This window comes from Larimichthys crocea, chromosome XXIV (genome assembly GCF_000972845.2).
Source record: "Larimichthys crocea isolate SSNF chromosome XXIV, L_crocea_2.0, whole genome shotgun sequence".
NCBI classification, from domain to species: Eukaryota; Metazoa; Chordata; class Actinopteri; family Sciaenidae; genus Larimichthys; species Larimichthys crocea.
In genome coordinates this window covers 13858087-13928126 of record NC_040034.1, presented here as the reverse complement: position 1 = coordinate 13928126, position 70040 = coordinate 13858087, and the positions used below count along the sequence as shown (strand labels likewise).

The window sequence follows — 70040 nt, the reverse complement described above, 5'->3', positions numbered from 1 at the left end:
TTTCCTATTTTCTTAACAAAATAGAGGTTCATCGATGCCTGGCATGTCATAAAGAGGAGCAAAGCTCACTTAACTCTTAACTCTTGATTCTGTCTCCTTCACCAGGAGCGATAAACTATTATTTACAGAACAATTTGTACATCAAACAATTAGTCATACAATACAAATAAACCAGGAGCTGACTCATCCACTCATATGTACACAGAGAGGCGTTCGCACCTCACTCCATTATAAGTGTGCAATGACAAAATGAAGACATCTCAACCATACAACCTGAAGGTTCTCTGACAACAGAGTTCCCATCACACCATACTAGGAAATATCTCAGTCATAGATATAAAATCAATTCCATTACCCGACTGCTCAAAACTAAAAACACTGCAAAGAAAGAAAGAAAAAACACACAGCACACTAGCTGTTCCTCCCCGTGTCAGGTTCATTGGCCAGCAAAGTCAATTCATAGGAAGCCCACAGCTATATGAATGTACTCCAAACAAAATTAACAGCTATTTACATGAGGCATGTTGTTATATAAAAACTTTTCAAAAAAGTGACAGGTAACTTGAGAGTAGAAGTTCCTGACTGTGAATGAGGCAGTTTATTTCAATTATGTGTCTCAAGAGCGCTTCAGTTCAGATAATCTGCGGAAAAGCTGCTGTTGGCGGACTTTGAGTCGTTTCTTCTCCTGGAGTTGCCGTTTCTCCTTGATGTGCAGCTCCACGAGGTACTCTGTTGCATGGGTCAGGATGGCCACCTTTGGGGTCTTGGCCGACTCCAGACCTGGGACCTGATCCCGCAGGGCGAGGAAACGGGACCGGAGATCATTTCTCCTCTTTCTCTCAAGGAAGTTGTGATTCCGCCTGCGGTCAGTGTCCTCTGCGTCAGAGTTTTGGGGGGTCTCTGAGGGGGAGGCAGGCTGGGAGACACGAGCTGAACAACCTGCGTGCTGACTGGATGCCGTGCAGGAACGCTTGCTTTGAGGCTCTTCCTCATACTCGTCCTCCTCCTCCTCATCATCATCGTCGTCGTCGTCGTCTTCCTCCTCAGGTTCTGGATCACTGTCTGGGGAGCGGGCGGCGTAGTTGTGCTGCTGTCGGTGGACAGACATGTGGAAGCGTTTGGGGCAGGGGTCAGCCCGGACTGTGATGGTCACTGGTTTTCTGACCAGCCGCATCAGGTTCTGCTTGCTCTCCACGGTGACCACATCGATTTCCTCATCATCTGCGATCATACGGGGAAACAACTCATCAATACACACAGAAAAAAATAGCATCCTTTATGAATTATTTCACAAGCTTCACACTCCTGCAGAGTCAAGCTGAATCAAAATTTAACTAAACTACTACAAGGAAGTGCATTCCACAGTCAAAGCATGTAAATCCATCTAGAGGGGGGGTCAGAGCAGGAACTGAGGTGTTAACAGCAGTGGTCATCCATGCCAAAGCCTGCAGGAATTCGGGCTTTTGTCATTCATTGAGCATTCATCATCAATTTAAATGAGGAGATCTGCCCGCAATGGGTCACTCCCTAATTTGGGAAGTGTGAAAGAGTAACTCTCACGGTCTGTCTGTGTGTGTGTGTAGTAGTAATAAATCATCAGGACTTGGTCACCCCGCCCCTCTGCCGCACTCTGATTGCAATGCAGAGCCAGTGGCAGATATTGAAAAAGGGGGAAATTCAAGTAAAAGTGACGGGGGCGCGGTTTTTAAAAGATTGGCATGCGCATTTTGAGCACACATGTGGCGCAGTGAGAGTAAATATCCAGCAGTTTAAAAAAAATAAAAAATAAATAAATAAAAAAGGGCGACTGAGTGTGATGCACTTGATAACCCCTCTACACCGCAGACCACAGTTATGCAACAGCAGCCCAGTTTTCCAAATTACGCATTGTTAGAGGGCAATATAATCCCGGGGCAGGGTGGGGCAATTTAGAGCATGGCTGCTTCCTTACCAGAGGAATCAGAGCGAGACTCGGAGCCAGACGACGCCGGCTTCCTGCAGCTGCTTGCCGGGATGGTGAGAACAGCCGCGGGGTCGACGCAGTCTGTCGCTGAGGTGGCGAGCGGGCCACTGGGAGAGACGCACTGCGCCTTGTTCGGTCTCACTGAGATCTGGGCCAAGGGGGAGACACTGGTCTGTGCCGCAGCTGACACTTTCCCGTTGACCTTCTCCAGCTGCTTACTGGCAGAGAAACTACTCCACATGCAGTCCTGGATGATTATGGAGCTGAGGTTGCCGAACAGTTCCCCGGAATCTGGTATGAACTGTCCTTCGCACTCCTCGTCCTGACCCAGGACTTTGGACAGCCAGCTAAGCTTGTCTCCCGGTGAGAGTTGCGGCACACCACCGCTCAGAGTCCGGGTGGGAGACATTGGAGGGGTGGGCAGCAGCTCGAACTTTTTCCATATGTCCTCGCTTGGTGCGGTAGACTTGTAAAAATCCTCCTCTGTGTCGAAATCGTTGAAGAAATAGTGCTGGTAACAATCGAACTCCATGTTTCCAGTTAATAAAAATCCTCTAGAGTTTATTCCCAGAAATGATCAAATGACACCAGCCGCCTCTGAAGAACGTCCTGTACAACCTGAGGGGAAATATCACAGCGATTAGCAATGATCTTTTTAAAGTAGTTCCCATCAGATGCATGATCTCGTTTCAAGTATCCATCTAATGGACTATTAGGATATCACATCACTCTAACCGCCGACTTTCCACAAATGGGACCACATTAATAATTGATTGCATCTTGCGGATGCTCCCTTTGCGCTGATGGACTCAAACTGTCCAAGCACACGGGATTATTACATAATATAGTCATATATATTAATATAGGCATCCAAAGTGATCCAGTGCAAGTTTTTTAAAAGGACAGGATGTGACTTGAGATCACTGCAGACTTTTTTTGTTTCACAAGACTGTCGTGCGTAAAAGTCACACACATGAGGCTGCATTTCCTGAAATGTAGGCAGCGCTTTGTTCCACGGATCAGTCATGTGAACCGATAAAGAAGAAAAGTGGACTGCTTCACGATCAAGAGTGGGTTAACCCCTAACAGGCAGTCCTCTATTTCCCTCATCAGAAGAAAAAAAAAACTTTCTAAGCAGACATTGGAATAAAAGTACTCACCGGCTCTCTGCACAAAAAACACGCAGTGAAATTCAGGGCATTGAAAGTCTGCCGTCAGCCAAAAGTGTCCACAATGCGCGGAGATCAGACGGATAAAAAGCTGTCCGAGTTGTGGCTGGGTACAAAGATGAGATGTTCCGTCGACACCTATACTTTTGCTTTAATTTTAAGTAGTAACAGGGGGAAAAAAGCCGGGGCTCAAACAACAGGAACAAGATCCGCCCCACAATGTGTAATAGAAAGCCACACAGTGCGTTTTTCGCGCCAGTGAGATATCCTGTTATAAGGCGATAAAAAAAGTGCAGGGAGGAGCCTCGGAAATATCTGCAGCGGTAGATCCGGGTAAGCCCCTCCATTTGCATCAGCCCCGCCCTGTCTACAACACCAAGTATGGTCACAATAACAATATTATTCCATTATCAATTTTGGAGTTCTTTAGTCGGAGGAGTAGAAGATGTGTTTTTGTTACAGTCATCTACTTTCTGCTGGCAAGTGTTTTGCTTTTAACCTCCCATTGTGCTGCTTTTCTACTTTACATTTGATAGCTTTATTTAGACTGTGCACACATGGATCAGCTTAATATCAACTTACAAACTGAATATGAAGCCCTGTCATTGATTAAACTACTCAAGAGTTAGTTACAATTAACAAGCTTAGGATTACTATGTCTTTAAAAATATCTTGCACCGTTAAATATTACTTATAATACTTTGCACATTCCTGCATGACACGGTTCAGTTTTTTTTAAAAACATATTATCACTCTGTTTCTAACTCTTTCAGATTCATTTCATTTGATGTGCTACAGCAGTGAAAGAGCCTTGTCACATTAACACATCAGTCATAATGATGTAAAAATATAATATATAGAGGTGCAACTTTAAAGAATAATACAGCTGAAGTTATTTCCCAAGCAGAAAGAGCAAATACTTGAACTTTAGCTTCTCACATGTGAAGATTTGCTGCTTCTCTTTGTCTTGTGTAAATGTGAACGGAATATTTTGAAGGTTTAAGATGTTGAGTCAGACTTTAAGATCAAACCATAAATCAATTATTAAGAAGATAAGATCACCAAATCATTAATCCCCCTTATAATATAAAATAATCTGTATTATGACTTTAAGTACACAATACTTCCATACAAGTAACGTTTTGGGGTTTTTCTTTTATATTTATTGAACTTTTTTTTTTCTTTTTTTACAAAACAGAAAACAGACAGTATTAAAAGTTAAGGCTGTGTCGCACAATAAAGAAACAGTAGAGAACACATCCCAAATCAGGGCCAGCATTAAAAGTTTTGTACTTACTAAAAGGTACAGTATAAAAGAGACTTAAAAACAAATAAGTACACAGACAAACAAATTAAACAACAAAAAAGGAGGGAGGTGATGGTAAACATCCAAAAAACAGAAGAAATCACCCTCATCAGAGACAGCATCTACATCCTATATTTCTTTACAGTGCAGCATCACTGACACTTAATACTATATGTTATAGTCCCACAGCAAGCCAGTGATGTATTCATACAATGTGTTGGATCATGACTGTGATCTGCCAGAACTGTCAGTCTAGTACCAATATATTTCAAGAAATCTTACAGAATACATGATTCATATACTTGGACCTACAGTATATGCCAGATATCACATATCATATCAAAAAATAGCTTTGTACCATCCAGTAAGTGTCAGTGTGTTTGCAGTCTTTACATTGTTGTATCGCAGCAAGTAAAAAATCCATCTCCCACCACTGGATCTCAGTAGAATTAACACCAAATAATATAAATAACACTGATCTAATATTTAATTATGACAGTATGATGTGTTTGAAAGTAGTTAGGTTCAGCCTTCAGTGCTGCAGTCTGATGTCTTTATCACTGAGAGACGAGACTGTGATTCTCATGGTGACGTAAAGCTGACATGTCTCAACCATAATACCAACCATTTGTTTTAAGATGACCCTCTCTGCCTTAATCAGCAGACCTCAGAAGACTTCCAAACACCCCTTTCCAACAGTCCCAGCTTCTGTTGATTGAGACTGTCTATAAATTGGCACAGTCTAAATCTTAATTCAACTATTTTGTAATCTGTCAGTTATTACCGATAACTAGCTGCAGGCACACAAGGAGGACAAAGCAGCTAGAGAGCAGTTAAGTTGCTGATCTACAGTAACAGATCTTCTCATTTGTATGACAAAAGACAGAAATTCAGTGCAGATAGTCCTTCATTTCCACATTCCTGACACAGACAAAGTATATTCGAACCAAATAGGTGTATTCTGTTCCAAACTACAAAACATTTCTGCAGTGAAGGGTGGAGTGCATCTCTGAATGACCTCCATTTGAACACAAAAGAGCATGGCGAGTACACAAACAATCAAGAGTCAGCTGCTGAAATGTCTGCAGGTGCTGGTGAAGTGAGTAATCTTTTTCACAGTGAGAGGAGTTAATGTCTAAAACAAACTCGACTATATTGGGTCTTAAATTCTTGTTTACAGGCCACAATAACAGCTCTGCCAGAGGAGAAAAAGACCACCCTTGTAAAACCCCTGAGCACTTAATGACCTGAAACATTTCATTATTTTAACACTAACCATGATATCACCATATTGAACAAGGCTGTGATTAAGTAGAGACATGATTTTTTTCTATGTTGTCTGACCTGAATAAATGTTTTATGCTATCTGGTGAAGACAAGGTCAAAGTTCACCAACGTCTCATGACCAGACAGCTACAGGTCAAAATCATGCACTACCCGTGACCTGCCTCCCCCTGTCTAACATATTGATCAGTTTGATCCATAGCGTGCAAGTCCTCTTCTTAATTAAGCATCTCAGAGGACAAGACAAAAACCTCCAGTATCGCTGGTCCTATTCAGGCCAATCTAATGATACTGATTAGAGACAGACATCTGTTGTCAGCGCTTGGCCTGTGGATTCAGTATCATACGAGACACTGACGTGTAGTTATGTCACAAATCTGGTGGACTTGTGGTTCATTTGGACTTTAATTTGAACTATTGAATTGGAATCACTTGATATCCTACTCAAGGCCAAAAAAATATTGTTTTTAAGTGTTCAGGGAAACAAGCCGTCATTTTACTGACAACAGATAAACTTTCAATCAAATCCACAGCAGCCAGTCAGGGTGGAAAAGGTGCATTTGCCAGTTTACAGCAAGCACAATAACTTGTTTAGGATTTGAAAACCAAATTTCACCAAACAGTCTCAACGTCTACAACCACTGAGAAACTGTTCTGGAGGTTTTGATCATATCACACTATCTTCCCAAGCAGTTTGCCACGTTGCCATGATATTGTAGATGCTCACATTTCTATTTTCATGAACATTTTCAGGACTTCTTGCTGGGCAGCTGACAAAACAATCTCACCACAAGGTCCCTACCATAGCTGTTTAGGGACTTTTGGCTGTATTGTAAGCATTTGCAAGCATTTATTCTCAATCTCAGTTGAAACACAAAGTTTAGGACTTAACAACCTTCACTTGAAGACTTAGCAAATATTTGAGACTCATGACTTGCATAACAGTGATTTTGTCTCACCTCTGGCCAACCCACATTTTATTTAGAAAATCTTCTGCAGGAACACTTTTCCACAGAGGTCTGTTTGTCTAGTGAGTGCTAAGGTATTCTCTGGAAAAAGAGATAACGAGATTGTAATCTCAGTCAGGCTTTTACCTGGTTAGATAGATGGAAAAATGATGTGTGCACAACCTTGTGATAATAGATGATGTTCTGTATCTAAAATAAGTTGAACATTATCAAAAAAGAAACATATTTTAGCTTCACTATCCTGATTTAAGAGTTCTCTCTCCCACAGAGCAATGATCATAGCCTGTAGATCCTGTAACTTTGCATCCTATAATTACATGGTGGACCAACCCTCAATCTGCTATGTTGGGAATATTTCATCCCTGCCAAAGAGAAGAAAGAAAAAGACTTTGGTCCCATAAAATTCAGATGAGGTACTCCTCCTCCTCCCCCTCTCTTCTGTTCCTTCATTAAAACTTCGAGTTCTTTTCCGCAGCAGGGACATTGTTGGGATAACAATGCTTAACACCAACAATAGCCCGCTCCCCAAGTCATCGCCCATCTTAACTTCAAGTACTCACCATTGTCCTTAATTGTTATAGTAGCATATGTGTGAGGATGGTAAAAAGGGGGGTGGGGGGTCTGGATCCACCTCAGCAGAGTCCTCATGTAGTCTGCAACACCCATTAGGTGGCTGAAGGATATTGGACACAATGCAGTGCAGGAATTTGGATGGTTTTTCTGGGATTGTCTGTGGGATTGTCTCCATGTGCTATACAAGGGGGTATCCTCCTTTTTCCCCACGACCTCCGTGACCGTGGAACCCTCTAACCTTCACCTCTGACCTTCCCCACCCTTCTAAAAAAATATCTGTAGCAGGTTTAAAAGTGGGACCAGTGACCCGGAGCCCAAGAGAGAAGCCATGCAAATGAGGAAGACAACATAAATAATTCACACAAGTGTTATTGCTCCCCGGGGATGTAAAACACCATATTCTGACACACACCCTTAAAATACCATGAGAATGTGATCAGCAGGCTGCCCCAGCTTTACCTGCTAACAGCTTTCACACAGCAAAGATCTATATCTATATCTGCCATGCACTACATTCAACTTTAACAGTTGATTTTATCACTTCTTTTTATTTCCTCCTCGGCCAGTTGCAGAAAATATAATTAGATACGAGTACAGTCTAAGTTCCTAACCGTTACTATTAAATCATATGCAATACACTGCAATACATTATATGACTTTACTGCAATGCAAAGTAAGCTGAGAATAAGGTGTTGGACTTTATACATGTTAAAAAGAGCAAGTTATATAAGTACTTACTAAGATGATTGTACTAAGTTGTACTTAGTTGAGTACAACATGCAGTACATATGGGCTGAGAGACTGCCATCTGCTGTTTGCTACGTGTAAATAACTGAAGAGCTGATGTCTCTATTCACAAGAATGTAAGTGTGATGAATGGCTCAGTGGTAGAGGAATGTAAAAGTACAATTATAACAATGTAAAAATATTCCATAACAAATGTATGGATTAAATACATAGAAGTGGTCTCTATTTGTCTGCTCTTGGCAGCTCAGTAAATATGTTTCTATTTATAAAAAATAAAATAAAAAAGCAATATTTCAAATGTGCCAAATAAAATGATTATCTGTAAGAAGCATGTTCATTTCTACTTTAAACAATGTAAAAATTATTCCATAACAAATGTATGGAGTAGATACATAAAAGTACATAAAAGTCATGAAAAAAGGAAACAGCCCACAATGATTATATATGCTATATACTGTTGGATAGTTTGACCTATTATAATGCATCATATTTTATCATATCTGAGGAGGGAACGTCATTTTGGTTGAACTGCACCATTCTCAAGACGCGTTCATCATTCATGAGTAAGCAGCCATAAACAGACATCGTGTCAGAAGTGTCAGAATAGCAGGCACAGTTTCTGGGAAAAGACATTCAGTAAACTACTAGAAGTTCATTACAATTATTCAGAATTATTGAATAATATGAATTAGAAGTTACTGTAAATAATAAATACCTTAATGTTACTTTTGTGTGGTGTTGTTAAAGAAACATATTTTTAGGTTTCAAACTAAGAAAAGACACAGAATATTACATAAGTTTATACAAGTCATAGTGTTAATGTTTTTTCCAGATAATTGATAATTAATTCAACTTTAATCCGAGCTCATGATGCGTAGCTAATTATCATAATGACTATTATACACTACTCCTACTACCATTATACGTGACAGTGCTTTGTATGTTACATTGATGTCCAGTAGATGGCGCCACGATGAAAGGTTTTGTAAAAGATTACAGACAGTAATTTAAAGTTCGTATTTCCTCATTACATTTAATAAAGTACTGTTCTTAATACAGTTTTGTGGTACTTCACTTCTACATAAACTTTTCAGATTTTTTAATCCACTTTGTTTAAATGACAGCAACAGTTAATTCTTTGCACAATAACAATTTAAATGGTGATGATGGTGATATTATGAAACATGAGCTACAACTCAGTGATACTCAAAGACATCAGTGTTTGTATGAGCTCCCCGCAGGATCCTTCTAGGTCTGTTTCACAGGAATGAACATGCACATGAAAAATAAACCAGCTGCCCTTGCTGTGGAAACTAGCTCCTCAACGTTTTAAAATAAATATTTCATCCTAATATAAAAAGACATATAATTCTAATAATATTATATAATTTTATGATTATATAAAGAAATAATTATGTAAAAAGGTTAAAATGTTCTCTGACAAACCACATTAATGATAAAAATCCACTATACTATATAATAAAACACTCTACACTGTAGCAGGGATAGCTATACTATATAATAAAACACTCTACACTGTAGCAGGGATAGGCTCTAGAGTACTTTGACTTTGGATATCTACCTGTGATTATCTGTGAATATGAATTGCTGATTGCATGTTCATTTCTACTTTAAACATTAAGCTTAAGAGACATTACGAGTTATGTAATTGCAATATATAAAATCACCTTTCCTAAACCTTAACGGATATCACATTTGAAATGTACTGAAGACAGTGAAGTTTTTTTTAGTAAAACAATTTCAACTTCTTTATTTGTCAAATGCAATATGTATTAACTGAAAATCATGCAAGTAAAAATATAAGAATCTAAGACATAAAGAAGTAGTATTATAGGAATAAAATATAATATGTATGTAAGGTTTAGAAATAGTTAGAAAAGTTATTTATATATTTGAAAGAAGAGGCAAGACTAAAGAGTAAATATATTAATAATATTTGAGTTAATGTACTCAAAATATATTTACAATGGTTACACAGTTGACTACATTTATTTACATATTTAAATCTTTACATCTGCATCATTGCTTTTGATTGGTTTGTTCAGTCACATGTGAGTGAGAACAAGGAGGTGTTGTAGTGGGAGGAAGTTTTCTGTCTGGATCCTGCTGTTTAATCTCATCAAGAGTGATCAAACCACCATATACCGAAACCTCACATTACATATTTAAAACAGCAGGAGGCAGAACAGTTTGTGGCAGTCTGATAATCCTGATGGATGTAGAGGTCTTCCAGGGATTGCAGCTTGGTGATGTCCTGAGAAGTTTTTACCTCCCTCTGTAGTGTCTTAGGGTGAGGCTAGGGATATTCTCAATGTCTCCGGGAGTCTATGTTGAACATCCTGGAGTCAATGTTGAATATACTGGAGTCCAGAATCTGCACTGTAATTATCAAAAGATTTTACAAGATAGGCTTTTACACTGTAATCAAAACAAAAGCTACCATCAAAATGTAACTAAAAGTACTGATTCTAAGTACATATAGTCATTTACACAAAGGTAATTCCTTGTACTTCCGCCAAACCAACCATATAGGCTTTGTTTGACTGTAATTGGTTCAATATACAATGGTGGGAAACCAGAGAGTAATCAGACCAACACATCCTCTTACACTCTTACAAGGTTGAATAGAAACAACGGTGGGGCAGGTTTGTGGAAGGGGTCCTCTGTGGTGAAGCAGTGCAGTATGTCGGCCAAGGGGTGGCATTGTTTTTTAACCTTTGATTTGAAGTGCTGTTGAATGATAGAGGTCAAAAAGAGACATCAGATTAAACAGGAGAGGGGAAGGAGGAGGAGGAAAGGCACATTTTCTTTCTGCCTGTTTTCCCTTTTATTGTGTTTGATGTGTGTATGCAAATAGTGACAAGATATGTTTAGATTTGCAAACTAAAGGGAAAACATTGTATATTTAGAGAGGAGGCCATAAAAAATGATACAATCTGAGGGACTGACGGTATTACAATAGGTCACTCACTGCATTTTTCAAATGTATTAGTAAAATTCTATATATTCAGGTCATTTCCTGTGCTACTCAAGGTATTAAAGCATTATACAACTTAAAGACTGAATTCCTAATAATCCTACTTAGCCTGTGAATATCCACTACATCCAGTCTAGTAAAGGAGAAACACTGCTTTAGTGAAGACTGTCATATCAAATGTTGTAATGTGACCTATGACCATTTTTAGTGTCACAGAAGTGAAAGTAAAAACAGGTGGCTTCTGATTTTAGAGATGTCTCCAGTTTAAACACACTGTGCACACAAGTGCCAGGGTCAGGAACAGGATATTCAGCAGGACCAGGTCTAGTTTTGATGACCTTATCTGAACCAGCAACATTTATCAGTTATCAAGGTAAGGCAAGGCAACAGTGTTTGCTTTTCACACATGTGAAAAAAATCCTTAATCCTTATAGCATGACTGTTTCAGAAACTGTACTTCTTTTCATGCACTGGAAAACAGCCTCTATTGGGCTAATAATGAAACCAGAGTTACTGTAATTTGTAGCTGGAGTTGACCATTTAAACTGGTCCATTTCCATCCTGTTTGACAAAAGTTATTCCCTCGGGTTATGCATAATGAATGATAATTAAATATTAAATGATTCTGCATTGTGATACAGTGTATGTACTGCCTGCAACCATTGACACCCATTTGACACTCTGAATAACATCAGCAGGGAGGGCAAAGAAAACAGTAACGTCCTCCACAGGTTAAAAGTTATATTGACGGTAAGTCATGTTTGTTGTGTAGTTGCAATAGGGAGCATATAATAAAAAGTCCTTAAAGTGAAAATGAAAGAGTGTAAAAAGTAGTCCTGTTTTTGCTCAGTGGTGGCCAACATCTTATAATATCACTGCAATAAAATCATTTAAGTGGAGCTGGAGCGGTGGTGCGTCATCTTTCACTGTGCTGTTTATAGATCGAGATTAGATACAGAAGTCATTTAGATGCTATTAATGCAAAGTGTGCACATGTTAAACTTCTAATTGTTTGCAGTGCATCATTTTTGCATTTGCACACTTAAGATCATATGTTTTTCTTCAGAAAGATACAAAAAAGAAAAAAAAAATATCACAGGCACAAACATAAGTATGTTTAAGGTCCAGTGTGTAGGATTTAGTGGTTCCAGATTGCAACCAACTGAATCACCCCTCTTGTATTCATCCACCTACCCAATCATGTAGGAGAAACTATGGTGGCTGAAAGGCCCTATCAAGAGCCAGTATTTAGCTTGTGGGGGTACTGTAGAAACATGGTGGTACAACCATCGTATAAATATGGACACCGTATCTGTGACATCACCCATATGTTCCTGAAGAGCCATTGTGAGGTGCAGAGTGTGATGGCTCTGGCTGCCACCATCTTTGTAGTCCTGCCTCAAAGCTAATCTAAAAGTGGGCAAAGACGTGGTTCATGGATGGAGCTGAGGTGGATTGAATGATGTCTGGGTGCTCAAACAAGCACCCACTTGTCAATCAAAGTGGCCATGCTGTTATTATGCATAATAAAAAGTCTTATTATAATTTGAAGTTTTAGATAAAATCACCCTCAGTACAGTTGTCATGAATGGGAAAATTAGCTATAGAGACTAAAGCAGTTTTTTGTACCAGGCTGTGAACATGTTTATTTATACTGTGAAGTTGGACATGGTTCATGGAGACTGACTCGTTCTGTAGCGTTTCGAGGCGTGTCCTCGTTTGAGGAAATACAGTTTTTAGTATTTACACATAGGCTTCACTTCGTAGCAAGTATTTGGTTTGTCTTTTTTGGGCTACTGTAGAAACATGGTGCTGCAAAATGGCATGTAAGAATACCCTTTCTGTAGATACCAAGTTTATTTTTATTATTTTTTTGTAAGGTAACAAAAACGCACTGATCATTATTTCCAGGTGATCATACACTAATGAAAACATACTTCTGAATATTACATTTCTACTAACAGCTAATCCTAAATGTTACACACTGGACCTTTAAGATATTATCAAAAAGGGAAAGGAAAGGTTTGACATGGGTTGTTGCGTTCAAAGGCTCACTGTTAGTGTACATCCACTACATTTTTATCAAATGAGCCCGGTAAAAAGGCAGACTGATGATGGAGGAAATGTATCAGGGGTGATGGGTGATGATTTATTTAAGAATAAACAGGGTGAATCAAGATAAAAATGTTATATATTGATTTTTATAATGTATTATACATGCGACAAAGTGAAAATTTGAAGTGAGAGTTTTTGGTTTTTGCGTTTTCTTATCGCTACTTGACACAGTCTCCACACCCTGGACATATTTCACCGCTTTTGTTGCTTTATTATAACGACCATGGGAGAGGGGGATTTTCCTGCAGTGCTTGAAGCGGCATCCTTGGAACACGCGATCCCTTACGTCTAATGACGTCAGCACACGTCGTAGTACTCCACGTCTGTCCGCGAGCGGAATGAATGAACCCGGAGCACGAGAGAGCCGGTTCAGACACAGCCACGACACCGACAGAGAAACACCATGATGCTGTGAAACCTTTCATTCTTCTCACACTGAAAAAGAAAATCGCCGTATCTTCAAAATAATAATAATAGTAATAATAATAATAATTACATCATCGTTTTGAAGTCACAATGGCACGAGGAGAGGGTGCTGAGCAGTACGCGGCGGGTTTACTATCAGTCAAACCCCTGAACACAGACATCAAGGCGGTGAAGGTAAGAGCAAGGGCGTTTATGTTTGATTTATTTGGCGTTTGTTGAATGGAAATTGATTTCTGTGCTGGTCCTGTTTAAAAAAAAAGGCGCCTAAAATTGAAAAAAAAATGTGGTTAACGTATTTCCTTTTTGCGTTTGAATTTCTCTGTCTGCCCTCAAGCTGCTGCTTGTAAAGCTGACGTACAGGGTTTTCCTCCTCCTCCTTTTTTTTTAAATTTAAAAACATGACATTTTAAAATATATATATTTTTAACTTTACAGTCAAATACAAGCTGCCTTTAGTGATGACAGATGCAGCTGCAGAGTACGTGGCGTGGCAACCCCCCCTCACAAGACTGTGTGTGATGAGTCATGTGTAAAAAAATCCTTCAACAAGGATGTGTGATGTTGAATGTTTAATTTAACCAATCTAAATGACTCATTGGTAAGTGGAAAGTGTAAAAAAAACAACTCTTTTTTTTTTTAAACAGTATCACATTTTTTATCTTTTACAAGAACCAGTCTGAGAGGGAGTGGATCAGGACATCTCTTAAATGCATCTCTAGAGTTACAGACAGAAATTGAATCTGAATATTCGTATTTCCCCTTGGGAAGTTTTGACAGATAATAATGAAGCTAGTTGTTAACAATACTCCTTGTTGAAACAGATACATGCTGTTTTTCTCCTTGAAATCCTTGGGTTGTTTCCACTGAGTCTGTCTACTTTTGTTTTATTCTTTACGGGATTTTCCTCACTCATCAAACCTCGCCCGCAGGCTGTGTTCTTTCATGTGGCTTATTTGGCTCTATTTTTAGTTTCGCTTTCTAAATATACTAGAGCGAACTTTGTGTGCTGAAGGAAATTTGTGGATCTTAGTCATTCACGGTGTGTGAGGTGCTGCTCTTGTGTCTGTGGCGAATCATTAGGTGCATTAGGTGTTTGAAAAACCCCTCGCTGACATCATGAGGACATCGCAGGTGATTGGCTGTGGGCAGCGTGACTTGATACAACTCTAGATTGCCTGCTGACTGTTGTCTACTCAGCATGAAATGTCACACTACCTACAACATCCTATTCCAAGAGCCAATGGCAGCGTTGCAGTCCTCATGATGTGTGTGTGTGTGTGTGAACTGTAGTAACCTCATAGTTTCAGACCATAGTTGTGTCCGGACTGCATTGCCACAAGGGATTTGTCTCTAATCTGACATTGTCAGCAGTGGCGTGAGGGAAGATAGCCAATCTCAGTCCCTCATGGTAACAGGTTGTTTCACACGGTATCATTTTTACCCTAAGGTTTTGAAAGAGGGATGGAGGAGGGTGGTTGAAGCAGAAAACTGGGATTGAATAAACTCTACAGAGTAGAGCTGTGGATAATGATCATGTAGTGCACCACTACTCACACCACTGTGCTTTTTTTAATTTATAGCTCCACCGGGAATATGAGCGTTTACAGTCAGATGCACAAACTTACTTACTGCATTTACATATCTCATCTGTCGTCCCCTCTGCTTTTCTTCCAGCCAAAGGACATGAGAAATCGTCTGTCTCTGTGGAGCAAACTGTGCTTCGCCATCGGTGGGGCTCCGTACCAGATCACTGGCAGCGCCCTGGGCTTCTTCCTCCAGATCTACCTGCTAGATGTGGCTCAGGTGATTGACGGGGGACGGGATGATACAAGAGAGACATCTCGTATAACTGGAGTGATAAATTAAATGTCCTTGTCCTGTTTGTCATCCGTTCGTTTATTCTGCAGAATACAGTTAAAGACTTTTCTCCTGTTTACATTTGTCCTTGTAGTTACACGTAAGTAATTAGCTTGGAAGCCAAAGCTTGTGTTCACATTTCTCAGCCTCAGATCAGTTTAACAGTCTCCCGCAGTAGTCGGTCAAGCGCATTAAACTGACCTCCTGCTGCTTTGTTTTGTTACTCAATTAGCAAGTTAGACTTTTCCACTGTACACAGTACAGGACACTAAATAAAGACCATTCAGCTCGAGAGATGAGCTCATTAGAGTGGCTTTGAATGCCAATTTGTCATCAATAAACGGCACATTTGTGTATTTCACTGCTGTTGTACTGTCTCCATAACCTCACTGGTGTCATGGATCCTTTGAGTCATTATCTAACAGCGACACATGAGGTAATATTTGGCATCCTCTGTGTTTTGGCTTCATGTCTCACTCTTTTTTTCCCCGCTTTCTCCCTTTTTTTAGCTGGATCCATCCCATGCCTCCATTATTCTGTTTGTGGGCCGGGCCTGGGATGCCATCACTGATCCAACAGTCGGTTTCCTGGTGAGCCGGAGTCGATGGACCGGCATGGGACGCATGATGCCCTGGTAGGTGACTGAATCTCCACAGCAGCTGATGAGTGATTAAGCGATATTAAGGAAATACAGACAGGTTATTGAGGGTGGGTTGGAAATGTGAGGCAAGCGTACGGAGAAAAAGTCATTGGCAGTAACCATGGCAACAGAGTTGCAGTGGATGCTGAGGAAGAATCTGGCAAAGGCTGTATGAAACACAGATTACATGCACTGACACATACTAAACCTTTCTAATGTACAAACAGCAGCTGAAGCATCAGTATTTGTTTGAGTTTGACTTCGGTGACGTCTTTATTCTCCTTCCTCACCTTTGTTGCTGTATTACATCCACGGTAAATTAGTATCCACTGTCGAAAAGTTGCGTATTCAAGACTCTATAATTCCTCGAGTGGCCACTTGAGGCTGGCCCCAGAAATTAGTCAATCTCCATAAATCAATCCATCCATTGGATTGACAGTAGGTGTTGTTACAAATAGCTTGTTTGAGCACCAAGGCGTCATTCAGCCCGGCTCAGGTCCGCCAATGATCCACATCTCTTTTGATATTTAGTTTAGCCAGGAGGCGGAAGAAGCAGTTTAGCCAATATGGAGGCGGCCAGCACTGCATATTTTTTGGCTTTGAAAACGGTGCTTCGGAAATCTATGCGTGACATCATTCATAGGTTTCTGTCACTGGATTGGCAATATGGATACAATCTACAATTATAATAATTAACATATACCACGAAATAGTAAAATGGTACCCTTAGTAAAATGTTTTAATTTTTTTAAAATATAATTTATTCACATTAAGACTAATATTTCCATGTCATGAAGCATTTCTTTGATTTGATTTGTCTCCAAAGACCTAAAATAATAATATATTTAATATATATACTTTTATTCACAGTATATTGTCAGTCCTATGTATGTGTCTGACAACATATTAGCCTTGTAATACGCTGGCCGGCTGGCAAACACTCAAGGGCTCTTGCCAGAAGCACGCTGGGATTTGATTCCCTGCTCTCTGCAACCCTGAACAGATGAGATTTGTGCTTTAATATATTAATGAAAGGCAAAGCACAAGAAATTCAAATGCTCCTTGCATGCACGTGAGATGCTGACATTTCATGAAGGAAGTAATTTTGTACCGAATGATGACCTTGACTTGGTGTAGCTTCTTTTTAAACGTGTGTGTGTGAGAAAGAGAAAGGACAGGAGAGTGTGAAATGTCGCTGCTGGATGTGGATGTGGACACCTTGTTCAGAAACCACCGCTCGTACTGTAACTTAATATTTACTGGCATTTTCGTCACAAGATATCTTGAGCAGCGTGGGTATTTGAGTCAGAAATGCCAGCTGTGCACTTGCAGCACGAGTGATGGGAGGAGGGGGATTCACCGGCTTCAGCTTACGATTGGTCCAACCCACAACACACCATCAGATTCAAACCAATAGGGGTGTGTCCTCCATCCTGTGTGTGTGTGTGTGTGTGTGTGTGTGTGTGTGTGTGTTTCGTCAACTGTTTTGGAGGGGGGTTTGGCGGAAGCACAGAGAGGTTACTCTGGGTCAAGAGCTTGCTTGAAATAATAGAGGTCATTGTTTGGAAAGGCAACATGTACATGATCCTCTGTGGCTTGTGTAGCTTGTCGAATTGGATTGAAACAACCAGCTGTTAGATCCCACAGAAGTCTTTTTGTCTCCACTTGTCCTTCCTATTCCTGCTGAAAATGTTTTACATGCAGATACCGGGACAACAAAGGGGTGCTTTGCCTTATCGGCGTATGAAATATGGTTTTATTTTAAATGGTTTTTTGTGTGTGCGTGCTCTAAATGGCTGTCGTGTGCCTTACACGACATAAAGAAACTGTGGCTCGTGTTCAATCACAACCTGGCCTCTATTTCCAGAGAAATTAGCTGTCATTAACCTAATTAACGCAGACATTAGAGGGAATCAGGGAGGTGCTTTCTTCTCTCGCGTGTGTCGCACAAGGACGGGGATGGGAGGCGTGTGTTTCATATGACCATGTGCGAGTGCAGAAGTGCCACGTTCAATAAAGAAACATCTGTGCTCAGTGATAAGGTCCTCAGGGAGTGTCAGCACTTCTCTCTCTGACGGTTAAAAAGAATTGAGGGACGAATTGACTTGAGCAGAGCTCTTAACTTTATAGCTGCAACCAATAGTTTTTTTTTTATTATTAATCTTCCAGCTGTTATTTCAGTTAATTGTTTAGTTTATAAAATGTATGTATGTATAAAAACCAAAGGTATCCAGTTTAGCAGCAAAACAACACAGTCAGACAATATTTGCTTGAAAAATAGTTTAAATAGTTTAAATTATTTTCTGTTAATCAACTATTGGACACAATATTTCTCTTCACTGCCCCGGCTGTAATGCCCGAGGTCCAACTATAAAGAGCTTTAGCCGGACTGTTTGTTTTAAACACAACTTTTCAAGTGGCACCAGCCTCTCTGACTGAGTTCAGCTGTAGGGCATAACAAAGCTGAAGGTTAAGGCTGAGTGGGGGTGAGAGCGAGGTGGGCCAGAGTGGCCTCACCATTTGGGCCGGCCCACCCTTCATCTCTGCTGTGCAGCACAGACTGAGCCCTTTCTCCACACACGAGCTCTAACAAGGCAGGATTAGGGGGGATTATTCACAAAGCAGCATGAGAATAGAAAAGACTGCAAGGAAGGAAAAATGAAAAGGAGAGTAAAGCTACAGTAACAGTTGGCAGAATTCACTAAACACACTCTTTAGCTGTGGGGAAACAGCGAGCTGGGCACACTTCACTCCACCATAGTGACTCAAATTAGAAAAAAAAAGTCATTTGCATAGAGAACACACTGCAAAATCTCTTTTAAATTTGCCTTCACCCTACTGCCTCCTAACAATCCTCCACCCATTTCTACCCAGGATCCTTTTCTCTACTCCGTTTGCGGTGCTGACTTATTTCCTCATCTGGTACGTGCCTCCTTTCGAGCAAGGGAAGGTCATCTGGTACTTGATCTTTTACTGCCTCTTCCAGTCAATGCAAACGGTTAGTATGTCACAACGCTCCCGGCTACTTTGTTCCTCTTCGTCGCAATGTGTGTACACCGGCCTAACCTTTGTGTTTGCGTGTGTTTGCAGTGCTTCCACGTGCCATATTCAGCCCTCACCATGTTCATCAGCAACGACCAGAAAGAGAGGGACTCTGCCACTGCTTATCGTATGTCAGCACTCTGGTGTGATCAAATGTTTCTACATGCGTGTTGTCGTCCGTGCGCTGACGCTCCATTTGTGTGTCTCTCTCAGGTATGATGGTGGAGGTGCTGGGCACAGTTCTGGGCACTGCAATCCAGGGACAGATAGTAGGCGGCTCCTCAGGATGTCCCACTGAGTCTGATGTGATCAACATAAACTCAACCAGCATCAACAACATGTCTGTAGTTACACTAGATGAGACGGTGAGTCAAAAAAAAGATTGTTAGAACTGTTTGACGCAGCATTTAAATGAATGTTCGTCCAAGCTAATGCTTTCTTTTCTGTCCTCCAGAAACAAGCTTACATGATTGCTTCAGGGGTCATCTGCATCATCTACGTCGTCTGTGCTGCCGTCTTGTTTGTCGGCGTGAAAGAGAAAAAAGGTATGAATCCATGAAACAACAAAAAGTTCTCATCTGTCCAATGCCAAGGTGGAATATTTATGTTTAGAGCAGAGCTGTGGACTCAAGACACGCAACTCAACTTGACAAAATCAAAAAAGACTTCTAGACTAAGATCCTATCGAGTCTTACATGCAGTAGCCAATCACAATCTGCAAGCAGATGATACCTCAGATCATCATACTTGTTGAATAAAGTCTTGTCTGCAACATGCAGAACCTAAAAATAATAAATAATTGGAATTTTGTCATAAGAATAACTCCAGTGGCCACTATCCATTTAAAGGCTGCTAAGAGGCTAAGTAGGCTCGTATTGTGACGCGCTCGAATAGAGAGTAACAACCAACTTAACTAGGCATAATGTGACAAACTGAACTAGACGAAACTATACGATGCAATATAATATGAAACAAGACATAATGAGACGGTGAACAGATATACTGGATGTTGGATATGGATCATATTGAAGCCTACGTCGCTCTCTTTGTCAGGCCCCAGCCGCCAAGTGCACAGGTACAAATAAGGTGAAACCACAACCACACACCCACTGTGCCAGTTACTGGAAGTTAAGGTGACCCAGAAAATGTGTGTGATCTAACGAGTAAACAACTCAAACTATATACACACACGTTGCTTTTGCTTTTAACTGTTATAAAGTTTATTCTAAATTAATGAATACAAAGTTTAAAAAGCCTGAAATTGAGCCCATGTTCATCCTTTTAAAAATTCAAAATGGCATATGTACTGACGGCTGAAGTTTAGGATTTGGACTTGATTCAGGAGGACAGGAGCTCAAAACTTTGTCCCACTTCTGCTTTAAAGTTTGTATCAGTTTGTCCTCCTCTGCCTGGCAGACGCTAAATGCCTTTCGAAATGATACAAGAACATAGTTTCTCATCATACTAGCTTTGTGTTGCGATTCCTTACAATGAAGGTGTTCATCTGTCTTGTCTTTGTTCTCTTCTCCAACCTGTTTGATTATAGAGAGCATGAGAAAAAGATCCCAGCTCCTCACCTTCCGTCAGGGCCTGTGGCTGGTCATGAGCCACGGACCGTACATCAAACTGGTCATCGGCTTCCTCTTCACCTCTCTGGCCTTCATGGTAATACTGAGTTTTTATTATCTGTCTCATGTTGAAAACAGAAGTTATGTTGAATTTATTAGAGGAAGTCCTAGTTCCTTTATCTGTAGCTGTCGTTTGCACAAAATGACCTTTTATTTGTCGTTCACAGCTACTTGAGGGAAACTTTGCCCTTTTCATCAACTACGCTCTTGGCCATAGGAGCCACTTCCAGAATATTCTCCTGGTCATCATGGTGAGTGTTTCTAATTTCCACAACGGTCATAGAGCAAGGTCCCAGTGTTTGTGGGGGTTTTCAGCCAGTTCTCTGAGACCTTTCCTCACACGAGGAGATGCTTGTTACCGAGGGCTGAAAGGGCACATTTTCAGGGTGAGAGGAGGTGTTGTTTGTGCTCTTGGGAACCTGTCTCACAGTCGCACACTCACATGGCGTTAGCAGGAGATCGAGGGGAGAGACAGGCACACAGTGGAGCTTTTGTTGCCCTGGTGATTCTCCATGGGAACTGCTACCATTGGTTGCTTTCCATCTTCCTCTCACTGCCTTCTCCGCTGGTGCTTTCCCCTCTGATTAGGAGTGGCAACACTATTCTGGGGATGTATCATAATTGGAGAGGTGGAAGTTGAAGTTTTTCTTCTGTGTTATTTCTCAGGCTGCTTAGTCAGCAGGCCTGTGTGGTCATTTAACACTGGTTGACTAAGTTTGGCTCTGAGGTCAAAGGTCATCTGCCCCCTGCAGGGTTAAGTCCAGACCACACAAAGCATATTGTGGCCTTGTCCTTTGACCTCCTCCTGCAGTGATCGCTTTACACTTTTCCAGTTCCCACATTTTGTCCAGCCCAGTTAGGTTTCTGACTGAACAGGCTTCTTTTAGAAACTCATGCAGATCCCTTGATTAATATTAATTATGACAAATGATTATTCGGTTGTGCTGCAGGCAGTGTTTTAGATATATTAAAGTCTTGTAGTGCTACATTTTTGCCTGATTTGATCAGGGAAATGACAGCATATATACCGGTACTATTTTATTATTTACTGACATATTTCTTGTGAAGCAAAGATAGGTCTTATATTTTTGTTCAAATGTGGCGTCTATAACAATTTTCTTTCAACTTCAGAAAAATGATTATATAGGCAAAAACAGGATCATATAACATCATACACAGCACAGGATATGACATACGTCTTCCTTCCTGATCATTATCTGAACAGATTTTTTCCCCACACTTGATTTTCACCAGAAGTTACACGTCACAACAGGTCGGAAAAAAACTCAACATCCTCTCAGTATTCTCAGTGGCAATTACGGCTCTGATCACGCCTGAGTTAAAACAGCTGGCAGTCCTTTCTTAGACTCGTCGTCAGTTGGATGTTAAATTATCTGCAATAGTTTGAGAGTGCAGATACATCTTTGTTTGTTTTAGATCTAAATCACAAAACAAGACAATCCTCAGAATTTAATATTTCTTTTTATTTTGTTGCTAATCTGGCCAAGCTGAACAGCTTCATCTGAACGATTCCAGATACATCAGATGCTTTTACTGTTAACCTTGGTTGACGTAACGTAATTTACTGAAACTACAGTACTGATAATTCTGCGTCACATTTTTTTCCAGCTATCTGGCGCTCTATCCATCCCACTGTGGCAGTGCTTTCTCACTAAGTTTGGGAAGAAGACAGCTGTTTACGTTGGCATGACTGTAAGTTGGAGAAAGAAAAAGGAAAAAGTTCATGACAATAAATCAAAGAGTACCTGTATGTGTTGTGCAATTGCTCACATCTGTCTGTCTCTTTCTATAGTGGGCGATTCCCTTCATGATCCTAATCATCAGCATCAAGAGCAACCTCATAATTTCTTACCTGATCTCAGTGGCGGCAGGTGTGAGCGTGGCGGCGGCTTTCCTCCTGCCTTGGTGAGCATGAGTTCAGAAATCATCCCGGGGTCCATACACACATGTGGATTTTGTTGACTTCATCTCGGGTTTGCTTTTTAAATGTTGTATTTTTGCTTTCAGGTCAATGCTTCCTGATGTAGTGGATGATTTCAAGGTTAGAAACCCAGACGTCCACGGGCATGAAGCCCTCTTCTACTCCTTCTATGTGTTCTTCATCAAGTTTGCATCTGGCGTATCCCTCGGCGTGTCTACACTCAGTATGAAGTAAGTTAACTAATTAATTTTTTTTATTATCATGTCTGTTGCCAGGTCATGAATTATTCTCATGTACATTTGCGTTTTTGTCCTCACTCATCCCTAAAATTTGTCTGCATGGCCTTGATCCCTAACACTACACATGAGATTAGCTCCTTGTTACAGCACATCAGTCCAGTCGTCATGTGGCCACATAATCCTTCGCCTAACAGTCTTGCCAAACTGTACTCACATCAGCTCAACTTTTCTCCCCTCATCTGCATTTTTCCGCAGATTTGCCGGCTATGTGACCGGAGCCTGCTCACAACCCGAGGCGGTCGCTTTAACCCTGAAGGTTCTGGTCTCTCCTGTGCCTGTGTGTCTTATTGTTGTGGGACTGTTGATACTGAGAACCTACCCAATTGACGAGGAGAGGAGGCAGGGCAACCGAAAACTACTGCAGGAAATGCTGTAAGTGGGGAAATTGAAATGCGCAAGCACTGAACACACAACAACACAGACGTTTAGACTTGTTTAGGGGTAACCAAACAAGCCTAGACACCTTATTGTTGCGCAGCAGGACTCTGCTAAACTGAGTTCCTCTCTATATACCTGAGCTAAATTCAAATGAAAACCTTTACAAAAAAACTGCTCTGGTGTTGGCATTCATTATTCATCCTGCCTGGACAAGCCAAGTTCTTTGTGTTTGACTCCTGGCTGTTCTCTCGTCCTTTCACAGGGACTCTGAAGCAGATTCAGAGTCTGAAACTTCAGCGCTGGGCAGCAACGTGTAAAAAAAAAAAAACTAACTAAACAACCGCCACCGCTGCTTTACATGTTTGCACAAGCTGCTGAGGGACCTGACCAACATCTATCTGAACCAACAGAAGAGGGACCACAGACCACTACTGCCGCCTGAACATCATCAGCGTTAACCGGCTCCCTCCAGTGGATCACACAGGTTTACGTCTCCCTCTTGTGGCCGGACAGTGTCACCTTGCGTGTGATTCAAGTATTTCCTGTTGTCCTTTTATCTCCAGCTGTGTCCCAGTTAAAATACCATCTGCAAAAAAAACACTCCGCAGTTTATCAGCTTGTAGTTCAGCCTTAATGTCTGTTCATGCGTTCATTGTTTAAGTGAAACACAGCACTGGGATCTGTCCATACTTTAACCTGAGTGGTTATCTACTACTGAAGTGGACAGTTGATTCTGATCAACAAATTTTTGTCAACAACAAGTTTTATTTAACAAAGAGTTTTTCTCCAAAGATATATTACTTTATGGTTTACTGAGATGTTCCTGTAGCTCTCTGCTCACTCATTTAACTTGACGAGTTGTTTGTAGCTCCTACATTTATTTTGTGCATTGCAGTGTGGAACACAAGTATTCATCAGCTCCTCCAACGTGGACGCACTACATACTGAAAAGCTGGTTGGAATTGGGACACAGCTCGCGATCTGCGGTGTCATTAAATGAAGTGTTCATTCACTAGTTTACAAGGACAGAACTTCACCCGTGCCGCCTGGAGCGTGTTACCTTTGATGTTTACCATGTCTTAGGTCAGTGTGAGTTTCCATTCAGACGATTCTCTGAAGGAAACATACAGTATCAGCCCTTATTTATGAAGGGCGTACCAGCACAACTCCCACTAACTGGAATTGTGTGAAGCTGTGCTACAATTTCTACTTCTCGTGGTGTTGATGTTTCCTATAGATCGTTTTATAAAGGCAACTTTTAAGTGTACTTGAAACTTGTGAAGCGGAAGAGGCACCTCTTTGTATGATGTGCTACACGTAGGCTGAATCTCTGCCTTATGCACACACACACTCACATCATCATCATCTTGTAAAATTAGTTGCGCTGAGATTTTCTGTTTGAACCCATTACTCAGATTATTCGGTTTGTTTACTTTTTGTCACCAAGAAGAGTTTCCCATCATACCTTTTTTTTGTGTGCTTTAACAGTTCATCCAATCTCTGTGAGGTTAGATAAACATTTCTAAATGTGCTTTTTACAGCAACTTCTGTGTCAAGTCATTTCATCTAGCATGTTCTCACTTCCCAATGGAAGAAAGAAGCTTTATTTAATTATTTATTTAAATAAACTGTCTAAGGGATTCCACATTTTCTTATGAAAGCACATGTTATAATTTATTAACAGTAAATGGTTGATGAAATTGTTGATGGTTATGTGACACGTGATTCTTCAAGTCCTGTTAAAAAAAAAAAAACGAGCTGCTGTAATAAACAAGCTTTTTTTTTTTACAGTATTGTGACTCAGCAGCAAAAACCTAGTTTTTCTATAAGAAGACATGCAGGAGACATTCATCCTCGCTAGATGCCTCGATTTAACCCTCAAATTATCTTATTGGTTAAATTATTAAGATTTCAACAACGACAAAAAAGATCTTTAAAACTTAATATATTCCTGTATAGTTTTTTTTTCTTTTTAGGTTATTTTGAAATTGCACTGAATGAACTTAATGAAGCACATGACATCTTTCCTTGGTGTTTAAATGCTGCTGTCTGTATTATATGTAAATATTTTTTTTCTAAGTTGGACTTTGATGAGCAATCTATGATTCAGCGAAAAGACGAATTTGTCATGTAAATTTGTAATTTTAAGTCTGTGAATAAAGTTTGTTGCAACAGAGAAAACCCTGTGATTGGATTGTAAAACCTTCCTCCACCTGTTAGGTGGTGTGGAATATTTAACCACTTGTTTCAGCAGATACTATGATGTATTTAGTATAATTAAATTCATGTAACTCAGTATGTGACGGGTAAATCTGTCCCTACAGCTAGAATATTTGGCCCCTTGATGAAAGCTGAAGTAATTAAAACATTGATATTTTTCATAAATCTACAGTAGATAATGATACAAGGCTCATGTAAATCCCAGTAGATAGCAAGTCACAATTCAACACTAACATAAGCTGCTCAGTAACAGGAAAAAAAAAAATATATATCCTCAGTTACAATCCTAAAAGGTTTTCATCATATAAATATTGATATTCAGCTTTTGGATGAAATTGCACCTAAAATACACTATACCCTTTATAGGTAGAGTTAATTTGACGTTCTCTAAACTTTTGAATGCACCTGTCCAACTGTTCAATGTTTCACTACTTATTGCATAACATGCTGTTCTCTGACAAGGTGATTAACCACAAAAATCACAACAGTTGTCTGCTCCATGAGTTGACCACTAAATGTTCTGGTTCATTGGCAATTGGTATTTAAACTCTTTATCATGCTGTTCACATTTTGACATCATAAGACCAAAACAACATCTAACAATCGATCAACAGTACCTGGTGAGTAATGCATCATTTGAAATCTGTTTACACGTTTTGAGCAACTATTTTCCAACATATTTCATGTGTTTTGTAAGAAATCTCAGAAGCGCCTTTACACGGACTTTAATGTGAACCTTTACACATTAAATGGCAGATATCTTGCACATTCCTGCACTAAAAAAACAAGCTGAACTTGACCTGTCTGACTTCAGGCTGCCAATCTATCCTCGACACTAATTGCCTCCAGCCGTGTCTGAGAGCTGGTTTTACGCGCAGATTAAAAAAGGGAAAGGAAGAAGGACAGCAGTCTGCTGCGATGAAAACAAAGTGGCATCTCTATATTTTGTGGAGTGTTTTATCACTTGGCCTCCTCCCCTGTGCAGTGGACACTTATGAATCTCGATTTACGAGAAGGAAACAGGTTTTCAAACTAGTTAAGCCACAATCCACACCGATCAGCGACAGAAAATCCACCCAGAGGTTATTTCCTGCACCTGTGACACCTCGATCCATGCGTCCAGGGGAGATCCAGTCGGACTTTGCTTACCTCCCAGACGTTTCTGTCACCTGCTCCACGTCTGACTTCGTCGTGCGGGTCAAACCAGCTTTCTACGGTTTAGGCGCAGATGCTGATGAGCTGAAATTAGGCAACACTTGCAAAATCACCGGAGTCCTCAGACCGTATGGCGACCTGCTGTTCACGTATCCCCTTACAGCGTGTGATGCCGTGCGTCAGGTAAGATTTCCACCAGTGTGATCTGTTTCCAGATTGCATGAACTTGAAAGTTTTGACAGTTTTGGATCCCTCTTCACAGTCGCCCCGCGGTTATCTGGTTTACAAATTCGTGCTGCATTATGAGCCTTCGCCAAAGCGTTTCCCAAGCAGAGCGCAGCCCATCGATGTCCACATTGAATGTCGTTATCCAAGGTTAGAACTGTCTCTTAGATATTTTTAATATTTTGAGTTAAAGTCAGCTATTTACAACTTCCAACCCCCTGTCCAGGAACCATCACGTGTACCAGCTGACAGTGAAGCCCACCTGGCAAACTGTTGTTATGCGTAAAGGGCTGAAAGGACGTCCAAATGACTTCCAGATCGAGCTGATGGACGGTACGTTTAAAGAACTATTGGATTGTAGTGATTTAAGAGCTGCAAACATGTTTTGTATGTTCATCAAGTCTGTTTTAATGGACACTCAGATTCATGGAGTAAACCAGCCGAGCCCCAAGTGTACCAGCTCGGAAAGACTGTTAATTTCCAGGTCTCTGCTCCTCATCTCCCAACTAACAGAAAACTGTACATCAATAGCTGCTATGCTACACCAGCCAGTGGCTCTAAACCATCCCTCAAATATATCATTATTGACAATTTTGGGTGAGTATTGTAGACTGTTAATCTTTGGTGTCCTGATTTGACATTTAATGTCCGATTGTTGTCATCCATAGCTGTATGCTGGACAGCAAGAGAGACCCAGGGGCCTCTCAGTTCATCTCTCGGACTGACAAGGTGCTGAGATTCTCCCTAAAGGCTTTCCAGTTTACCTCTGACCCTGACACTGAGGTGAGCGCAGAGTATAATTCTCTGGATTTATACAGTTTGTTTTGAAATCAAAGTTTGACCCTGTTTCCATGTTTAGGTCAGGATTTACTGCAACCTCTCTGTCACATCTGAGGACCCGAGTCCTGCACACAAATCATGCACCTACAGAGGGAACAGGTGAGCCTTGGTACACAAAATAAATGAATTCCCATTTTAGGAGTAGTGGTGACTTTTTTTCTTTGTGCTGTTTCCAAGCGGATTGAGTGTATTTGTGCACTTAGGTGGAAGGCGCTTACTGGTGATGACTCCATATGTGAATGCTGTGATTCTCAATGTGTGACCTCTAAACCTCGGAGGACCATGATGGAAGGTACCTGGCTGTTTCAAGGAAATATTTATGCACTCATTCCTACTCAGATTGATTCGATATGTGAATATATAGTGTCTGACCATTCTTTAACAAAAAAACATGGTACTGTAATACACTTTCTTATGATCACTAAAAATGGCTATAACTCTACTTTTCTTAAGGTCATGCCAGCAGTGGGTTATTGCTGGTCTCCGATCAGCCATACGCAGCAGAAGATGGCTTTCTACCGATCAGTCCTCATTCATCAATCAGCATGAGCAGAGAAGGCGAGACCACAATCAGTCATTACACTGATGATCTGCACAGTCATGAGAACCATTGGGGAAATCCACATATAGTCATGTATGATGATGATGATGATGAGGAGGAGGAAGTCTACACTGATGATGAAGAAGAGGAACAGCCTGATGAAGAAGAAAGTGGAGTTAGAGAGGAGCTAGGTTTCAGAGAGAGGGTGTGGGAGTTAAATCAGTTCGAAGAGGATGGCTCAGGGTACATAGTGCAAGAAGATTATTCAGAGAGTGAGGAGGAGGAGGAGGAATTAGAAGAAGGAAAAGATGAGATCTCTGATTTACAGCAGGGCAATCAGAAGCAAGGTGAGGTGTTGGAGCAAATGTTACCATCAGATGTCAGCTTACAGAGAGAGTTGGTCTCTGAAGAAGAGGAAGAAAACAGGAAGCATACAGTGAGAGGTGAAGAGGATGATAGATCGATAGCTTCTGAGGAAAAGTGGAAGAATGATAAGGAGATGACCTGGTATTTCACATGGAGGTAGTATTAGCTAAATCAATTAGATATTCTGACTCATTTCAATAAAAACATCAAAAAGCAGCTCTTGCATTCTTTTGTCATCAGACTAAGACACTATTTCTTTTCTAAATGTTTAATTGTGACTAGATTTGAATAATTTTATTGACCTTTAACATTATGAATCCTAATACGAGCTGGCATACAGTCTAAAACTTGTGTTTGTATCATACTGAGTCATACTGATTTGAGGTTTAAGAGGAGAAGTCTGAAGTAAGAGGATTGCATGCAAATGTGAGAGGACAGTGCAGCACTGAATGTCACACTGATGGGGTAATTTATGAAAAAGGAGAATGTGACAGTTTGGCCATAAATCTTTATTTTTTCCATTATGAGTGATCATTTATTGTATTACAGTCTCTGAAACCACATTGAAATATATTAAAGTTCAACACAGAAATATCCCATCTGAGCAATAACTGAGGAAAGGCAACGTCTCCATTATCAGTAACTAAAAGCAGCAGGAAATGTGCTCCCAAATAATGCTTTACGTGTACACTCATTTTTTCTGTCATATTAAAGGTCATGCACATACAGTCAGCGCCATAAGTATCTGGACAGTGCAACATTTGTTTTATTGGCTCTGTACACCACCACAACAAAATGCAATTATGGTGTTCAGATTCTTATCTTTAATTTGAAGGCAATTACATCCAGATTAGATAAATGGTTTTGGTATTACAGACATTTATCATTTGTAGCTGTAGTAGTAGGAAAGGTGTTATTTCATTGTGAGTTGACACATAAATCAGTTGATAAAACACCTTTTTTAACTGTCTGACACATCATGAAGACTCCAGAGGTATGAATACCTCTGCCAAAACCACAATAAGGAGAAGACTTCACCAGAATAACTGCAGAGGGCTTACCATAAGATGCAAACTTATGAAACTGAAGAACTGAAAGGCCAAGAATAAACCTGCAGAGTTTTGATACAAGATCTTACAAGAATAATGAGCCTCTACCAGAGTGTCGAGGAGAAAGGGAACAGCACTAAAAACACATACTTGTGTAGTAGTAGTATTGCAGTATTTCAAATCTGTTGTGGTTGTGTATGGAGCCACTGGGTCACTATCCAAATACTTATGGGGCTGACTGAATATAGCTTTAAATCATAAATGACACATGGGATTTTTGAGAAGAACATATATTTGGTTATGATTAAAAGCAATACAAACAAATTTGATTTAAATGATATTAGGGGTTAACACAGAATTGCATAGAAGACAATCTGTCTGCAGAGACCCTCTGAACATGAAAACAGGAAAAATAACTTAAGATAATATATTTTTTAAAACAAATATATGGTGTGAAAATGCTTTTGAAAATAAATGCTTAAATGAACTCTGTAGCAAAGTTCCATCATTAATTATGATAAATGTACAAAATGGTGCTATATTTACAGATGAGCGCCCAAAAGTCCCATTGAGTACTGTCTAAAGCTCTGATTCAGCAGGACATAAGTGGTACAATCATTGTTTGACACTAGAGGGCGCTATAATCCCATCTCTTGCAATCGTAAAGCTCAGAAAACCCCCTGGCAAAAGACAATATACTGTATTTATAAAATGCAAAATGAGTACTTTTGCAAATTAAGACCCACACCATTAACATTAAATTTAACAGATTTTCTTTTAAATCCAGAATTTTTTCAATTTTTTTTCTGAAATAAGCATATCTCATCCAACAAATCCAGTCTTGTCTTTCACACATAAAGACCAACTTGCAAGAAAATTCAGTGTAATTAATAAGTCCTTCCCAGGTCTCCTTCAGTCTTTACAATCATGTTGATGGCGTCCCTCCTCCTTCAACAGTACCTGCTGTCCCATTTGTTTTCTCTTCTGCATCTGAGGTTGGAGAATTTAAAAAGAATTTGTTTAATGGAGTGCAGGAGAGATTTAAAAATGCACAAAAATTGAACTCTTTGTGACTCTTTTTGATCCGGACTGAAATATCTCGATATCTCGATAGAAAGGAGTGCCATTAAATTTTACATAAACATTCATGTCCCTCTCAGAATTAACTTTTCATCTTAATTATTCATTCAATACTTTGGTTTATGACACACTTTGTGTGTCGTGCTACTTAGCAAATGTTAGCACGCTAAGAAGCTAAACATTACACCTGCCCAAAAAAGTAAGGTGCTGTCGGGAGAATGGAAAGAATATGAAAACCTCCCATTAATCCAACTTAGGAGTCCCACATTATTGCAAGTTATTGCAATTGATTCTTTCAGTATTAAAATTATAAGTTAATTAGATGTAACTACCAATAATAGGCTTTTTGTTGTGGATTTGTGAGCATGTTAGCATCACAGAGTGGCTATATAGACTCCAAGTTTTACACTCTTGATTCAAACAAAAGAACTGAATCATCAAATCTCTTACCCATAATATTCTCTTTCAGTGCCTCCTGTCCCGCAGTTTGCTCCGTCCCTTCACTGGTCTCAATCTCTGTGCCCTTCTTTTTGGGTTTCTTTGCAACAGGTGGTGGCACCTTGACTTCCTTCTTCACAAACTCTGTTTGACTCACCACCTTTGTTGCAGAGGAAACTTCCAGGTTCTTCTGTATGGTTGTCTTGGTCCCCGGTGCTGGATTGGTCTCAATCACCATCTTCTTGTTGCTTTTGGAGAAAACAAAGCTTGCTGTGCTAGAGGGGGACTTACGGAAGTCTACTGGTGATGTTGGTGAGTGCAAGCTGAGGCGAGCTGTAGCGCTGCCTTGTGATCTGGCTGCTGTCCTCAGGCGGATGGCCTCCTGTAGGTTCATGGATGGAGAGATGGTTGTGGTAGGAGACTTTTTCGTAGGGGAGAGGACTGTGGATGAAGACACAGGTGGAATCACAAGAGACTGTGACTTGGGCAGGGCTGGTTGTGAAGTAACTACGGCAGGTGGAGAAGTGGGTACAGGAGAGGTCATGATCAAAGACCTTCTGATGGGCTTCTGAGGAGGCTCACCACTGGAAGATGAGGTTGGGACCTCATTCCTGGGTAGCTGATTCCTCATCGTGACCTCAGCCTCTGGTTCATCCTGAGCTTTAGGCGGCTCAGGGCTGCTATTGACAGACCGCAGCTTGACCATCTGCAGAATGGAGGGGGTGACGATAGGTGTGGGTTCCTCCTGTACAACAGGAGCAGAGGTCAGCTCCAGTGTTTGGTTTTCTATGCTTGCAGGACTAGGCTGGTGCTTAATGCTGGCAAGCCCTTGCACAGGTAAAGGAGGCGGTACAGGAATTATTACAGGTTGAGAAGGAGCAGGTTCTTGAGCCTTTTCTGTTGGAGAGTTTTCAAGACCTTTTTGGATAGAGTCTTCAGATGGTGGTGAAGGGACACCCTCCTGTGTTGCTGGATCATCTGTGTTTGGGGGTACAACCTCCGGTTGGTGAAGAAGTTGTATGGGAGGCAGAGGTGGAATACTCTGAGGGGGACTGAGAATACTGTTAGATGAAACTGAGTTAGTTTCAGATTCGGATGGGGCGTTCTCTTGTGGAGGATTAATCTCCTGCTCTGACGACTGGGATTGTGTCGGTAGAGGTGGTGGAGGTGGAATACTTTGTGGTGGAGTGAGCATGCTAATGGGTGTTGCCTCTTCAATGGAATGATGGCCATTCTCTTGAGAAGATGAAGGAGAAACATCTTTAGTGGACAGAGGTTCTTCAGGGGGCAGAGGAGAGACTTTGGTAACTACTTGAGGGGATACCTGCTCTACCTCTACCTGTGGAGGGGATACGACTGTAACCAGTGGTGGGGAGACCTTTTTAACTGGTGGAGAGGATATTTCTGTAACCAATGGAGGGGAGACCTCTTTAACTGGTGGAGGGGATACTTTGGTAACCAATGGAGGGGAGACCTCTTTAACTGGTGGAGGGGATACTTTGGTAACCAATGGAGGGGAGACCTCTTTAACTGGTGGAGGGGATACTTTGGTAACCAATGGAGGGGAGACCTCTTTAACTGGTGGAGGGGATACTTTGGTAACCAATGGAGGGGAGACCTCTTTAACTGGTGGAGGGGATACTTTGGTAACCAATGGAGGGGAGACCTCTTTAACTGGTGGAGGGGATACCACTGTAACCAGTGGAGGGGAGACCTCTTTAACTGGTGGAGGGGATACTTTGGTAACCAATGGAGGGGAGACCTCTTTAACTGGTGGAGGGGATACTTCTGTAACCAATGGAGGGGAGACCTCTTTAACTGGTGGAGGGGATACTTCTGTAACCAATGGAGGGGAGACCTCTTTAACTGGTGGAGGGGATACTTCTGTAACCAATGGAGGGGAGACCTCTTTAACTGGTGGAGAGGATACTTCTGTAACCAATGGAGGGGAGACCTCTTTAACTGGTGGAGAGGATACTTCTGTAACCAATGGAGAGGAGACCTCTTTAACTGGTGGAGGGGATACCACTGTAACCAATGGAGGGGAGACCTCTTTAACTGGTGGAGGGGATACGACTGTAACCAATGGAGGGGAGACCTCTTTAACTGGTGGAGGGGATACCACTGTAACCAATGGAGGGGAGACCTCTTTAACTGGTGGAGGGGTGGCTTCTTGAATCGCTGGAGGAGAGCACTCTTTCGGCCTCACAGGAGAAACCTGCTTAGCGGATGGAGGAGAGACTTCTTTAGGTGGTGGCGAAGGAACTTCAGGTGGTGGTAGAAAAACCTTTTTCGGTGGCGGTGGAAAAAACACTTTCGGTGGTGGAGGAGAGACCATTTCAGGTGGTGGAGGGGAAACCTCTTTAGGTGGTGGTGGTGGTGGTGGTGGAGAAAATTCTTTAGGTGGTGGAGGACAGACCTTTATAGTCGTATGAGTGGAGATTGTTTGAATTGGCGGAGGGGGAGCCGTATATGGTGGGGGAGGTGGGATATTAAGGGGTGGAGTTATCCCCTGGGATGTACTGGGCTTCTGTGGTTCAGCCCCTGAGGTCACCCTAACATGTCCTGTTTTCACCACTGATAAAACAGGCGTTGTTGTACAAGAGTCACTACCATCAGGAATGGTCCTCTCTTGTGGCATGCAAACAGGTATAACTAACACCTCCTCACCAAACATTGGGGGTGGTGGAAGAGGGAAATCAATGTCATCAGTCCCACCAAGGCCCATTGGTGAAGGTGGTGGGGGCCAGGACATCTCAGGAGATAAAACAACTTGTGCTGCTGCGACAGAAGCGACCTCTGTGGTCTGTTTGGTGGGGGGTTTGGAAGGAAGGTGTAACGGAGGAGGAGAGGGAGATGGAGGAATGCGTACTATTGAAATGGCAGTCAACGTATCCATGTTAGTCTTTCCCTCTGTAGTTTGTGTGGTTGTCTTTTTGGTTTCTTCTCTCACTGTTGTCAGCCTTTCTTCACGTTTCTCTACAGCCTTTACTAACATCCCATTTAATATGTCACTTACTCTTACTTTCTCATTTCTTTCTGTCACTTTACTGGTTCCATCTAGTCTGTCACTGCTCTCTTTGTGAATCTCTGCATTCAAAATACCACTTTCTTGAACTTTCTTTGTTTCCATTACTTGTACAGATCCATTAATGGATTCCACTGGTATTGTCGGATTGTGTTTTCTTTCTACCACCAAGCTCTTCACAGAGCCCTCCGTAGATGCAGAAGGAGACTGCCTCTGTTGTCTCCTGTCTTTGGGATTTTTCTTTATGATGGCTTGAATGTTATCAGGCACTGGGGGTCCCAGTAACAACTCAATGCTACGCTCGCTGTGAACCCATACCTCTGGAGGAGGAGGTGGAGGTGCATGTACATTAGGTGGTGGAGGGATGTTGAAGAGCTCTCTCAAGGTCCTTACAGAAGGGCTGATGCTGGCAGTAACCACTGATGGCACAGGAGCTTCTGGTCGTGTGAGAATGGGTGAAGCTGAAGGAGATGGAGTGGATCCAGGAAAAAACCTTTGAAGCTTTGCTAAGATGCCCTTCTTGTGCCTTGGAGATGAGCTGTGGGCCTGTTTAGAAAGCTGTGCAGATGTGCCTTCTTGGCTTGAGTAGCCACTGGACGGGGAGGCAATTTTGCTTAGCTTATTCTCCTGCATAGGTTCCTGCTTCTCTGGTGAAGCGTCATTTTCCTTAATCTTTGCACCTTCTTCTGCCTTCTGTGCTTGCAGCTGAGCTTTGAAGGGACTGAACGAAGCAGAACCCATAGAGTCTTCCAGAGAACTGGTGTCAGCATTGTATCCAGGACTGTCGATGACTCTAGATCGCATAGGAGAAGATTTGTGATTTTCATTTTCCTCACCTGAGGCTGAGATGTTATGGAGAGAAGATTCCCCTGAAATGACCTTAACCTCAGCAAGATCACGCGACCGGCGCTTCATCTTATTGTGGAGGGAATAGGAGCGGCTTGGAGGAGGAGGAGCCCTCTTGGGCTTCATGACAGAGAGACTACGCACAAATGGTCCCTCTTTCTTAACTTCATCTACCTTAATAACGACTTTGCCATTAGAGGTGCATTTGTTTTTGTCAGAAGAATCTCCATCTTGGGACCTCTTCTGTCGGGGGGTGCTGCTGCTTGAGATGGTTGAGGAGTCAGACACCAAAGTCTCTGAGGACTCAGAGTTGCTCCAACAAGAGCTGTCAGACACACTGAGAGGATTGTGGCGGGAAGCAGAGGTGATAGTGGAGGCTTTGGAGGAAGTAGTTCTGGTGGAAGCTCTAGAAGAGGCACGGGATGGGGCTGGGCTGGACAGCACCAGGCTGCTCTTGCTGACGGTGCGGACACTGTTGCGACTCCGTCCACGGCTGATTTCCACCACATCAATGGAGGGTGGCAACACAGCATTGGGAATGATTTTGGACATGTAGGGTGCCTGGGGTGACATGGACATGACAGGGCTAGGCGGCTCCTGCTGGAGGCTGTTGGCAGTGGTCATCCAGGGAACGGCTAGGGACCGAGGCCTCTGCTCACCTGACAAGTCAGGACCCAGACAGTGCAGCAGGGCCAGGTCATCCCTGTGACCAGCATGGGTGGCATTAAGCTGATCAAGTTGGTCTTTGCTGAGGGGCTGGATAACCCTTATGTCTTGAAGGTTGGCATTGGCTCTCTTTAGTGACTCTGCCTGTTGTGGTCCATCAGTGGTTGGACTGGTTTCACCATTATACAGCTGTTCCTCATCTAATTTCGGAGTCACTGTCCAGCCAACTCTGTCCAGGCCTAATAGAAGATAGAGGCACTGATTAGCACAAGTTCATATTAAGTAAGTTTAAGTTCATGTTAAAAATTAAACATAATTCACAGAAGAATGTCTTTTTGGAGTTATATGTTTAAATGATGAGCTCCATACCCAGTTCTCTCTGAACATGATGTGGGATACCCACAACAGTCTTCCTGTGTCTTCTCCTTGTCTTGGACTTTTCTGACTTTTTCCCGGAGTTCAAGGGTCTGAATGTAGATTCTGGGCAGACAGAGGTACAAAGACAAAGGGAAAAATATGATCCTTTGATCGATACATCTCACCATCATTCTTTTAACCATCATTTTATGTGTGTGCATCACCATATGTTGTATAATGAGCAAGATGTTTGCGGTTAAGTTACCTTGCCTGGTGAGTCCAGAGCGGGAAGATCTTGTGGACACAGATGATTGTACAGAGATGACAGAAGTTGTGTCAGCAATGGTACTGTCAGTTATAAACCCTCCTCCTTCTCCGTCTGTGTGGGTCGTCAATCTCGACTGGCAAAAAGAGAAATAAAATATTTTTGTTAAAAAAAAAGAAAACGAAGAACACTAATACAAGAACTGTGCATGTGGAGTAAGTGTAAGAAAACAATTGTGGGTGTGATGCGTCACTTACAATCATGCTTTCATTATCCTTGTACTCCACTCCGTTATTGGTTTCTGCAAAGAGCGTAACATTTACCTCTGTAGATTTATAATGGCATTTAAAATTCTTAGAAGTGTTTATATCCTGTGGTGCACACCCTCATGAGTAATATGAAGACAGTTAACAACATGTTAGCACGGGAAACCTCTAATTTAGTGATGCAAGACTGTATCACTAGAGTCTTTTGTACCTTCCTGCTGCATCATTTTTAATCCCTCCAGGGCCTCAGTGTGAAGGTTCTCCAGGTACTTGTCCCTGCTGGCCTCAATGAACACATTCTCCTGGAACAACGGGGGTGCCGGGGTCTCGTCATCGTTATCTTGCTTTGGGACAGCTGGAAGTAGAGAGAGAGGAGTGGGGATCAGCCTGGATCAACTCAAAGCTCTGTGTTACTGCTAACAGTAGATAATGAGGCCACATAAGAAGGATGAGAAAATTCTATCAGGGACATTTAAGCAAAGGCACAGTAATTATGTTAATTCATGAGAGTGTGAGTATGAATTAAAAAGGCTGAACTACAGTCGTTAGTCGTATAGTAGTTTTATGCGACTATCATATCAAAAATCTACTGTCAGAAAAGTATGCTTGGCATTTTCTTTTAATTAGATGAAAAGAGAGAATGAGACTAATCAAGTGCTGTCACATCTTATTACATCAGTTAAATCTTTCATTACGGAATTATAAAATACCTCAAACACTGTCATGAACACCATCCAAAAAAAACACAGTTTTGAGATACAAATTACAAAAGTGATACACTATATGAACTCCTAAACTCTCTTGCACTGACCATGGAGGAATTAGCCTTGACCGTCATGTGCTCAGAGATCGCAACTAATTATTACCACTGTCTCTTCTGTAACAGTATTAAAGGAGCTCTGGTGGAAGAAAATTCCAAGAAGCAATTATCTATAAATATGCAAAATTCCTCATTAAATTTTCCTTAGCAAGTATGAGTTGCTAAAGTGGGACTATGAATCACAGCACATTAGAGATCAGGAAAGCACACATCACAAACTGACTGACAGTGGTTTTTATGGTCTATAACATCAGCGAATGATCACACTTTAATTACTTTACAGCCCGTCTTAGGCGAGCCAGTTGATCCGCCCTGTACTGGTCATACTTGTAATTTCAACAAAAAGGCAATTGAGTCATAAACCAATCAGATCTGCTGTCTCATAATTTCAAACAATTGGCATGTGCTGCTTTAACTCACCTTTCCTCTTGAAGATTGTAGGAAAGCAATAGAAATCAGCACTAGAGTTATTAGTCAAAAGCACTACCATGGTGTCTTGAAAGTAATCCAAAAGCACACAAAACTGTGCCTAAGTTGTGTTAAAGAAAGAGAAGTCGAAAAAGGTGCAGTCCGCAGTACATCAGCTCAAAAATAAATCCCGGACAGATCAAGACAGGATGATAATCTTGTTTGTTTTTGATGAAGTTGTTGTTGTCTGTCAGGTCCATGTGGGGCACAGAAGGTGTCTACAGCCAATAGACAATCAGAGCTCAGACACTAATCCTCAGCAGCCTAATTCCTGCCCTCTCTACTGTATATCTCCCCCACTCCCGGGTCAACAAGATACCCAGCATCCCACTGTTGCTTCCCAGCTGCAGGCACGCTTCCCCCCTGGTTTGGCCAGTCAGGGCACAGATCATACATGTAAACATTGAAGGGAAGAGAAAGCTGTTGTCAGGGATTTGAGGTACGAGGGCGTCACGGGTGACCTGAGCCGCAGCTTTAGCACTGTTAATCAATAACACTACACTGCTTTGTTAGATTATACAACATATTGACTACAGAACTGTAGTTATAACACACAAATGTATTCATTTCTCAGATTTCATCAAAAGACGTATAACTTAGTTGTTTTGCCACAAGGGGGAGTAAGTGAATTAAAATAATCTTTTCCTAAAACAAGATTAAAAACATGTTTTAAAAAAAGAGGCCTGTAGCTCCACAGCACATGGTCACACATGTGAAAAATGTTCCCCATTGTTTCCAGCAGCAAAACATTAGATCTGTTACTATGCAGCAGGAATACAGAGGATGACAGAAGATGTTAAATTCATCAGTTCAATCGAGAGTTGGTATCTAAGGATGAATTTCTTCATCTGGAGTTGTTTTTGAGTCTAATTTCTATTGTTTAGAGCATTTCTGCAACTTTTTTTTTCCTTCTTATTTTCTATTTAGGACACCTCAAACTCATTTGTGGCCATGGAGGTTTGTTCACTTCCTGGTGTGCTGAGCAGACATGACATGGAATGTATGCCATCTGAACAAATGGAAAACATTCCCATGGTTGTGATCCTACAGAGTGACTCAAGACAAAGGCAGTTTACACAGACAGAAAAAAGAAAAGAAATCAATCGCATGTGTTGCCAGTACAAACTAAAAAGTAGAAACAGAAGTGGAAGCTTCATCCTATAGCTGTTAGCTGATATGCATGTGTAGAGTTAAGTCAGTCTAGAACAACACTTATCTGGTTACCATGACAGTACAACTGGACTGGAGAGGCCTGGAGTGATGGGTGGAGCCCGACTGCACGTTAATGAGGGGCTCGTATTATCACTGGTTCTGTGATCTCATTGTAATTGTGTCCATATTAATCACTGACATATTAAAGACACCATCTGTCACTGGTGGATTGTGCGGAAGCTGGCATTATTGACGGGCTGGTAGTGATTATGTATGAACCCCCTAAACTGATGTTTACATCTTGGATTTAGATAAACATGCTAAATCTAGTGGATGTGATACTGTGTTACCAGTTCATTTAAGTTGCGGCCTCAAAAACACTGTGGAAAAAAGCTCAAGGGTTTGAATGTAAATAATGATGGATTTAAATTTAGGTCATTTTAAATGAGCAAACATCTGCTGACGGTTTGTTTTGGTAAAATATGGATTTTCTTGCAGAAAACAGAGACAGAGGGGGGGTTCAGGAGATACGCTGCATCATCCAACTACTGTAAACAAATTACAACCAGTGACACAGGCAGCTGTGAAGAGTGTTTTGATGTGTAGCCATGGCAACGCTTTTTAAATTAGATAGATTTTATTCAGTTAACCATGTCTAAATGTTTTTTTGAGCACTCTCTACACTGACAGAACCAAAATTCTGGTGGGGAAATACTGAATCTTTTTGTTTTATTTTTTGTTGACCATATAACTTTATCCAGTCTAGAAATACTTGAATAATTCTCCTTATGTGTTACTATATTTTAACTGTGAAATGTAAATCTCCCTCCAGATTGCTAAAATCCCCAAATTGACAGAAAAAAATACAGAGAATGTGACCTTACTGTCCCCGAAATGACTCTTTATAAACCTAAAACACATAGATACTATAGATCCAAAAGGGATAGACAACGTGCATAGAGGAAAACTAGAAACGAGAGGGACAGACAAGTTGCTCAGCCTATACAGTTACAATACAAAATGTATTGTGAAGAGATTCCAGCTTTAGACAGAGCACCACACACATGCACACTGACACAGACAACCTGATGTAACTCTTCCTAGAACAGCTCCATGGGAATCAAACAGATGCAAATATCCCCCCCACACACACACCTTACATCCTTGCCCTAACTTGCCCCTCTCTCTTGTTTTGCACCGCCACGCAGACAGCCATGCAGAGACATTCTCTCCAGCTCTGAGGGTGCTGTCTGCCAGGTGCTTAAGCCTCTCTAATCAGCACAAAACCCAACTCAACACACTGTGATGACAGTGGGAAAGGACAGAAAGCTCACTAAAACCACTGTACTGTCTCGATACACTGGACACACATGTTAGTGCGTCCTGGTCAAAGCTTGTGTGCTCCATTGACTGTTTTCACGCTCTTGGTTTCCAATTAATTAAATATAAACATCTCTCCATCAAAGTAGAAAAAAGGAAGGAAGAAGCGAGGTGTGACGAGGACAACAATACAGGTAACAGATACACCTGTATTATCTGGCACGCAGGGTTACACTCTATTTCACAGTCAGACAACACAACCAACCAGCATGTATCAGATGCGTGCAGAAATCCACCTCACATGCACCCAAAGTACACTATGACTATTATTCAGCTTGTGGCACACTTTTTGCACCATAGTTAATGTCATAAAAACAATTTTATCTGTCACAGTTTAAAAGGTCAGGCACAACCTCCCATTCTCAAACTCGGTGACAGTTTAATGAGGTCTCTTTTGATGAAGTTTAACCATGAGCAACAAATCAAATCCCATTAAAAACAAATATGCATGAGAATCTCAAATATTCGGGCCTGCAAGTGCCTGTTTAATGTAAGCACAGCTTTGCTACAGGCTCCTGCTATATATGATTACAGACAATAAAACAGTGCTATAGGCAAGAAAGGAGATTCATATTCATACCTACCTACCTACAGTAAAGTAAGGGAAATTAAATCACAAGTAAAGAGAAAAAAACATTGTTTTACTTGTTATTAGCTACTTACTACTAGCCATTTGTTACACGATGAAATTCAATTAAATTATTTGTATAGTGTCTAATCATAACAGAAGTTATCTCATGACACTTTTCATATAGATCCGGTCTGGACTGTACTCTTTATAATAATAATATAATAATATACAGAGACTCAACAATTCCCACCATGAGCAAGCAGTTGGTGACGCGGCAAGGAAAAATTTCCTCAATGGTGGGCAGCCATCCGCCAAAACCGCCTGTTTGTTGGTCCGTCCACCACTTTCGTTAAGACATTAAATCGAGAGTTATTGGATGGAATTCATGATCACCAGAGGATGAATCTTAATGACTTTGATGATCACCTGACATTTCCTCTAGCACCACCAGTAGGTCCAAATGTTAACATTGTCATTGTGAGAGCTGCTAGCACGGCTATAGACTCTTGTTAATGCTACACCTTCAGAATGAATAAAATGTTAGATCACCTTGCTAACACTGAAATGCCAGATTGTGCGGATGCAAAATTGGGTAAGTCCCTCTATTATATACAAGCAGAGCGCAGGCTTATCACAACTCCAGTCCTTGAATATGTACAAAAAAAACTGTGTGTTCTCGGAAAGGAAAATTATGTGAATAAGCAACACTGTGTGAACGTTTACTAACTATTAAAGTAAACTAACAAAGTTCGTCATCTTCACCAGAAGTACAGTTAGTTTCTACTCTTCACCCCACTGTTCCGTTTGACTACCTAGTCATGACTGGTGACTCACAAAGCACATATTTATCAGTGCCTGTGTAGACTCTAGCCACCGTGTGTTGGCAAACATTTTCCTTTCGTGACAAAAGGCTGTGCAACTGGTGCGAAACGCACAGTAACTTACAGTATCTGCGTATCTTGACATGGGAACAATGTATGATTTCATATATAATTGTTGCTTTTGGCATTCCTGCTTGGTTTAGTGACACTGACACCAAACTTTAGAGAATTGCAAAGAATAAAATGGAACTTGATTAAATGAAACTGGAGCACATTATTCAGTTGGGACTAGAGGGCAAACTGGCACTTAGTAACCTTCTCTTACCATTTGAATGACCTAAATATGATCTCCTGTGCTATTTGGGCGTGGGGACTCTTCATCTATTGAAATAAAATCCCATATAACCCTGTGATTATAAACAAGCATTTGTGAAACTGTTTACTATACAGGTAGTCTTCATCTACAGAAATTCCCACGACGTCAGCATCAGCTTGATTCTCCCATAACAAATGAGCAGAGTGTGTGAATGTGTTTGTCTTGTCAGCTTTTCAGGCCGATCTTTTCAGATGTTTTATATTCAAAGTGACAAAAAGTTCCTTAATATGACAGAAGTTAGCAATGAGATCATCTCCTTCCCAAGGTGACCGCGTATTATAAAGACAGGCCGGTTGATTATTTTCCAACACCAGAGGAAGAAAGTGAAACTCTACCAGAAATCAGTTCTCAAACCTGTTCTTCTGCCCTTTACTGTTATGGTGTCATCATCACAACAAAACAGACATCCTCAAAACCGATGTCGCAGACAATATTAAAAACGACCATTTGTTGAACACTAATACCAATTTTCAGAAAAACTACATTTCCCATAATGCTTCCCAAAGTTCCTGTGTGTGTTTCACTGCATACTGTGTACAATTATGTTTGTTACAAATGAGTCTTTGGATGTGGATTAGGTTTCTGTCACCTCCATGGTGGTGTTCTTCTTCAACTACCAGCCATCCCAAAGTTGAAATAATGCAACCTGCCATTGTTCCATATACAGTATACAATCCAGCTGATTTCACACAAAAACTAACCTGGTGATGAACCCGTAAAGGCTGCAAATCTTTTATACAACTGTATCAAAACTGATGTGATTTAACAATGGTTTATCAGTGTCTGAATGTCCACATAGCACCTTTAACTGACAGGACTTTACACCACATGATAGACTGACAGAAAAAAATAAACCGCCAGATAAATACACTTTAGATTAACATTCTTTCTTAAAACAAGCAGTGTTTATAACAAAACATTAACAGAGAAAGTCAAATAAAACAGTTCATATGAGCGGCTACCTGGCATGTATGCCAAACACACACTGACACACAAAGAACTCCCTATTTCTAGCTTCCTCAAAGAAATATCTTTAAAAAACTCAGGTATGTGAGGAATCTGTTCGGGAGAGTTTCGACCTTTTGAGTCGGTTTGCATGACCTAATCAGTCTTTCCATCAACCTTTTTCCATTTAACCAAACCAAGGGAATCTGTTAAAACTAATTACGAAGCTAAGACATGATCTGAGAGGCCTGTCATCTAGTTTTACACTGGGCCAGTAAACAGGGGACCTGTCAGACAGGTGTACAAAGATGGACAAAAGGAAATAGACAAATTAAAGTGAATTAACATGTAACGACAGCTAACCTCTGCCTTTTGGCTCAGGGTGAAACATTGTTCAACTAATCAGAGAAGACAATGCAGAGTTAATGGGTTTACTACACTGAAGGGTCCAGGAGGCCAGAGTTTATCGCTCCAAAACCTGCTACTGTGCAGCTCCCTCTCTGGTCAAACTCCAGGAGTTTTGTTTACAAAAACGCATTCCTGCAAGAGCACAAGATAAGGTAACCTCAGGGTTACAGGGTTGGGACTCTAACAGTAAATGAAACTGAAAAGGAAACACATCGGGAGAATAACTTGTCTGACAACAGGTTTCTTTGTTAGAGACCAATCACATAAATACAAGCACATACTAGTATTACTGTGTATTCATCCAAGATTATCAGTATTAGCACTGATTTCTGAACTTCACTTTGAAAAACATAAACATGGTTTTCCACAAAAAAATCTTCTTAACAAAAGTCTAAAATCAGGAAATGTCAGTTTAAAGAATAAATAATCACAATTACAAATCGCACTGGATATTCAGTGCCAGGTTTCGTTATATTCGGCACTCGTCCATTCTATATACTGTCAGGGAAATGAACGTATTTAATTATTTAAGGTTATCCATAAGTATTGAGAGATACATAGAAAAATCTGCTTTGTATTCGTATAGATTTTATTTAGTAAAAATCAATATAGATATATATTGAAATGTTAATTGTAATATTATCTAGGGATGCATCTAACAGTGTTATTTTCCATTGTCAGTTAATTTGATGATGTTTTCTCAATTAACTGAGTAATCGTTCCATAAAATCTGTATATAAAATGTCCAAAGATTTTGTCATGATTCTCAACAGAATTTCCTAAAAGTTATCGCAAGTCATCAAACCAACACTCAGAAGAAAAAGAAAAGCAGTTTATTTTTACATCTTTGCTTGAAAAACAATAAACAATGAATTAATCGAGCATGGTGCATTGTCAAGGTGTTCTAATTCGCACACATACTTCATGTGATCCTTTACTGGTTACCAGAGTCTGAGGAGGAACAGTGTGAGTGGAGGGGTCAGGAAAAACAGAACCCCTTGTTCCTCCCTCACTGTAACAATCCTGGCATGGCTTTTAATTAACTGGCACTGTGCCTGCCATACCAGGCATTTAGTGGGCAGGAGGCCCCTCTGGCATCAGTACAGATCATCATCAGGGGCTCAGCTGGAGGTATTCAATTTTCTGGGTGTTGTTACATTGCACCATGTCCTGCTCTTACAATAAACTTCTTCTGGATCCATTTTGAGAATTGCCGAACTCTAATCACCAACAATCTGCACATCATCCACCACATGGTGATTGCTGAGACCTCAATAGCAGCATATGTTAATAGCTGGCACATAATGTAACTGTCAACACTTCCAGTTTTGAAGTGATCTGTAACCTTACTTTAAATTATATCATTTAAAACAAAGTGTGGGAAAGATTTTACATTCTCTGCACGAGGCGGGAGGTAACATTTAGGCCGGCCTTGGCAGAGAAGAAATACCGTATCTGTCTCACACTTTACTTTCTCTTACAAAACTCTTCACACTGCTAAAGATTGCAAAAAAAAAAGATTGTGTAATGCGGTCTAGATATGCATGCTCCGCTCAACGATGACGCACTTGTCTATGCATTAATTATCTACCAAAGCCACAGATGTGACTGAAAACGTGTTTATACATCTTCTGTTGTGGGTATAGTTTGATTGTGTAAGACTGAATGAGTTTGATTGCCACGGAAATCCCCTCACACCCCCTCAAGCTGAACAACGAGCACTGGGCTTCCACTTGGAGAAGACACAGCAAAAGAAACAGGGAGGGGCCTCCTCTGTCTGTAAAGCAATTAAGCCAAGACTGCACAAGCAGAGCCAAACACACATAAAACACCCCGAACCAAACACTATTTGTGCTTTTGTGTTTTTGCATAAGCTGACACAGTAAAACAAGGTTTATCTGATGTTTTTTTGTGTTTCAGGCCTGACTGCATCAAAGTGCGATTAACGGCGTGGTAAAACTAAAGTTAGTGCTTACAGTTCACAAACAGAAAAAAAAAGAAAGAGGAGAAAACAGGATTGGTAGAGTTCAGAGTGCTGACATATGAATACACATGTGCAAGCTCCAACAAGATCCCACAGCTCTGGGAAAAGTCAGAGAGTTGCTGCAATTTTCTTCAGAGTGTGTGAACAACACGTTTTGATGTGTTCACTATGTGTGTGAGTCAGGCTTTAGTGAAGTTGTTGACTCTGTGGGTGTATGTGTGTGGACTGCACAAAGGTTACAACAAAATACTGCATCCACTTCATGCATGTCCCGTGTGTATGGGTAGCCACGGTGCAAGCGTTTCACCCTCCACGTAATCTGAAGACCAGGTAAGTTAAGTGATTGTGTCACTGAACAGGACAGACAGAGATTTTTTTGTACAAAGCAAGAAAGGAGAGCAGGAGGTCAAAAGGCCAGAAGGAAGTCAAACATCTCTCCAGTGAACAAACACACATGCCTGGGAGCCAAGGAGCAACAAATACGACTGGTTCCCAGGTTCAACTCATCTTAGATGTCATACTTAACTAAAGTGCACTCAATAGAATAGTTTTTTAAAAAGTACACAATGTACAAGTTTTAAGAGTAATTTCTGTCCTTGCAGGCACTCTTAGGTTTCTTTCATGTGAGTACAAAACTGTAATCAACTGACATGGCCTTGATTGAGATTGAAGCAAACAGTTTAATAATCTTTTGTGTGTCAAAGGTGCCTTATCTTGTATGCCACTACAATTGTAAGCAGAAAGAAACATTTTGGATTTTTTTTTAGGCTGCAGCTAATTATTAGATTATTTATTTGATTTATCAATTCACTGTTAAGATTAGTAGAAATATTGGAAAATAGTGAAAAATAGCCTGTGAAAAATGGCCTTGTGGAAGGTAGGAAATAAATCTCAGACTTTCCCCCAGAAAATTTGTTTCACAGTGTTGCCAACCAGATTTTGTCACAACTCATCTTCTAATCAATAAAACTATTAGAGGAAAGCCCAGTTAAATAGACACATTAATTAAATATATGGAATTTCCTGTGTCGAGTTCGTGCCTTCCCAATTCTTTCCAACAGATTCATGTTTTATTTCATGAAAGAATATTAACTTTTATAATGTTGTGAGGGTGCTCTTTGTTTCTGATAAGGTGACTCCATAGTGTGCTGAAGGAAATGTATTAAGTTTTTTATTTCAAAATATTGGTAAGTATTGATTGGACTTAGACATGCAACCTGGTGTTACATTTTAGAAATATTCAGGTCATTATTCTACAATGAATGTCATGCAACATGTAGTGTACTAACATTTACACTCCAGGACTACTAAAATTTAAACAAGCGTATAGGAAAAAATGGCAGCTGAGCATCCTGTAGGCTCTTACCATGACTGTTACCTTGTGGATGAGTCTGTCTTCCTGACTTCTGTCCTCCCTTGTGTCCACCCTGATGGCCAGCAGGGTGCCCATCCAGAGCCAAGTCAAGTGCAGGACCTAGACCCAGGCTCTGCCCCTTATCACCGAGGTTCTTCCTCTTCTTGCCCTTCAGCCAGCCCAAAGCCCGGCCCAGGGAGTGACTGCGCTTCTTCCGGCCCCTTTTGCCATGCTTGTCCTGGGCAAAAATATCAACCACATCCTGGGGAATCAGGTCCCCAAATCCCAGCGAGTCACGGTTTGACATACCACCTTACACTGGAGCTATACCCCCCTGAAAAAAGAAAAAGAAGAATTTATATTAATTTATGATCATTTTAGTCATCACCATCCAAGCTCTACATAAGAAGGCTAACTCTTCAGGCTCAATGATGGATCAACAATGTTACCAGCTATCTGTGACCTGACTTAAAACTTGTTTTATTTTGTTCTACTGTTAATTTTGTCAGTTTGTCACAGGCTGGGTCAATGTTGGACTAATGCTGTAACATTAAAAGGAAAGTCAAGAGAACACTGTGAATGTTAGGCCTCATTTGAAGGCAAGTTTTTTTCCTGGAGCTACAGTGCTATGTGTGTGTATCTGCCTCTTTTCTTCACATGGAGTTCAACTGTGGTGAACTTTGACAGGCGGAGTTGCAGCTTCAACAGCAAAGACAGTCCACATGCGTTCACCTCAGCAGGTGATGGTCACTTCCCTTTACGCCATCAGTTTTGCTGCTGTACGGAAACCCCATTTCTTTGCGATCTTGCCAACACGTGTGTGTGAATTACTGCTGTTCGTAAATTTGCTTGATAGCCATGTCTTTAAAGAAACAGTATATAAAAGGAAATGGTCAAACTGCAGGAATGTGTTTGCTTGGCAACGTTGTGTAACTTTGATCAGCATTCATTAGCAGCTAGCAATGGATTCAGTGCACTGTGGCTGGTTTAGTTAATCTACAGATAACATGCATGTTTTCAATCTATTGATTGAAGAGACTGAAGAGGTAGAATTTCAGTCAGCCAAGATTTTCTTTGGAACAAAAAGGAGACAAAATGTCAAAGTTACCGTTACTGTGAGAACCAACCTTCCTGTTCTGTTCATGAGAACCACAACATCTGAAAATTGGTGGAGCTTAACTCAAGAAGCTGCCAAATTCAGTATTCTTACAATGATTAACATATCTGATTACTGTCTGCCTTGCAGGTTTGATTCCCCGTCAACACAGCTCATTATTTCCACACATTTCCACAGTTGTTGTGGTGGATATTGGTGCTTCCTTGCATGCCAAGGTTCACGATGATGGATGTCAAACAGGTTTCAAGGTTTCAAGTCTTGGCAGGGTGGTTTTTATCATGGAAAAAAAGACGAGTTTTTAAATCCAGTTAAAGTATACTTTAAATAATGCAAAACCATGAATGTGATGAATTTTGTTGTACTGCAAATGAATGCAGCATCAGACAAGTGTCCAAAGTTGCAAAGTCTTTAGACCACCCCAATTGTTATATGTGTGTGTGTATATCTGTTTGTGTTTGTGCGTCTCCGTGGGCACTGCTCATTCAACCCACACACACACACTCAGCCAACACAGACCACCTCCTGCCTCTAAACTAAACTTCACAGTTCTGCAACGAAAGAACTGGCACCGCTCCCTTCATTCCATAACATGGAGTCATAATTCACAAAGCCGCACCCGTAGACTCATGCACTTTTACACACAGGCAAAACAGCACAGTGGGAAGAGCTAAAGAACAGAAAAATAAACAGTCACCAAAGGCATTTTTGTAACGAACAGTGCCATTCATATATCACTGTCATTTCTGTTTCGTGTTCCTCGTTAGGCTTCATTGTCACCCTTCATTTTATTTCTTTCATTCTCAGGAGTATGAGCTCATCCCCTTCTCTCCTCCTTCCTCCACCCCTTCACCTTGCTAAACTCCTCTACTTTAAGGCAGGTTTCCCAGCCTTGCTCCTGGGGATCTGTAGCATACACTGGGCGTCTTCCAGCTGTGTACTTTATTAGATACTTATCTTCCGATCGCAGGCTAAAAGTAGGATCAAGCTGGCAAGAGTTAAAGCTTGTAAATAAGCGCACTGAAGGAGGGTGGGAGTGGAGTCAAGAGTGAGAGAATTATGAATCCATTGGTGATTTACTGTCGAGAAAGTTCATGAAAAGTTTTTTTGGCTGCCATGTTGCTTCAGGGCCACGCATGAAAAACACTGCAGACAGATTTTAGCGCAAGTAATGTGTGAGCAATATAACCAAACATCTTTGAGTAACATGGTCTAGGAATAGTTTCCTGCCCCAGACGAGACATGAAGCCAAACCACGGAAACCTATGTCATGTTCTCTGAGGATTACAAATGTGACTTTCCCCAAACTGCTCCTTATCACCAAAGCTCCGTGTAATGCAGAGGGAGAGGACTGTGGTTTGGATGCATCATATCAAAGGATTTCAAGCAGATGTGCACTTTTTAAAGCCAGATCCCTAACATACTGTGCATTGGCCATAAATTAATCTTTTATCAGTAAAAACATGGGGAACATATTGTACATTCAGTTGCCAGTTTATTAGCGGCATCAAGCTAAAACTAATACAGCCTAATACGTTTCAACAGTTCCACTGCACCGGAAACAGCCTCCATATAGTTGCTTTGTGAACCATACTTAGGCACAGCAATGCTAAATACTTGCGAAAGTGACAAAAACTGCAGTTTATCAAATGGCCACTTGAGGCTGGCTACAGAACGCCAACTTCCCCATTCACGACAACTGTATTGTTTTGTTTTTTTGTACCCGTTCAAATTATATTAATGCTTAAAGTTATACATAATTAACAGCGTGGCAACTTCGATTGACAGATGGGTGGCGTTATAGATGGCTTGTTTTAGCACCCAGGCATCATTCAGCCCACCTCAGCTCCAATAATGATCCACATCTTTGCCCATTTTCAGATTAGCTGCGAAGCAGGACTACCAAGATGACAGCAGTGAGAGCTACCACACTCCGAGCTTCAAACCTGCTCTACTGAAACATTTGGCCGACGTCACAGATAAGAAGTCCATTCGTTATACTATCTACTGTATGTGTTTAACAGATACACTAAAATTTTGACTTGATAATGGCCCTTGAGAAAAAAAGGGATTAAGATTCATCCTGTGGCCACCTTGACTGTCGGTATAAACAGCCATGGTAATCCATCCAGTAGTTGTTGAGATATTTCAGGCTCAACAATGCCGCCAGTAAGGCTAAAAAGTAGCATTAAATCTTATTCCACCTTCCCCGGAAAGAGAGGTTTGCATCCACACTCATGACAAGAGTATGCAGCCCCATATGAGAGGGCTTAAGATGAGTGCTTGAAGTACTTGAGTGTTTTTCTAAACTTTATACATACATGGGCATTTTACAAGTAATTTGTTATCTTAATGTGGCCAAGTTGAACTTGTTATTCACTGCAGCACATCTAAAGTGGCACAGTGTGTATGGAGTAGACGTAAGGAGGGAGTTGTAGTGAAAGGCCAATAACAAGAAAAGAGCATCCATCTTCTCCCAGAGAAAAGTACCAGGCCTCTCCCTGAACTAAGCCCTATGTTTCTCCTGCTCCAAATTACAGTCATTTGGCCATGACTAAGATCCGTGCATCTCTATTGGTTACAGTCGCCAATAATCAGACGCATCTCTTGGGAGAAGAGGGGGCTGGGTTTATTCATTTATAGCCCACAGGCTGCGGATAGTGCAACTCCTTGTATTCTTTCCATCACAGAGGGACCAGAGTAATGCTAAAAGCTCTGGGAAGCGGCGAAAGACCACCCAGCAGACCACAGTCTGTGCAGTATGGTCTCAAGGAGTTGACTCATGCCACCATTGCTCTGGTTTACACATGACAACCTGCAATTTTCAGTTTTGCAAACAAATGTAATGAGGTGACGCACACAGTGGAGTCTCCTTAAAGATGTCACCACCATCTAAAAATATATGTTTGTTTGATGACATCTATCTACAATTTGTCTAAAATGAAGCTTCTAGGAAATAGATTCACTTCTCTCTTCAAAGTTAGAGCCGACATCTTAATTACAGAGTTGCTTCATTATGGCAGTAATCACTTAACCCCTAACCACACCTCTCGATTCATAAAAGTTAACACACAAACTGTCGTCACAAAAGAAGAATTTAAAATCAGACTTTTTTGAGGATTTGTAACCCAAATCTTCTGCCATCATAGCCTCCACCACACCACATCATATCATATGTCACGCATATCATGAAGATCATAAGCAAGTCATATGCCCTAAGCTCACTTAGACACAAAAATGTTGTATGTTCTCTTTCCGTCTTGCGCTCTCTCTCTCACACACACACTAAGACTGCTGTGGTTTTCCAGCCCAGCCCCAGTCCTGTCAGAGCAGGCATGTGTTCCAACATGCTGTTTACTTATCCTTCACAAAAGACGCACGGCTTTCACATTGGACAGGAGGCACCGCTCAAACACAGCAAACCTCAACGCAGTGTGTCAATAACTGCAGTACCGACTGATTATCTGACATTGACAGCACAGAGTGTACACATCAGCATGAGGTAAACTTAGTCAAATAATAGTTTACACAGGGTCATGAAATAGACTCAGGATATGTAGAAATTGCATTTACTGTGTACTTTTGACAGATATATCTCCTGGGGCTTGAGTACATACATTCCACAGCAAATGTGGGTCTCCTCTCTGCTTCTACGTAGATGGATCAACAAAGTTAAAGCATAGCAAAGCACTGACACCTGCCTTGCCTAAATCAAAGCACGGTAGCATAGCTTACTGTGCAAATCGAACCCAAATTTAAGAATATAGCAAAAATTTCCCTCTTGCACTGTGGCTTTCTTTGCCAGACTGATGTGTATAAGAAGCAGGAAAGCCAGTTTTTGCTATATATTAAAATGGCTTTAAATCCAGGTGCACACACCCTCAACAGTCAAAGAAGAACAGCAAATAATTTTCAATATTTGTTTTTAAACGGAATGCCTTCAGGGTGGGATTTACCTTATTTCCGAGAACTATACTGACTAATGTAATAGTTTCCTATGATTGTTTGTTTCATGTGACAAACTGCAGCCATGTGGTGAAGCATTAGATTCAAACACCTAAAAAACACATACAGCAGCCCCATTCGTAACAGCAACAAACACTGATTTTTGACTTAAGTGGAATCACACCCTTATCAACTCGGGCAAATATGAGCAATGTTAATTTCGCAGGCTGTGGAGTAGGACAGGGGAGGGGTCTCCAGGAACTGTAACTCTGACTGCTGCAGTGAGTCACATGGGGAAGATGACGGAGCAGACTCCAATGCCTTATGGGGATAAGGCTAAGCCAAGAGGGAGTGGCAGTGATACAGACAGCCACCTTTGTTTGAATTAGGACTGGCTCAGTTTAACCAGGAGGCCATTCACATCTATACCTGAGCTGCTGGGTCTTACATGGCATGACTTTGCTGTCAGTGAGCGAGGTTAAGGTCAGGCTGATCGTGGTTAGTCTCCACGAGACGGACATAATAGACTAATAAGGTGAATATTCTCCTTTTTTTGGAGGAGGAAAGGGATGTTTTGGATCTGCTCCAGTCTTCCTGCCGAGATCACCGGAATAGGCTTTAAAGTAACAGCCAGTTTGGCAATAGCAGTTCTTAAACCACACTTACAGTGACTCTGTAACTAAATGGTGTGTGTTTAGCAGTGTGAAAAAAAACAAACTGTGTTACTGTGTGGCACCTGAAGGCATCAATCAGGGCGTTGGCCGTCTTCTTTGGGCATTACCAAACAAAGGAGAACAGTGCCACTCAAGAGCAACCTTGAACAACTCTGCACACAACTCCCAACGTACAAAGATAAGGTGCTGTGATGGATGATGAGACCGAGACACAAACTGGAAATACTTAATTCCACAACTTCAGGAGGCCTGAAACCAGTTGGTGAAATAAAAGGAGAGCTTTGTGAGAGTCATCGGGGACCAATAAAAGATTTCTCAAACTCTGGGGAAGTTCTTCACAGTCGATATATTTTTGTATTGACAGAGAAGATTACAGCGTTTCCTTCAATGTGGTTCCGTACCAACATCTCATACACAACATAAATACACAGTGGCGAAGGACTTGGACTGAAAGACAATCCCCTACTGACATTATGTGGTCCCTTTGTTTGCTGCAGAAAGGATAAAGTTTCAGAAAAAGACCACGTAGGTAATGACAGTGATAAAAATAAACAACGATAACACTGTAAGACAATAATGACACAAATAAACCAAAGCACTATGTAACTGAACTCACTGAGGTTATAGACATTGTGTGTGCGTGTGTGTGTGTGTGCATGTGCGGTGGTACCATGCAGAGATCTGTGGATGGGGTAATGTAAGCTGGCATGCTGCGAGGCCGCTGTAGCCATGCAGCAGCTTGTCTGGTAAGAGCAGCGGCCGCATTCCTGAGAGATTGATAATTACCGACTAAGGAACTCCTCACTCTGAATCTCCTTTCACCCCCCTACACCTCCGCCTCTCATCCCCTCCTCTTGTTCTCCCTTTCACCCTCCCACCACCACCCCTGGCACACATCTCTCAAACAGTACAGTGACCTAGGAGACAGAGCCATGAAGGAAAAAAGGATAATGGCAGGCGCATGAGAGTCATTGAGATAACATTATAACATGTGGTTGTGTGCACTGGCTGACATTATTGTTCATGCTGTACTCTTTTTTTAGATATATATTTTTGGCCTTTTCACCCTTATTTGATAGTGCAGTTGTAGATAGACAGGAAAGTGGGGTAAGAGAAGGAAGATGACAGCAAAAAGCCGCAGGCTGAAATCAAAACCCAGGCCAGTGCGGTAAGGAGTGGTTCATGGAGCACACAGATTTTCCGGGATTTCGTGTGGGAAAATATATATATATATATAAAAGTATGAAAAGATAAGACAAACAGATGATTTTTAAAATATATTTGTGATTAATAAAGTAACTTTCCTGGTAAGTGATCTGAGTGTAGAAACACATTTGGTTTATTCTTGTCCATGTCTTAAAATAAAATCTGGAGGCTGCAACTAATGATCATTTTCTTTAATAATTAATTATTATACAACTCCCCATAGAGGAGAGGGACGTCTCCAAATTCCATGTTTTATTTATGGGACCATTAGTCCAAACACAAAGATGTCTATCTTATCTTATATTTACTATCACATAAAACAAAAGTCCAACACCTTAAAAATTATGAAACTTGCCATCAAAAATGTAATTTTTGCTTGAAAAGACACAATTGACACATTTGTTATGAAAGTAGTTACTGATTAATTGTCAAATAATTGATTAATTGATCATGAATCGTGTCAGCTCTAATATTTAGAGCTGCTGATACACTGTAGTAACAATGCAGAAGAAGTGCACTTCCCTGGTATTTGATATGAATGTACTAACACATTTCGATCCAACTGTGGACTTTAGTAAGAAGAAGTATTTTAAATTACAGTCTAATGTGGTCAGTTCCTCCACTGCCCCTACAATCTTAGTTTCTTTCTTTTTTAAAGGAATAAAATTCTTGGAAGTTTGACTTTTCTCTGGCAGAATAAAACAGGCAGCAGTGACAAACAGAGTGTGGTGTTTGCTTTGAATCCAGAGGTTGCCAGGGGTCTAAGTCTGGACTGCAGCTTCTGTGGAGCTTAAGACCTCTGAACTGACAGGTCAGTCAGGGGTGAAAAAGAAAGTGTTATGCAGCAGCAGTGACCAGTTCCCAGTCGAAGCAAACACAGCTGGACCCTTTGGGGTTTAAAAATAAATCCTGGCATCTCAGTGTCCCTACTCTGGCCTAGTCAAAACAAAAACTCTCTAGCTGCTCTGAAATCCATTCAATCTGAAGTGCATTCAGTCTGACAGTTGCCTGAGCGGACAGAGGTTGAAGAAAAAATGTGTGGGAATAAAAAGAAGTTCTCAGTTTGGGCCAGAACTTATGTGAACTCTCAGAAATAAAAGCAAAGAAAGAGTCCAGACTGTCAGGACAGTAGAAAATCAGAAACGGGTAAAATGGCTTGTTTGCATACACTCAATCATGAATTAACAGCTATTGATTAAATCTTTCAGAAGTGTTGATGGGAACTCACTGACGAGTTACTCATCAGTTAATCCTCCTGATTAAGAGCACACTGTGACCAACTCATCAGCAAGGAGCTTCTGCTCACAGCTGGTCTGCATGACACTTCTCAACGTTCACACACATAATCATGTGTTTTTGTCCAGTACAACGCCAATTGTTCCTCCTGTTGCTCTCTCTTGACCAACAGCTTTCCCCTTTCCTCCAGTGAGTTGGCACTGGGTAAACACAGCAAACAAGTGAAAAGTTTAAACTTACCTGGCTGCAACATATCCTGAAAACAGAATGAACTTTCAGCCTCTTTTTTTTCTTTTTTTTTCTACCGAATTCCTTATCTTGTCCTATCCCTCATCCCGTCTTTACCTTGATCTTCCGCTGAATCTCAGGTATCTACCAGACTCTGCTGTACCTCTAGTGCTTACATAACACACCTGTAATCTCCATGGGTACAAGCCCTGGCATGGCAGGCTGACTGAAGAAGGAGCACCAGTATGTGACACACCCTTTCTAAACAAATGGCTCTGTCTCAGCCTCACCTAGCAGAGGCTACTAAAGGTGAACTTGAAGCCCTCGATCGGTGGAAGCGCTGCAGAGTTTTCAGAAAAGTTTGGATTTGGAGCTCGCCTCTGGTCCAAAGTCCAGGAGAAGCGGTGGACAAACAGAGACAGAGGGAACCTAAGAGGTGGTCCTCTTATCTCTGTCATGTTAATCAACAAGCAGTGGACCCATATAAGAGAATTATGCACTGTGCAGGGACTGTCACTGACATGTCATGGATTTACCCAAGTGTCACAGCACCGGGCTGTCAAACAGTCACTTGCTACTAGGACAGTGACGAGAAATAACACAATAGTCTTCATTGTCATGAGCTCTATAGCTGAGAGAAGCACTACAGGTCTTAAATTACCTGTGCTTAGGATCCCTCAAGGCCAAGCTAAGCAGATCTCCCACACCTAGTTTTCCATCATGCCTATTCCTCTTGCCATACATTACTTTATCTGCTTACTCTGGTTTCGACCATTTATTTTATTCTTATTATTTTATTATATATTTAACAACTGTAGTGCACTAATCAGACATTATGCAACAGCCTCACCTAAAAAAACGTACTTTCTGGACGTCTTTAAAAGTTTATTCAGTCGATACTGGTGTCATTTTACTGTGATTTACACTTTTTAAACTTGATTCCTCATCTTTTTTTAATCATGCTAAATTATTTAGGAGGCTTTTAGGGAGGAAAAGTCATACTGGGTTCTACTAACTGTACTTTTCTGTTTAAACTCATACAGCGACAAAGAAAAGAAATTACCTTGTTGAACTTTTCTGATCCAGATGGGTTGATTCACCCTCTCTCCATTTGAAGCGTCCGCCTGCTGCGTCCTTCCTCTCCAAACTCCAAACTTTCACCGCCCGAAGGAAAACTTCAGGTGAACCATTTCCGTGAAAAAAACACTTCAGGAAGAGGCTGGAGTCTGGATTTGTTTTGTACCCGTGTGAGCGCAATTTCGTTTTGCTGGATGTCAGCTAAAAAACTGACTTCTCCGCTGTCGGAGCTGTTTGTCTGTGGACGCTCCGGTGGATCACTGAGGTGCAAATAAAGTTGAGAAGTTGTCCTGCTGCTGTTCGACCTACAGCAGCTCCCACCTGGAGGAGGCAGGCAGTGGGCGCGCACTCAGGTGAGAGTGAGAGGCTGCGGTCGGTGTTGTGGGGACATCTAGCGGCGAGACGGAGGAACAACATGTGAGCGCACAGCAAGGGAGGAAGAAAGGGGATTTTATTTTCCCACGGTTCGTTTGCATTTACGGGTTTTTTTTTATGTGTTTATAAGGAAATGTCTCGTAATTTATTTTTATTGCGGAAAATTTAAATTTACAAACTGAAGTTGAATACATAATAATGAATGTCTCTTAATTTCTCCTAAAGAAATGTTTTTCTCGCTCAAATCAACATTGCCAACCATTTTTTTCTGGATATAAACATCTACATATAAGATTTACGATAAGATAGATAGATAAGATAAGATAAGATAAGATAAATAAGATAAAAAAGTATACTATATAAAGTAAAAATCTAAGATATACTAGAAAAAAGAAATATCCTTTCAAGTATCGTCCTTAAGAGGACGATATTTACATTTTAGAAATAAAAAATGACGTCTTCCAGGACTTGCATAACTAGTTTTAACAGGTTGCTAAGAGCCCGACAGGATGCATTGACATTTGCTATATGTATATACTGTATATGTTATGTATATTCATATATATGACAGAAAGTGGTGGCAGAGACTTTCCAGAATACAGCATCAGGTCATTTTACAGTGTAAATATAGCTGCACACAAGAAACAAATGTAACTAATATATATCACAACAATATGCATTCGAAAACCATTATGTTAAAATGTTAAATGTTAATTAAAATCTCGTAGCTTCAAACATATTCTTTGTTAGGCCTGTTTTACACCTGCAATTTAAATGCAGCGTAGGCATTTACATACAGTACATAATGATATTTAATGTTTTGGCAATGGTGCAGGCATGAGATATAAAGATATAAATAAAGATACAGTGCCTATTTTTACTTTCCTGTTTGGATACTTTTCATGTGGAATGTAAAAACATCTTAAAATACAAATATTATTATTATTATTATTTTTATTTAAGATGCTCACAACTCTCAAATTGCACCTCTTTCCATGTGGCGGTGTATGTTTGTCTCCATTTGTGTGTGAGGAGTAATCTGATAGGCAGGATGCAAAACAACACAAACAAACACTGTATGTGAACCATGCAAACTTTCTGTGCAGCTGAGGAAGCTATTAAAAGAAAAGCCTGCACAGGCTTGCTTACCGCCTGTACAGTAGTCTGAGGCTAAATGTTTTCAGTTGAAGGAAAGTTATTGCTCAAACAGTTTTCAGTTATGATGTCACTACCTCCTTGGATGCACATAAAAACAGGCTGTAAGGCTTTTATAAATATATCTCTCTGGCACCCAGGCTGGTCCAGGCCTGTTGGCTGATGCATCCAGAGCATGTAGGCCGGACTGCCTTCAGCACTGACACAGTTTGTGATTCCCTGTGGGGGTATGAGAGAGTCTTAGATAGAGTTTCCTCCTGGTGCCACCAGTGTTATTAATAAACACAAAGTGTGCCTCTGTTTTCCTAGAGACAGACACACTGCAGAGTTAAAGTTAAAAGCTGTTCACAGCTCCTCGGACCGTCATCTCCAGACAAAGTAAGTAGAAATGTAAGTTAATATGAGTTTTTGGTCTTAAAGGTGCTCTTATTTGGATGTTTTTATGGTTTGCAGTTACCTGATTACATTTACATTAAACTGCTCTGTTATCCTAAATAACTTGGGATGATTAGATTAGAGGGATTTAAAACCCTTTTCCATCACTTACAGCTGTGGGCCATTTGATTACTCAATCTCCTTCCTTCTAGCTTGACTCTTGTCCATGGACAATCAATCATCAGCAGAGAATGGGAAAGACACGCCATCTACTGAGGACTCACACGTTAGATTTGTTGAGGATATCACAAACTCTGACACAGAGACAGTCATTCCTCTAGATGAGTGTGCACCACATCCCGGCATACAAATGGACCAGGCAGTCATGGACAGCTTGGGGCAACTTTTCGACCACTGTATCCAGCAAGTGTCCCAGCTAGAGATGCAGAGGAACGAGCTGATCCGAGAGCTCCTCCGCCTGCAGGAGCCCATGCTGCGAGTGGTGGAGCACCTGAGAGGGAAGCTGGTGGAGATGCAGAGGATGCTCACTCTGGCTCAGCTGGATTATATTGCTGTTCATGAGGAAGTACAGCAGGTGAAGAGGAAGCTGTTTGTCACGGCCAGAGACTGCATCCAGAGCCAGGTAACACTGGCTGCACACGAATATGAGGTGGCTCAGTCTGCTGTCACACAGGTAGGAACTGCTGGACTCACAACCTCTGGAGGATTGATTTACTGTTACTGTTAGAGCAAATAATTGTCTTTTGTTTTGTGGTATTCATATCATCTACTGTAAATGAATCTATGAATGAATTTATCTTAATTTGTCCCAAGAACTCACTTTGCACAAATACTAAAACCAATTTTACATAGAAGTAAATTTAATAAATTATATAAAAACGAGCAACAAAAAGCTATCATTGCTAAATTTGAGGCAGAAATCTACATTTATCATAAATCATATTTAAATTGTGTTGAGTGAAATCAGATTTGTGAGTGATAACAGACATGCTGTATAAAAATGTAACTAACCATAATTATACACCTTTTACTGCTGACTTATAATAGTCCAGAACATGACTTACTGCATCTAAACTGACTTTTTCACAATTCCTTTTAATGTCTGTATACTATACTAAATATTATAATGTGTTTTTGATTATTATCTAGGAGGTTAAAGTAATCTTTAAATCAGGAAATTATTACTATCATGATTATTGGTAATATTTCCCAGACCTCCTGCATAATAGTGTAGGTATCCAAAGGATAAAAGTAAAATGACTTCAGAGGAGTGTGCATGAAGAAGCAAAGCCAATGTATTTCCATTAAAGCAATGAATTTATGGTGTATAGGTATAGTGAAGAACTGAAAGCATGAGAGTTCAATGACTTTTTAAGATATGTTAAACATGATAAATGACATCAGATAAGTTGCGTGTTGTAAAAACATTTGGCACAACAAGCTGTAATTTTAGTTACATCTTTTTGGGCTATAAAAAAAGATCAAACAGCTTTTTTATAATTCTCTTCTGTGCTGTTTTGTTTGGAGTATTTTCATTTTTACCTAATCTAATCAATTTGAAAATGAAATCTTGAAATTTTCAGCAAAAAAGCTTTGCTCAGTTATGCCGTATGTTTTTATAATTTTTTTTTTATCCATCCATAGGAGGAGCTCAAGGCCCACATCCAAAGCCTGAACCAGGAGTTGTCCAAGCTCCGGGATGCCTACAAGAACCAGCTAAACTCCCTGAGAGACCAGGCCACTAAGCCCTCCAGGCCCAGGGCCATGAGTGACGTCAGCCAGTGTCGGCAGGCTTCTGTAAGACTGCAGCGGAGGCTCAGCGGCAGCGTGCAGGCACTGGAGGGCTGGTATGAGCCTCGGCTCCTGATGCTGCTGAAGAGAAGGCAGATAGGGGAGGATGCCTTGAGGAAGAGCAGGGAACAGGCGATAGACCTGAGGGCCAGCTTGGGGCCCCTGAAAGAGGATCTACAGAGGCTGGACTTGCAGAGAACCTGTCTGGAGCAGAGGATCTCGCTGATGGAGAGAGAGAGGGAGGAGAGCGTCACCCAACACAAGGTAAAGTGCCTGAAGGAAAATAGGACATGAATATATCAAGGATGTTTGGTAAAACTAGGCCAACTAAGATGTGTCCACTTTACACAGGAGACAGTGGAGACATTAAAAGATACTCTGAGGGAATTACAAGTGGAGTACGAGGTTCAAAGAAAATCTAAGAAAGATTTGGAGGAGCAAAAGGATGGACTTTTAAGAGAGCTGAAATCTCTGAAGTAGGTTTACTTTGATACCATTGTTTACTTTGATCATCTGAGCATCAGCGTATAAAAATTTGATAATACCTTATTTTATAGAGGCTGTGATGAATCGAGTGAAACTACTGCAGAGGAGGATCCCTAATTTAGTCTCCAATGGATATTCTTAAACTGATTATCTACACCAGACCAAATTACAGCACTGAATTTACGTTGAACGTAATTAGTCAGATAATTTACCTGTTCCATCTCATTTACATATCAGCTCATACTTTACGGGATATTACTCTTATGTGACAACATCTGCTCTGCCAAGAAACAAAACACAAAAGACTCACTGTAAATATTTTATTACGAATATACTTAAGTACACAAACGAACAGATGCAGCGCAGAAAAACAAACAAAACTGGAAAGAAACACATACAAGTGACGCAACTCGCATTCTGGAAAGTGAATATTACGAACATAAAACAAAGAGGAACCTATAGTATGTACAATATTTATTAAAAATGGATCTCTGTAGAAATGTCTAATCCAAGTCTAATCCGAATATTGATGAACACCTCTGTGATGCATGAAGCCAGAGTCGACTTCTGAGAATCTGAAAACCTAAAAAGATCTAAAGAAATTTGACCAGTACAGATTTAATTTAAATACTTCACGATATGGTGATGGCACAGCCTTTTTGTTCTTTAAAGTTTCTACAAAATCACTGCTGCCCAAAATGTGTTTTAAAAAGACATCGCTGATTGCGCACGCAGCACTGGAACGTGGATCCATTTTTAGCAAGCAGGTCAAATGAAGAGACGTGGAGACTGGACTCATGCCTGGACCTCTGAATCTGCAGCACCCTCTGAGTCCTCGTCGTTGTAGATATTTTCAGCCTGTTGTAGAAACCATTCAAAAATATAATCACTAACTGCTTTTAAATGATAATAAAAGCACATCAAACTCTGTGTTTCATATTGTTCTTTATATCTCCTCATAATTTTATGACAGTCTAACACTCCCACAAAGCTCTTACCATCTGCCAGACTTGCATGATGTTGTCCTCTGATACAGAGCAGATGACCCACGGCTCGGTGGGGTTCCAAGAGAAGTCTGAGATTTTGGCTGTGTGTCTGCCGTGGATGAACTAAAGAGAAACAGAGCAGGAGGGATTACCACAGTGCTTTGCTGTCAATTAAAACACAGTGAAGGATCAACAGTAAATGTTTTTTGTCGCAACTGACCAGCAGCTCAGGAGGACCATCTTCAGCATCCTCCGGTGACTGTTCTTCTCCGATCTAGCTGAGGTCCCAGACGTTGATCCTCCTGTCAGTGCCACTGGAGGCCAGGATGGTTTCGTTATGAGGAGACCACTGAACCTGTCACGTACAGGTGTGTCAGATGAGAAAACAAAAGTCACAAACAGCTAGACTAAAACTGCTCCAACAGATGGCTGCCTGTTTACAACTGATCCTCTGAATTAAATCGGACATTTAACGACATGCTTAAAGTCAGGCAGCATTGATTAGTTATATGAGGGATAGGTATGTATGCATTAGACACAGATATGGCACATTGCACAACATGATTGAGCTTCAGCGCTCTATAGAGTCTTGGACTCCTGATTCAAAAAGTCATCTGTAGTTGTAGCTAGATTTGCTTCAGATCAGCCAAAGTTTCACTTCTTACCTGGAAGATCTCGTCCTTGTGAGACTCAAATGAGTGCAGTTTCAGCTTCAGGTTCCTCAGGTCCCAGAGAGCCACCGTCTAAATAGAAAAGCGGTCAGCTTCAACTTATTCAACTCGAGGAATGAGGACAGAATGTACATTTCTTTACAGCAACATGCACCAGCTGGACCCACCTTATCTGCAGAGCCAGTGGCCAGGATAAACTCACTGTAGGGATTGAAGGACAGACAGTTGACCTCAGCTGTGTGGGCATCCACTGCATGGCTGGGCTTGGAGGTGTGGTTCGACCACGTGTCCCAACTGTGCCAGAATATACAAAAGCACCTCTGTTGAAAGACAATTTGAACTGAACAACAACTTCTGTCTCTCGTGAGTCATCATAGTGTGTTTTGTTCTCAAGTTGCTCACATCATGAGTTTCTGGTCGTCGCCACAGATCCAAACCGTGGAGTAGGTGCCAGGAAACATCCTCCACCACGGCAGTGTGGCCGGTGAAGATAGTCTTAGCATCCACAATCTTTCCCTCCTTGGGGACTGTGCTGATGTCCCACAGGCAGATAGTCTGTAAAAGAGAGCAGAGTTGGGTAAGAAAATGTATTAAAATAACAAAAGAATTAATAAGAAATTAAATATCACTCTCCAAACAAAGTTAGGAAGAAGTTAGAAAACAACACTGATGATTAAACATATAAAATGATTTACGGGAAAACACAACACCCTATTAAAACTGGGTAAAGAGAGAAACAATAATAGAAGAATTCAGGTGCACGCTGCGACAGGTTGCTTACATGGTCATCGGACGCACTGAGCAGGCAGCCGCTGAGGTTTGGGTTCCAGGACAGCCCGTAGCCCTCCTTCTGGTGGCCTCTTAAACGAAGATCTGGGGTGCATTCTCCAAAAGGGTCTTCAAATTTAAATAAAATCAACGTTACAAAAAAAAAAGTCTAGAAATAACACGTGTTGGAGAAAAATGTGTTTCAGCTGTAATCCTAACCAGGTCTTGGTGGCAATGGTGCAAGGATTCTGAAGCATGTAGCGGACTCTGTTCACTTCTCCCTCATGGTTGATCTTGATCTCAATCTCAATCTTCCCACTTACAGACCCAAAACCTTTAAACTCTGAAAGAAAAAAAAAGAACATATTTATAAAATGGCTGTATCGAATAAAATGTATGTTCTTCTAAGCGCGTTGTATGGTATATTGTATGTAAGTATGGTTTATAGCACTTTACTAACTGGAATATGGTCTGAAATAAAAATACGCACCTAATTTCTGAAGCATTAAGAATGTCAGCAAGATTTTAACTTTATTCATTTATTCACTCAGACAAGCCGTGAGCCACAATATTCTCTCTCTGATTACATTAATGAGTATAATCCGATTATTTTGTGCAATAAGCAGCTAGGCACAACATATAGTATGCTCTATTTTTTTTTAACCCACAAAGATTCCCATGCACACATTATCCCTCACCTCCTTTCTCACTGTCGTAGTGTGACGCATCAAACTGGGCATCAACATTTGGGAGCTGAACACTAGCAATTACAAGGTGATTCTGCTCATCAGAAGTGTGTGTCCCCAGGACCAGCCTGTGCACACTGTAGTCTTTTCCTTCTGGCCTGTCAAAATATATGTATATATATAATTCATTCATTCATAAAATAAAAAAAATCTGATCCCTCTCTTAGGTCATGTTTTTGTCTGATGTCTGTCAGTGTGCAGCAGATTCTCGTGTCTCACCTTGTGACATCGGGCAGTCACTGGGCAGTCAGGCTGGGCCAGAGCGTGGGTCATCACCAGGTCGTACAGGAACGGAGTGTTCAGATCTTGTACTCCTCGTTGATCACCCTCTCCTCCACAGCATCATCAAATGCAGCTGCAAAAGGCACATTTAACAACAACAAAGCCATGTTATTATTAAACCAAACAATGCAGCAACAACCTGCCTGGACTGAATGGAAGAAACTGGGGTAAAAGGTATATTGTAGTCACATAAATCATTTCCTTGTTAAATTAATGTCCCAATTCCCAGATAGCAAAAATCTTTTGGCTTCACTTTGGCCCAAATCTGGCTTTCATTTTGGAAAGGTTATGGGTGGATGCCTGGGCCATAAATGGCCCAAATTAGGAAAGCCAAAATCATACCAAAAGGGAGCCAAAATTCACCCAAAACAAATTGTGGACTTGCAAAATATAGCCATAAATGTCCCAGAAGAGCCCCAAATCAGCTGTTCCCGCTCACACCCATGCCATAAACATGCCTTAACTCAGCCATATATTGCTGGCGCCTCCTTATCTATTATGGATAACCCTAATCATACCACAGTTAAGCCAAAAGCTTTCTTAATGCCAAAAGAAAGCCAAAAATGCCAAATGTATGCCATAATACAGCCAAAATATTTGCTATCTGGGTTAAGGTTTATTTTGCTGGTGAGACGTTTATCTACAAAAATCTTATTTTTTTTTATAAATAAGCTTCTTTATAAAAGTGTGAACACACGCACACTTTAATAGTAGCATTTATTTGGGAAAGTGAGCACGGAGGCTGAACAGCACTGACCAATCAGCGCTCGCCAAAAAACAACAACGACCTGACGTCATTGCGTTGACGCACTACAACATCCGGGAAGGCTCCTCCGCTCAGGTCCATGTTGTTAGCAGTTAGCATCGACATGGTAAAGAGCAGATTTGATTTTCTTTTAAAGCGTTGAACAAGTTTACAGCCACAATGAACGACCGTGAGCTGGACCTGACAGCGACAATGGAAGCTACCAAGGCAAAATACCCGCCGATCAACAAGAAATATGAATGTAAGTCTCTGCTGAGCTCAGCTTGTGACAGTCTGAAGAAATGTGAAACCAGTGACAGCAGCTCCTGCATCTGTCTCTAACGTCACAGATCTGCAGCTAAAACTGTTTATTTACTATAAGTAACGTAGGCAACAAATAAGTACGTGTTTAAAATGACTATTATCGTGTCTACCTCACTGTTTTAACTTGGTATAGATCAACCCAAGGACCCCTTAGATGAGAGACAGAACACAGACCCCCACGTGTGATTCATTTTTTAAAAATGTGTCACGTTTTAATCCTTTCAATTCTTTAATAACTTTTAAACTGACTTTATTCGCTTTTTATTTCACCTTATTATCTGTGACAAATGAATTACTTTTGCTTCACTTATTATCAAACTAGTAACTAGCATTAAGTTAGTAAACTGCTGTGTTTCAGCCTTATCTTTTCCTATTTTTCTTTCCTTTACGTTATGTTAGTATTATATATTACTTTTGTTATATATTTTTTTTTAATTCTCACAAATTATTTTGGTATAAACAGTCAATTATTTTCACAAATGGGGTCAAATTGAAGACCCCTGCTGTAGATAGACTGATCCTGAGAGTAAACAAACATTCAAATTAAGCTATAAGATAAATTTGAATTTAAAATTAAACACATGCAGAGAAATTAAACCTGTAATAAGATCTATGAAAATAGAAGTACATTATTTATAAAACTACAAATGTGGATGTTAGTGTGGTTTCGTTGCTTTTTACTTTTAAACACACACTAAAGCTATGAAGCACGATGATGTAGTTGACGCGTGTCTTTGTCCAAAAAACTTTCTTTCTTGTGATTTATTGAAAATTTTTTGAGCATGACAAACAATAAAACTGCAGTAGTCTAAAAAATAATAATCACGAGCACGGTCAAAAACTAGTGTGCTCTCCTCGCCTCCATCTTTTCCAACCAACGCACATATCACATTACACGTCTCAGCCAATAAGAAGAGTGCAGTTACTATTTACTAATAGGCATTCTTGTAACTTCAATATATGCAATATACAACAAATCTGCATTATTCATCACCTTATATACCATATACAAAATGGCTCTAACAGGGGATTTTTAAAAAAACAACAACTAATTTGTCATGTCATCTTGTGTTTGATGTTACAGACTTGGACCATACAGCAGATGTACAGTAAGTGTGTTTTTATATCTTTGTAAACTGTTCTCGCATAAGTATACATCACTTTCCTGATTTCTGCTCTCTCGCTCTCTTTTAAGAATTCACTCCTGGGGAGACTCTCTGGAGGAAGCCTTCGAGCAGTGTGCCATGGCCATGTTCGGCTACATGACGGACACGGAGACAGTAGAACCGCTTGATACTCTTGACGTGGAATCAGAGGGTGAGACCACAGCCGGTTTCAAATCAAGCTTTTCTACAGCTGTATCAGTCCTACAACTAAACTCTGTGCGTACTTTTTCCCCTTCTCAAAAGGCGACGACATGGAGTCTCTTCTTTTCCACTTCCTAGATGACTGGTTATACAAGTTTAGTGCAGAACTCTTCTTTGTTCCCAGGGTGAGTATGTTGGTCAGTAGTCAGTTATGGAGTGCTGGACACACAGACACCCTGTAGAGGTATGCTGGGTGGAAAACACCAGTGCCTAAGTCAGGTCAAATAGATTAGAAACTCTTAACTCACCATAGGTACGTCAGTGAGTGACTGTCTCTAGATGCCTGTGGTCCTAAAGAAGATTTACATAACAACATGTGCCACAGTTGCTTGTTAAATGAGTTAATTCCACTGATGTGCACAATATAACATGTATTTTGTTTGATGGACACACTGTAAAGATCTTGTTGGTTATTAAATGAGTATTTGTTTTTCTGACACAATTCTGTCACATCTCTCCACCAGGAGATCAAAGTTTTGCACATAGACAGAATGCGCTTCAAGATCCGCTCTATTGGGTAAGTTTGTGTACCTTCACATGAGGGTTATGTGTTGAAAACTTAAGTTAGCATAAATACTCACATCAACATCAACACCATAAAAACATAGGCGCAGCAACACCTGTATTTCCACAGACACAGACACAGAGAAGTTCAAGCCGAAGCAAGAGCTGCTGGTCCAAGTTTACAACGCTGAACTGAAACCATTATAACCTCTATAACGTATTTGTAGAGATCTCTTTTGTGTGTTTGTGTATTAGTTTTGAATGTACCGGTATTTAAATATTTACAATTGCTATGCTTTTATGCCAATTATCTATTTTCATCTTAAGCTGCTTTCTCATATGCTCGTTTTTCTTTTGTTTTATTGAAGTTGGGGTGAAGAGTTCTCTCTGGAAAAACATCCACAGGTAAGCCAGTAACGTTTGTTTTAAGGAATATGAAGAATTATCTCTGGAAGATTGTTTTATTCTTTTATAATTCTGTATAAAATATGTGAATATGTGTTGTGTCCTGTGTTGTTCAATGCAGGGGACTGAGGTGAAAGCCATCACATACTCTGCAATGCAGATTCACGATAAAGAAAAACCAGAGATATATACCATTGTTGATATCTGATGATACCTTCAAGCGTAAGCTACACTCCTGGTTCAATGGAACTGTAAATTCTTCACAGCCAATTTAAGTGGCCTTTTTATCTAAAACACTGATTACTGAGTTATAATTTTCTACTTGTAGGATAAACTTTTCTTGTGGTTATGTGTGCACACTGTACAAAGAAAGAGCTCTCTGACAGATTACAGATTAGAGATGTGACATTGATATCTTTTAAAAACTAAAAATTATTTTAGAAATAATAGAACCTAAAATACAAAAGTATCTGAAAATGGCTTGTTTGTCAACTCAGTTTTGCTTGAAATGCTTGTGAAAAATATTATTTATCACCAACTTGATATTGTTTTGATACTTTATTAATCATTGTATATAAATCAACAGATATTTATTTTTCTTCTGTGGGGTTAAATAAATAATAAAAATAAATAAATGATTACTGGTACTTGAAGATCTCTTTTCAGTCTTTTCTTTCTTCATCGTTTTTGGACATTTGGTCATTCTGGAGAAGAAATAAGTAAACAGTTAGTTGAACACAGCAACATAAAGAAACATCATACAATGAGTTCACTTTAGTACTAAAACTAAAGATGTACTGTAGACTGTGTGTGTGTGTCTGTGCCTTTTGAAAGGATTGAACCTTGAGAATAGGTAATCTTGTAGTGAGTCAGCATAGAAAATAGCAGGGGATTTCATCTTGTACAGGCTGAAAGTGCAACAAACTGATTGCATTTACATTAACTACACATCTGCCTTCATAGGTTCCTTTTTTTTAGTTTTGTGTGGGCTGTGTGTTTTGTTAGGTGTTTTAGAAGAAGAAGATATACTTTATTAATCCCTCAATGGGGAAATTCTTTTTTCATTTTGACCCAGACACACACATGCAGTACAAGGTACAAGGGCTCATAGACATGCAAATGTGAGAGAGAGATGGTGGAGTGATGGGCAGCCCCCCTGAGAAACGCCCAGCGAGCAGTTGTGGGGGATTGGTGCCTTGCTCAAGGGCACCTCGGCAGTGCCCAGGAGGTGTGGGCTGTGTGTTTTGTTAGGTGTTTTATGTTAAGCCTGTACGAAGAGAAAATGGTTGCTGTGTTGTCTGGTCATGCCGGTGGTTATACAGTTCTTTGTATGATTCAGCATGACAATAATGGTTTTGCACATAAAAAATGAATTCATTCCAATGTGATGACTGACCGTGTATACCAATCTCTAACCAATGTATCCCATCTGGACCTGTTGGTGCCAGTCAGTACATGATTGTACTACTAAAATCCAGTATAAAACCACATCCATATGGCCAGCTGGAGTGTAAATGATAGTGACAGAAGAACAATAAGACCTATGCAACATGATCACAGTAAATTACATGCACGCTTTTGTGTGTTACATAATAGAGGATGCTCATGTCTGGGCTTGTGACTTTTGTTTTTATACTGACTGAAGAATTCTGGACTGTTTCTCAACGCTGCTCTGAATAAATGTAAATCACACCTACAACTCAATAAAAATATCATGACTAGACTAAAAGGAGGTGCACGCGGCAGCAATTATTATGATGGTTAAAAGAAAGATCAACTAATCTTTATTATCACTGACCAAATACATGTACAATGACCTGTGCAACAGGAATGTATGTGTAAAGCACTGAAGGGTTCTAGTTCTTCAGGTTAGGCAGCACACAAAAAAGACTGGCTTAATTTACAGTACGTGAAGCACTGGATAAACTAGTGTATTCATCATGATGCAGATGCCCTGCAACAAGGCATTTATTTTACATTTCATTTGTTAGAAATGAAGTCTAGCTTGAATAAAAAATGGTGTTGGGTAATTAAATAAAGGCCAACAGAAACAGAACAGTTTTAAGGACATAAGAGGCTGTTGCAGTCATATTTTAATTGGTGTAAATGCCAACAAACATTTTTCACTTTTCCTGCCGCTGTTGAATATGCAGAGACAAATAAAAACAATAAATGTGTACGCCAACAAAGATTCAGCTCCACTACAGCATCACTCTGAGTCAAATAAACAATTGAACGCGGTAATTTAAATAAACTGGCCATTAGGGGGCATTTCATTAGCTATAAACACTAGTGTTTCTTAAATAGGTTTAATGAAAAAAGAGAAAAATGATTGGTGTCAGCCTGCCCTCCATCCAGAACCTGTACCTGTCCAGAGTCAGGAAACGGGCAGGTAACATCTCTGTAGACCCGTCACACCATGGTCACAAACTGTTTAAACTTCTCACCTCTGGGAGGCGCTACAGAAGTCAGATAATTGAGCCTCCTCATCATATTGTACCACTTCCTGTTTTCAGTACGAAGGCTTGATGAAGGCCTGTCTGTTGATTTGAGGCTAATTATAACACTTATAACACTTGAATGAGGTTTTGTCATTCCCCATC

General features: G+C 40.7%; 6 protein-coding genes and 1 pseudogene across 13 annotated transcripts in view; 4 read left to right on the top strand and 3 right to left on the bottom strand.

The window, feature by feature from the left end:
• The window catches only part of LOC104924643 (protein L-Myc-1b), a 3593-nt gene extending 169 nt beyond the window's left edge, over positions 1–3424 (bottom strand). Inside the window, exons 1-3 of the mRNA XM_010738056.3 lie at positions 3124–3424; positions 1952–2581; positions 1–1221 (exon numbers count right to left, since the gene is read on the bottom strand). The exon at positions 1–1221 is cut by the window's left edge and continues 169 nt beyond it. Coding sequence (XP_010736358.3) covers positions 617–1221; positions 1952–2495 — 1149 coding nt within the window. The 5' untranslated portion in view covers positions 2496–2581; positions 3124–3424 and the 3' untranslated portion in view covers positions 1–616. The remainder of the gene's footprint in view (positions 1222–1951; positions 2582–3123) is intronic.
• Positions 3425–11362: 7938 nt separating this feature from the next.
• On the top strand, positions 11363–25511 carry LOC104924644 (sodium-dependent lysophosphatidylcholine symporter 1-B). Of its 2 annotated transcripts, none has more exons than XM_027274550.1 (14): positions 11363–11381; positions 15224–15352; positions 15916–16040; positions 18921–19044; positions 19137–19215; positions 19302–19453; positions 19543–19633; positions 20635–20753; positions 20884–20967; positions 22346–22429; positions 22530–22642; positions 22745–22888; positions 23153–23329; positions 23598–25511. In XM_027274550.1, exons 2-14 carry the CDS (start codon positions 15233–15235, stop codon positions 23650–23652), a joined length of 1467 nt encoding a protein of 488 aa, XP_027130351.1. In that variant the 5' UTR covers positions 11363–11381; positions 15224–15232; the 3' UTR covers positions 23653–25511. The 2 variants fall into 2 exon arrangements, with proteins under 2 accessions (XP_027130351.1, XP_010736359.1); XM_010738057.3 differs by lacking the exon at positions 11363–11381 and adding an exon at positions 13406–13723.
• Positions 25512–26369: 858 nt separating this feature from the next.
• On the top strand, positions 26370–28897 carry si:ch211-67f13.7 (zona pellucida sperm-binding protein 3). Its single transcript, XM_010738074.3, has 8 exons — positions 26370–26893; positions 26973–27085; positions 27162–27268; positions 27358–27532; positions 27604–27718; positions 27795–27874; positions 27979–28067; positions 28229–28897. The coding sequence occupies exons 1-8, from the start codon at positions 26474–26476 to the stop codon at positions 28840–28842; spliced, it is 1713 nt and encodes a 570-aa protein (XP_010736376.3). The 5' UTR covers positions 26370–26473; the 3' UTR covers positions 28843–28897.
• A 276-nt stretch (positions 28898–29173) lies between these two features.
• On the bottom strand, positions 29174–56723 carry LOC104924645 (uncharacterized protein KIAA1522 homolog). Of its 6 annotated transcripts, none has more exons than XM_027274548.1 (9): positions 56423–56723; positions 46969–47287; positions 36889–37032; positions 36669–36712; positions 36412–36547; positions 36159–36269; positions 32964–36028; positions 31262–32915; positions 29174–30721 (listed from the first exon to the last, which is right to left on the bottom strand). In XM_027274548.1, exons 2-9 carry the CDS (start codon positions 47261–47263, stop codon positions 30657–30659), a joined length of 5514 nt encoding a protein of 1837 aa, XP_027130349.1. In that variant the 5' UTR covers positions 47264–47287; positions 56423–56723; the 3' UTR covers positions 29174–30656. The 6 variants fall into 6 exon arrangements, with proteins under 6 accessions (XP_027130349.1, XP_027130348.1, XP_027130350.1 ...); XM_027274547.1 differs by having other exon boundaries at positions 31262–32963; positions 33012–36028; XM_027274549.1 differs by having other exon boundaries at positions 31262–32963; positions 33204–36028.
• A 145-nt stretch (positions 56724–56868) lies between these two features.
• Positions 56869–61559, top strand: LOC104924660 (syncoilin). Of its 2 annotated transcripts, XM_010738075.3 has the most exons (6): positions 56869–56900; positions 58107–58344; positions 58554–59035; positions 60007–60417; positions 60505–60629; positions 60711–61559. In XM_010738075.3, the coding sequence occupies exons 3-6, from the start codon at positions 58568–58570 to the stop codon at positions 60754–60756; spliced, it is 1050 nt and encodes a 349-aa protein (XP_010736377.2). In that variant the 5' UTR covers positions 56869–56900; positions 58107–58344; positions 58554–58567; the 3' UTR covers positions 60757–61559. The 2 variants fall into 2 exon arrangements, with proteins under 2 accessions (XP_010736377.2, XP_027130352.1); XM_027274551.1 differs by lacking the exon at positions 56869–56900 and having other exon boundaries at positions 58330–58356.
• LOC104924647 (histone-binding protein RBBP4-like) lies at positions 61383–64495 on the bottom strand (annotated as a pseudogene).
• A 372-nt stretch (positions 64496–64867) lies between these two features.
• On the top strand, positions 64868–68082 carry zbtb8os (zinc finger and BTB domain containing 8 opposite strand). Its single transcript, XM_010738063.3, has 7 exons — positions 64868–65099; positions 66246–66270; positions 66357–66478; positions 66571–66653; positions 66993–67045; positions 67401–67437; positions 67559–68082. Exons 1-7 carry the CDS (start codon positions 65018–65020, stop codon positions 67643–67645), a joined length of 489 nt encoding a protein of 162 aa, XP_010736365.1. The 5' UTR covers positions 64868–65017; the 3' UTR covers positions 67646–68082.
• The last annotated feature ends 1958 nt before the right edge of the window (positions 68083–70040 follow it).

What these genes read in the sequence shown, in the direction of transcription:
- LOC104924644 (XM_010738057.3), top strand. Translation starts at nt 13,640, where the DNA reads ATGGCACGAGGAGAGGGTGCTGAGCAGTACGCGGCGGGTTTACTATCA. An exon ending in ATATTCTCCTGGTCATCATG is followed by an intron (nt 20,968 to 22,345) that starts GTGAGTGTTTCT and finishes ATTTTTTTCCAG; the next exon opens with CTATCTGGCGCTCTATCCAT. An exon ending in AAACTACTGCAGGAAATGCT is followed by an intron (nt 23,330 to 23,597) that starts GTAAGTGGGGAA and finishes GTCCTTTCACAG; the next exon opens with GGACTCTGAAGCAGATTCAG.
- si:ch211-67f13.7 (XM_010738074.3), top strand. Translation starts at nt 26,474, where the DNA reads ATGAAAACAAAGTGGCATCTCTATATTTTGTGGAGTGTTTTATCACTT. An exon ending in ATCATTATTGACAATTTTGG is followed by an intron (nt 27,533 to 27,603) that starts GTGAGTATTGTA and finishes TGTCATCCATAG; the next exon opens with CTGTATGCTGGACAGCAAGA. An exon ending in TCGGAGGACCATGATGGAAG is followed by an intron (nt 28,068 to 28,228) that starts GTACCTGGCTGT and finishes ACTTTTCTTAAG; the next exon opens with GTCATGCCAGCAGTGGGTTA.
- LOC104924645 (XM_019275167.2), bottom strand. Translation starts at nt 47,263, where the DNA reads ATGTCAAACCGTGACTCGCTGGGATTTGGGGACCTGATTCCCCAGGAT. An exon ending in TCCACAAGGTAACAGTCATG is followed by an intron (nt 37,033 to 46,968) that starts GTAAGAGCCTAC and finishes CTCTACTTCCAG; the next exon opens with CTGTCCCAAAGCAAGATAAC. An exon ending in TCATGTTCAGAGAGAACTGG is followed by an intron (nt 36,029 to 36,158) that starts GTATGGAGCTCA and finishes ATCTTCTATTAG; the next exon opens with GCCTGGACAGAGTTGGCTGG.
- LOC104924660 (XM_010738075.3), top strand. Translation starts at nt 58,568, where the DNA reads ATGGACAATCAATCATCAGCAGAGAATGGGAAAGACACGCCATCTACT. An exon ending in CTCAGTCTGCTGTCACACAG is followed by an intron (nt 59,036 to 60,006) that starts GTAGGAACTGCT and finishes ATCCATCCATAG; the next exon opens with GAGGAGCTCAAGGCCCACAT. An exon ending in AGAGCGTCACCCAACACAAG is followed by an intron (nt 60,418 to 60,504) that starts GTAAAGTGCCTG and finishes CACTTTACACAG; the next exon opens with GAGACAGTGGAGACATTAAA.
- zbtb8os (XM_010738063.3), top strand. Translation starts at nt 65,018, where the DNA reads ATGAACGACCGTGAGCTGGACCTGACAGCGACAATGGAAGCTACCAAG. An exon ending in GATCAACAAGAAATATGAAT is followed by an intron (nt 65,100 to 66,245) that starts GTAAGTCTCTGC and finishes TTGATGTTACAG; the next exon opens with ACTTGGACCATACAGCAGAT. An exon ending in GACCATACAGCAGATGTACA is followed by an intron (nt 66,271 to 66,356) that starts GTAAGTGTGTTT and finishes CTCTCTTTTAAG; the next exon opens with AATTCACTCCTGGGGAGACT.